Source organism: Pinus tabuliformis, chromosome 6 (assembly GCF_031772625.1).
Source record: "Pinus tabuliformis cultivar Carrire ecotype Pingquan chromosome 6, CPIR1, whole genome shotgun sequence".
NCBI lineage: Eukaryota > Viridiplantae > Streptophyta > Pinopsida > Pinales > Pinaceae > Pinus > Pinus tabuliformis.
In genome coordinates, this window is record NC_142292.1 from 1,138,458,000 (window position 1) to 1,138,530,088 (window position 72,089).

Consider the following 72,089-nt stretch of genomic DNA (forward strand, 5'->3'; position numbering starts at 1 on the left):
TACCTACCTTTTGTAACAGTTGTACACCATGTATATCAAAATATGGCTCCATCTGAAGTATCCAATTTACCGGATCCTTGCCATCAAACTTCCTCATCTTGCTTTTTCTTGATTTTAGGAGCTCTACCTTGAAACGACTATAACTCTGTACTTTCATATCTTTAAGTTCTGAAATTGTGATTTGTAGTAGCTCTCTGTGTCCTCTTTCCAATGCCACTAGTCTGATCCAAATTGGATTCTCTAAGAAAGAGTTATGCACAATCTCCCGCAGTGACCTGATTATAGACTAGTTTCGTAGAGCGAACTTGTATGAAGTGCCACGTGTCACTGTTTCAACCTTTGACTCTGAAAAATATATAAAAGAAAACTACAGTCCGTCCTCTTTCTGTACCTTCTTACGAAATTTCAATCCGATGCTCAGAAAGAAAGTTATGATGATTTCCCCAGGTCACCTGTTTTGAGTGTAATTCAGGAGTCTGCAAAAAGACCAATTTCCTCAGATCATATCTCCGAAAATATCGCACGAAAAGCTCTGAAATTTGGACCCAAGGTTCAGCGCGATTTCTTCTCAAATGGGTTTTTTTTTGCGACTTCTGAAACGTCACAGAAAAAAAGTTATAGCGAAAATGCCACGATGACCTGTTTGGAGCAGCGAAACCCTCGAATCCAAAGCTCTGATACCAAATGTTATGAAACCAGCTCAAGAAAAGATAGAAAAGAAAGATCAACGCCTTAGAATTCAGCCTCTTCGAGGGGGCAACCTCCTTTACATTACATAAATGAACAATTCTTGGATGATACAAATGAAAAGACCTCCTTTCTATATATAGGAGTCTAAGGGGTCATAACATAATCAGAGCCGACATAACAATAATAATGTAAGGGCACAATAATAACAATAGTGGGCTTCTATAGGGCACAATAGTAACAATATGGGCACTACATGGGTACATCAATATAATAAGTGGGTTATACTAATAACAATAAGGGGTTACACTAGTAGTATAGGGGCCTAACATCTTGACTTTCACTTGAGCTTCTCCTTCTTCTAGGGCTTGAGGATGACCTAACGAGCCTTCCTTTGACCTTCTTTCTGCACTTTCTTCATATTCGATCCAACAACAACAAAAACCCTAACATCCTTTCCTTCACATGTGTGAAAGAGAGAGAGAGAAATAACCCAAACACTTTGTCTTCGTCCTTCTTCTTTCTTCGCTAGCCTTTTTCTTCTTCTCCTTCGCTTGAATAATGAGAGGATGAATGTTGTCTAAGGAGGTCAATTTCCCTACTATATGTAGGTCTCCAAGGTGAACGAAATGCCCTAGAATAGGTCGACTTCTTAGCTGCCAAGCTGAATTGGTCTTGGAAGGTATCTTGACACTTTAAAATACAAAAATAATTCTTTTTACAAGTTACAATGTGTCTGACGGGGTCTTCCATATATGACAATGAATCTTTTGATTTTTCGACCCTAGGACAAATCCTAGAAACACTCAATGGGTGCTTGACCTCTAAAATAAAAGACCTTGACTATGAAACCCATGCTCCAAAAACAACAATAATCATTTTTATTTCATTTTACAATATACAAGAATCAAAAGTACATTTCATATTTATGAAGACCGAATTTAGTTACACATTTTTCAACACCCTGCACCACATCCTCATGAGACCTCAGAATTTTCCCCGAATCTGATAATTTGTGCATTCCATAATACTTAAGAATATTAGAGGAAATGGGGCTAGAAGATGCCAGGTTTCTAATCTTTGCATTGAATAAGAAACAAAAGAAATTCGTAAACATAAGAAAGACAACACTTGTCCAACAAATAATTGGGCTTTTGAAACTAAGAATAAATGATGTGTTTTAACCTTTATTCCAAGAGGAAAAACTTTACTGCAAAAGAGGAAACTAAATAGGGAATGCTAGGCGAATATTAAGCTCAAAAGAACTAATCAGAGCCAATACTTCAAAAGCAGAATGTTAGATCCAATGATGAATTCCTAAGATTTTAAAAACCAAAGGTCCATGATATAACATAAATAATCCAAAATTGTAACACACTCCTCCCACATCTACCTAAGTAATCGGCCAACCGGGGTAAACATGTGATGAAGAGTTACTATGATATGATTCAAATCCATATGTATCAGTTAAGGAAGTGGAACCGATGGAACACAACCAACCTGACCTTCTACACATGCAACAGAACCCCCAAGAGCCATCCAACCCATCCAGGTGACCAACCCCTGAGACAAATTGACATTTTGTTGCATTAAAGCCTCAGTCGCTCCCTTAACATGGGCATGCATGCGACTGGGACCCTCCAATCGCTCCCACAACAAGGCATGCATGCGACTGGGGACTTTTCTAGGTAGTTATGTGCCAATGACTCTAGATTTTGTGCCACTTTTTTAGGGCTAAGACTCAAGCCACTACCCAAAACTCCATGAAACTTTTAGAAATGAAAAGTAACATCAAAACAATGATACAAATGCAAATACTTGAACAAGGACTTGACTAGACCCCTACTAGCCATGACAAACATTTCGTCAAACATGTCAGAAATATGCATTCTGCAGGTTTAAACAAGATATCTGATCATAGGGGTCTCATACATATCTGAGAATATCTAATAAGCATTGATGACTCATCATAATAACTGCATTACCATACATTAAGTCATATATTCATTGTACATTCAGTGATTAGCCAAAACATGATGAAAGCCATACATTTTCACTGTCATAAAGCTCATTCATAACTAGCATATAACCAATAGAAATAGAAAGGATATAACAACCATATAAGCCACATATAAACAAGTATATTTACCCATAAAATATCAGGGAGAAAGAGAGTTCTTATTGATGAATGGAAAGGCCAACCAGGTTCGTGACTTCCAAGTTCCACCCGACCATAGATTGGATGAACCAAATATCTCTCCAGTCAATCACCCCCGTGCCATATTCCAAGCATGAATGCGGGATCTCATAGAAAAAATACATCAAAATCATACTAGGGATTCCAAAGGCCAAACCACGTCAACCCTCAACCAGTGATTCCACCTCACGGTTGGACATCACTAACCATGACTAGATTGGTCTCTACCCAAGTTGTCTAGGGCTCCAGAGCGTTTGTGCCAACCAAGGCTCCAAGACTAGTAACTCAAGCCACAAATACTACTGAGCTCCAGAGCATTTGTCCAACCAAGGCTCTAAGTCTAGTAACTCAACCCACTAAGGGTTACAAAGTGTTTGTCCAACCAAGGCTCCAGGACTAATAACTCAACCCAAGTTGTTACAAGGCTCAAGAACTAATAACTCAACCCACAGCCAAAGGAACATGACAACCAACCAGAAAACAAAAGGGAAAGACTCCCACAACCCCTTGGTTATCCAGGAAATGGCAACGCTAGGAAAAACCATTGTCAATCTAGGCAATCCTCCATGCCAATGGCATATCATGACCGAGAAACCACATGCATATGCCATGCATGCCAACACTAGTAAGGAAATCATACATGCAACTTGATACCTGTAAGTAATACTCGCTATAGATGTTGACCCCGATGTCCTCTTGTGCTTTCTTGCTCCAAATCCCAAGTATGTCGCACTCCTCCAAGAGTTCTCCAAGAAAAATCTAAGTATCCAAGAGTATGAGAGAGAGAGAGAAAGAATAGAATGAGAACTCCAAAACTGAACTAACAAAGTCTATGAACCGATCCTGAGAAGCCTTTTTATTAATGAGGTCTCTATTTTCTCCATTTTCCATTATTTTTCTCCTCACATGCAACTTGTGACCTTTCACCTTCCTTTTCTGCTAATTTCCATTATTTTCATAAATAAAATGTCAATTAATGCCTCGTGCCTTTCCAAAGCCTTTGCCATTGCCTTTGCCAATTTCCATTGCCATAATAAACCAAATAAACACCCACACTAGGATGTTTTTCCCAACATCTAGCTTGGAATACACGCCTCGTGACCATGGTTATTATTTTGGCTTTATTAACTTTTATTACATTGATTTTTGACCAGGGTTGTTACAAAAACTAGAGAAGATTGAGCTACTAATAGGCACATACCAATTCCGAAAGAAATTTAGTTGAAATGAAATAGTGAGAAGAGAATTAGACTAGGGGCCAACTTGAAAAAGAAGCAAGCATGAAAGCCCAACATCGTCCCACCTAATTGAAACTTTTCTGTCCTTTAGCCACCTTCCTTAGGATTAAATAACTCCTTGAACTCAAAACCACTCACCCTTGTAGCCTTAAACATGTGCAAGGTGATGTTAAATATCTTCATGTTAAATGTTTTTTCCTTAGGGAGTGAGCTTGCACGTGAGGAACAAATGTTGAGTTATGAACAAAGCACTTGCAATCGAATTAAAATTTAAGGAATGGCCTCGGTAGATTGAAGTCCATTTACCCATAACACTCCCATTTTAAGCCTTACTGCCATGTTAGCCACTACAATAACTTGTTTGTTACTGCTTTGAAGGACATGAAAATACGCTATTTCCTGAAAGTTTGAAGCTTCATATTGTGCTTTAACCATAACTTAGTCTAGCCTATGATTTGTTATGTCTTTTTGATCAAATTCCTAATAGTTATTGTGGGTTCTCCCATAATAGGTAGACAATGAATGCTCTTTGTTGCTACTAACCTTAGCCCCTAGAGTAACGAGTAAGCCTCTGCTTGGTTGTGTGATAACATTCCTAACCCCCATTCATAGGATAATTCCATCGGTGCTTTGGGATAAAAAAGGTACCTCCACCCCCAACCTCGACCAACCCTATATAATATGATACTAAAAAAGGCAAATAATGAATAATAAAAACAATAACAAAGTTCATTGATAGGGTATAATTAATTCTATACAAAGAAGGATAACTAGGGAATGATTTGCTTCTTTTCAATAATGTGGATTCAATTCAATGAAATGCATTTAGAAATTGATTGAAATGCATTTCACAACACAATATGATTGAAATGCGCAATGTAACATAAGAATGGCATTTGAGCTTATGTTTGTAAGTTAGTTAGTTTCACCAATCTCTTTTAAATGCTTAGCAACTCCTAAAATTTTTAAAATCAAATTATAAGAAATCATATTTGTGATTAAAAAAAATAACAATGATATCTCATATAATGAGTATAAAATATTAATTAAAAAAATAAAATCCCACATAATTCTTCATTATATACAAATCTTATTATTATTATTATTTGGAAACAAAGTACAAAAAACTTGAGTAACCATCAGCTTTGATTATGGGGCTTGGCCTTAAGGGAATCAAAAAGAGTAAAACCCGTGATCAACAATATAAAAAAAATCCATGTTTGACTCTAGACCAATTAATCTAACTCTTAAAACTATAATTTTTATCTTTATTATTTATTTTAATTAGAAAACTAAATATTTTTTTTTAAACTCGGCAATACTACATCTTCATCATGTCTAATATATCACCCCTCACTGGTGACTTCACATGAAAAGTGCCTTAACAAAGCACCTGATCACCATGTATCCAAAACCTCACAAACAATTACAAAACTAAATATTTTTTTTTTTTCTCTGCAAAGACTAAGATCTATTAACTTAAAGTAAAAATAATTTTACAAGAAATCGATGCCTCAGAAAAGAATTCATGAGGGCTCTCTACACAACAAGTTTTCCCCAGCATGGAAGGATTCTGGGCATATATGCTACAAAAAACTACATGACATAAATACATTTCAGAGAAGGACCAGTAGATCAGAAGACTGTGCATGAGTACAAGAGAGCTAATATCCATAGCGAGTCTGACTGTAAAAACGTTGCCACTGCCCTGGAAATGACCAAAAGTGTCAAGATGATGGAATTGAGTCATGACTATATTCAAAGAAACCTGGATGCGTTCATTTGCTTGATAGCGAAAAAACAAAAACGAGACAAAACAGACCCAGGTGGCCTTAGGCTTCCATATCCCCGCCAGGAGTCTTCTCTTCTGCTGGACAATCGCTACCCAAACACAAATCGTCATTGCCGACCTTATCATCCTCTGGGATTAACATGGGGTGATTAATATCATTCAAAATTCCATCCCCGACAGCAGGGAGAATATCTACATGGGGCGGAATGATTCTTGGACTGTCAATTTGACTTGGTTGATCAACCAAATCTTTCTCCTGGCTTCGCATTGTCAAATGCTGCTTGCTACTCTGAAAGGGTTCCGGAACTATGCAGGCCAGAGGATGGATATGGTTTTCTTCTTCCGAGAGGATGATGGTGATATGGGCAGAAATCAGAGGCTTATTGAGATTGCTTTGGAATTTAAAATGGGTGGTTTGAAAAGCACTATTCGGGATTGGCCTACGAGCAGGGCTAAGAGATTACACATTCGCCTGAGAGGGAGGGAGATTAACGGGAGATTGTTCAGGGTTCTCAGAATTGCTAGCTGTAGGGCGAGAGCCATTACCATGACGCCCTCTGGGTCGTTTCCTGCCACCTTGGCGGACCATATTGAGGAGTGTAGGGAGGGCCACAAAATCAACAAAACAAGAAAATAAGGCAGTTGAGAGTCGGAATGATTGAGCCAGAGAACATGAAATACACACTGAGAGGGTCTGAGAAGGAGGTGAAATCCGCTTACCCCTGAAACAAGCCTGAGTCCTGCAGAGCACGCCTATGTAAACGGAGAACTTCTCGCCACCCGAAACCTTCGTAAGCCAGAACTCAGAGCAAGTAGAATGAATACTAACCATGAGAGGGATGAGCCGGGATGCCTTGAATATAACATTCCTTGCCATGCTTCGAACAGAGCACACCATAAATGCCCAGATACTGCCATATACATCGTAATGCTGTTTATCAGTTTTACTTGAGGTGAGGTTCTGGGGAGCCTCGCTGCTCTGCAACATGCGGTACTCGCATTTAACAGTTGGCTTGTATACCATTTATGACACCCGTGTCACCCGCATCCGAGGTACAAAACTAAATATTGTTTAATATAAATAAATAAATAAAATATATTACAATAACAAATAAAAAAATGCCATATTAACCTATCCCATGAAAAAATCGCATAATAAAACCACTTAAGATATATAAGTTATTTCTCCAAACTATAAAAAGCCATCTTAACCCTAAAAACTCATAATAAAACCACTATATATACCCTATTTCTCAAACCATAACGCTAACCTTATTAACCTCATGGTTTTTCTTATTAAAGTAATACTTCATTTAATTCTTAAAATAAATCTTAAGGATAGTTTCTTGAAAGATATATATACCTTATTTCTCTAGATTATAACATTATTTTTACTATTCTCATGTTTTTTTTTATTTAAGAAATACTTCATTTATTTATGTATTTTAAAATAATTTTTTTTTCATGTTAATAAAATAAATATAGTTTGTATTAACAAATATAATTTGAGTGAGCATAATAGTTAAGAGTATATATTTAAATCCTATGTTCAAAACTAGAAAAAAATAAGAGTATATATATTTTTATTAGATTTAACTATCACATGAGTATGTAAAAATAAGTCTTTATCCTATAAATCAAAACATCTCTACACCCATTTAGTGGCTAACCATATCTTTTTAACCATAAACTTAAAATTAAATAATAATAATATATATAACATTAATAACCCTAAATCTCTTTTAACCTTACACTTAAAATTAAATAATAATAATAATATTCTCCTTTAACCTTACACTTAAAATTAAATAATAATAATAATATGTAACATTGATGGCCACTCTGTTCAGTGTAGGTTAAAAAACAAGAAAAGAGTAAGTTTAAGGCAGAGAAAGAAGCAACAAGCGAGTAAGTTTAAGGCGAAGAAAGAAGAAGTTGTTTTTCCATTTAACCCCGCTCCGCTCCGCTCCCTATGTGGAAATGGAAAAGACGGCAGTCATGGATTTGAAGTAGTGGCCTCAATCGACCCGGACCTGTCCGTCAGGTACCGCTGGCCTGGACCAGAAAACTTAAGGCAACAATGCCGACACTCCGACAACTTTTATTTTACGTCATTAACGCCGATTTAATATTCGCCGGTTCGCTCTAGGATCACGTTTATCATAATGTCAGTCAGTTGACACGAAAAGCTTCATTATGCCTCTCAGCTTCCGATTATTTATCTCCGTCTTTCCATTCCTCAGCTCACTCTGTGTCTCCGCGGGGGGCCTGCCATATCTGTGCAAACTCCAACAAAAGAAGCCCGGCCTCTAAACGCCAATTCTACTCTGATTGCGAATTCAATTGAGTCCAATGCTTCTTCTGCAACAGAAGCGCCTGAAATCCCATAAATCCTATATAAAACAGGTGTCTGTGAAATCTCGTGTGTGGAGAAGGATCTTTTGTTAGTGGTTGGTGTGCGAAATCCACTGGGCGACAATGCTGGTCCAGGAACGAGCCATTGCCAAGCCTTCGAAGAGCAGAAGTGCAGCTTATGTATCCTCTGATTCCCCATCGGATCCAGACTTAAAATCCCGTTCATGGAGTGGGAGTGGGAGTGGGGAGTGTTTTGGAAATGGCGTTTTACCCAAAGTGGTGATAATCGGCTTCATATTTCTCAGTGCCGTGGGCCTTCTATTCCTCCGCAACAGAGGCGACACAGCGGCGTTGCTATGTTTGGAGTCTAGGGCAACAGAGAAGGAAACGATCCCTTTTCCTGACGTGCATCAGTTCAAGGGCATCCAATTTATCAGTGACAAGAGCAAATACAGCATTGTTAAGACTGAGAAATGGATCGTGGTAGCCGTTAGGGGGCCACCTACAGAGGAAATCCGTCAATTGGTGAAGATCAGGGGATGGCAGGTGATAGCCGTGGGGGATTCCGATACGCCGCCCGACTGGAATGTGAAAGGTGCGATTTTTCTTTCTGTTGACCAGCAAGCTCTCTTGGGTTATCGGATCATCAACCATCTTCCTTATCATTCCTATATTAGGAAGACTGTAGGGTATTTGTTTGCTATTCAGCACGGGGCTAAGAAAATATATGATGCGGATGAACGAGGTATTGTAACTAATGGCAATCTGAGTACCCATTTCGACATTGAATTGATTGGAGAAGAGGCCCGCAGGGAACCGATTTTGCAGTATTCTAACAATTACAGAAAGAATAGGACTGTTGTCAACCCTTATATTCATTTTGGGCAGAGATCTGTTTGGCCTCGGGGATTGCCATTGGAGGATGTCGGTGATGTAAATCCCGAGGATTATTATGGAGAGGTTTACAGGGGGAAACAATTTATTCAGCAGGGCATTGCCAATGGGCTTCCAGATGTGGATTCCGTGTTTTATTACACTAGAAAGTCTGGAATTGAGGCATTTGATATTAAGTTTGATTCCCATGCTCCTCCTGTTGCACTTCCCCAGGGTATCATGACCCCTTTGAATTCATTCAATACGTTGATCCAAAGCCCTGCATTCTGGGGGCTCATGCTTCCAATATCGGTCAGCACGATGGCCTCTGACATACTCAGGGGCTACTGGGCACAGAGGATTTTGTGGGAAATTGGGGGTTATGTTGCCATTTATCCTCCCACCGTGCAGAGGTACGATCGGACACAGTCATATCCGTTTTCGGAGGAGAAGGATTTGCACGTCAATGTGGGTCGTTTGGTGAAGTTTCTCATCTCTTGGAGGTCGTCAAAACCGACATTATTTGAAAAAATTCTGCATTTGAGTCATTCGATGGCCGAGGAGGGGTTTTGGACAGCGCAGGACGTAATGTTTACGGCTGCGTGGCTACAGGATCTGCTGGCTGTGGGTTACCTTCAGCCAAGACTAATGACGTTGGAGCTGGACAGACAAAGTTCAGTTCACATTCACGGGGATCATAAAGAATTTGTGCCTCTGAAGCTTCCTTCGGTGCATCTAGGAGTAGAGGAAGCTCATGCGATGAATTTTGAGATTGGAAACCTTATCAGATGGAGGAAATTTTATGGGAACATAGTGCTTATTATGCATTGCAGTGGATCTGTCAATCATACTGTTGTAGGGTGGAGAATGTTGTACGGACGCATATTTAAGAGTGTGGTTGTGGTCTCTGAGCAGACTAATCCAGATCTAGGAGTTGAATATGGTGAATGGTGGCAAGTCTACAAGTAAGTTTTGTTATATAACTCGATGTTTTGCAAACTTGCGTTGGTTCCCGTATATTGCACATTTGTCTTTTGTCATACTGATTTCTGGTTGTCTTCTCCGCTATATAGTGCGGAAATTATACTTCTTTACAATAGTTTTTTCAGGGACATAGAATCCAGTAGACCACAAATGTGCGTGGTTAAATTGAGTCTTAATGTGCTCTTAAGCCGCTTAATTGTGTCCTCTGCAAGGCCCAGTTTTTGTTGAGGTGACCTGCACTTGGGTGATTTGGCGAGGTCATTAGAATGGATCTGTTAGTTCTGTAGTCCATAAAGGCTTTGCTATATAATCATTTATAATCCTTCCAAATTGACCCCTGAGTGTCCAAACTCAACTGGAGCAAACTAGAATTAGGAACGATCTTACAAAGCATTGTGAAGGCGTGTTTGTCAACTGGATGTAGTTTTTGAGAACAATGGACAGATCTCCAAAGTAACTGAAGGTACGCCTCTTTTTCCAACATCTTGCCAAGTGTGGAAACCTTCTTGGCAAATTCTTTTCCTGCATAAAAAGGAATTAAACTAAGCTGGCCTCTGTCTGAGGGCAAGGTCCAAATGGATCTTGTAGCTAGATCCCATCTGCTTTTGGGTTTGTTATTAGATCCTATGTAATCCTTTGGACACTAACTATGAAGCCTGTGGAATCTTTCAGAGGTTACCTAATTTGGAAATTTTGATAACAACTCTTCCAACTATATCACAAATTCAAAGCAGGCTTTTATGCCCCGTACATGCATGTAGCATTATGAATAGGATGTTGTATGGGGATCTGTGTTACTTTTAGGCAACAATGATATGTTCTATGTTCTATTTATATGCAACGTTGAGGATGAATAGTCGTGACTGTTGTGCTTCTGAGCCTACATAAGTTTGCTGGCCGACCTTGACAATTTGACCATAATCAAAATAAATTGATAACTTCATTTGTACATGTCAGAATCAGATGATTTTAAATCAATCCTACACCTCTCGGAGAGAGGAATCCAAGAAAACTATCGGCTGTCATAAATAAGATGACCCATGTGGAGTTTGGCCCTAGTTGCCAATTTTAACAATCTGCCAAGGAGGCGACAAACTCACTGCCTTGACAATCCATTTGGTTGCTATCATTGCTGTTTGAGTTCAACTATCCAATCAAACTAAGCTCTCCAGCCTCTCTTGACAAAGTGCAGTGTGCCATGAGACTAGTGACATACCTTTCTTCATCCTTTCTTTCCTCACAGGAATCAATTTATAATCTTTTTAAGCTTCCTGTGGCCAAAAGAAGGAAAGGGGCGGGATGAGTAGAAATTGGCTTGTTCCCATAATACTCTAGAGTCTGTGCCATAGTTAGTTTACTTGTTGGTGGCATAACCTGGAAAAACCATCTCAAAAACTCGCTCTCAAACATTTTCAAGATGCAATATCCCATAATTCTCTTTGCATCTTCTTAAGTCCCATAGATTTCTTTAGCATAGATGTCAAAATTCTCCTTGCATCTTTTAAAGTCACATATACTTCTTAAGTCACACATTCGTTGGCCAATGAGTTGATCCAGTCTTTGCGCTGACAACCCAATTGGTTGGTATTATTGCTGTTTGAATTCACATATTGATCAAACCAAGCTCTCCATCCTTCTTTGACAAAGTGTAGTGTCCCATGAGACTGATGGCATACGTCTTTTCCCAGATGCTTTCCCCACTTGAATTATTTTAGAGCCTTTTTGAGCTTTCTCTGGCCTAAAGAAGGAAAGAGGCAAGAGTAGTATAAATTGCCTTGTTACCAACTTACCGTAATTCTTTATCCCATAGTTATTTTACTTGTCAGTGGCATATCTTGAGAAAACCATCTTAGAAGCCTGCTCGAACTTGGTTAAGATATAATCCCATATTTCTCTTTTCATCTTCTTAAGTCCCATATATTGCTTTAGTATAGGTGTTGAAACTCTCCTTGTATCTTCTCAAGTCCCATATACTTTCTTTAGCATAGTTGTCCAGACTTGAAATGTTGCATTATTTTTTTAACACAGTTTTGGGTGAGCTCTGGCAAGCAAAGCAATCAACAAAATGAAAAAATAATGCCTCTAATCTTCCTCTGCATTAAGAAGCTTCAAGAAGATAGCCTAATTCATATGTTTCATTGACATAAAATTAAGGAGCCTAATGGCATTCTTACATTTGAGAGAAGAGTGCTAACGGCTTGAGAATAAAAGCTCCTTGTTATGATTCTCAAGGATAATTAGCTTCAGCACTAGTTATTGGTACTTCGTAGGTCCGTCGGGACAAGTTTTGTGTGGGTCATTGGCATATCTAACATTGTTTTATGAGTAAATGAAGTCTTATATCAGTTAGTTTACTTTTCTTTTAACCAACAGAGAAAGTGTACTTATCCGATATGCAAAGGCCAAAAGATGTAACATGGGAAATTAGTTGCAAATGTACTCTTTGGCATTAGAGTTAGGGGCCTTTTTAGTGAAGTGTGCTATTTCAGGTAGTTGAAGAGATTGTTTTCGGCTTATGAGCAACAGCCATACTGCCTTGGATTTGGCCTGAGTTGGCATCCATACCTTCTCAGCAAGTTTCAGATTCTATGTGCTACCCTTGGGGCTGCCATTTGGTAGGCATACCCATATTTCGATGTTATTGGAATCCGTCTTATAGAAGGTCCACCCCTTAAAACCAATCTAACAACAAAAGGAGAACAAAATGGTACTCCTCATCCCATACCTCTACTGCTGGACAGTCCAAAGGAATAATAGTAAGTTCTACTAAGAATGCTGCTTTGTGCATAAAGGGACTTTGATTGTGCATAAAGGAACACGAACTTTGAGAAGGAACAACAATTATCATAGGTGAAGGGCTTGTAAATAGGTGCAAATGAACTCATTTCAACTTACAAAATGGGTGAACATTTGACAAGAGGTGAATTTTGTTATGTTTTACAATGCAACATTATCAAGGTCCTACATATTAAGGTGAAAAGTGCATAAACCATCAAGAGAGAATGAAGTACATCAGTTGATTGATGAATGTGCAGATGTTTTCAACGACCTACCACATGGGATTCGCCCTGATAGAGAGCTAAAAAATCATCGAGTAGGGACTAGGGTCAAGATGAATCATCATTCCCCTTATAGGGGTTCTGAGGTATTCAAAGATGAAATTAAAAATAATCCAAGAGTTATGGAGTATGGGGAGTATAGTACCTAGCAAGCTGCAAAAGCTCTTTTGCATTTTAGTGGTCTTGTTAAGGAAGAAAGATGGATCCTTTTGGAATCACTATGTATATTGACGACAAGAACTTGAACAAGATGGCCAGTAAAAATAGATTCCTATCACATGTATAAATGAATTGTTTGTAGAGTTACACGGGATAACTGTATATATAAAAATTGATTTGGGATTTGGATATCACTAGATAAGGGTGAGGGATACAACCAATTTAAACAACCTTGAGAACTTTGATTGAACAATAAGCAAAGTGGGTAAGCAAGTTACAAGGCTTTGACTTAATTCAATATCAATTTATAAAAAGGGGATAGGTAATGTTGTTGCAGATTCCTTGCCTTGACTTCTTTAGTTGATGTCAATAATAAATATCTATCGCTAAACTTCGATGGAAATAGTAGATATTAATCGAATATGCTAAGGATGAGAAGGCTTCTACTATGCTACAAGATCCAAAAAGTGCACATGAAGATGACAACATATACATGTTTTCAAGGGATATGATTTTTCTATAAAAATCGTATGTTTCTTATACTGAATTCTAGGTTCAAAGAGAAAATCTTAGTTGAATGGCTTTCTTTAGCAATTGTTGGGTATACTAGTTTTTTAAGATTTATCAAAATATAAGGAGTAAATTCTTTTGAACTTGAAAAAGATGTGAAAGACTCTATTTCAATGTGCTAGGCTTTCCAAAGGAATAAAACCAACTTTGATATATGTCTAAGTTTTCTTAACCACTACCTATATCCAAGCATGAGTGGGAGTCAAGTACCATGGATTTCATTACTTCTTTGCCACGTATCTCTATCTATGTTATGATTGATAGGTGGACCAAGTATGCTCACTTTATTGCCATGGATTTCAGTGTTCATTGATAAGGTTTCACAACTTGTTGAGGTTTTCATGCAACATGTGTACAAGGTAATAAGCTTCCAAAAAGCATTATTAGTGATTAAGATTAAAATCCTTTTAGTAGTTTCTAGAAAATCCTATAAATTTGTTTGTACTAGCTCAAGTTACCATTGTCAAATAGAGGGACAAACAAAAGTAGTAAACAAATGCCTAGAGGTGGACTTGAGAAACTATGTTGCAAGTCAACAAACTTCATGGCCCAAAGCATTTGGCAGAGAAATAGTATAATACAACATGCTGTACATTTTTTGGACCCTTTATAGCTATGGTCCTTTGTCACTAATTGATTTGATCATTGAAGAGCCTTAAGTGCCTATGGTTAAGGATTTCCTAGTGGAAAGTCAAAGTAGAACCTCAAATTGGCACAAGCTAGGATGAAATCCCAACAAGAGCAACATCATAGGGAGTGGTAATTTGAGGTGGGATCTTGGGTTTTCTTGAGATTACAACCTTATAAGCAAGCATTGCTCAAAGGTAAAGGGTTTGAGGAACTCATCCCTAGATATTACGAGCCTTTAAAGTTTTTGGCAAGAGTTAGGTAGGTTTTGTATACTTTGGAGCTGCTAGTAGGGTCACGTGTGCATAACACCTTTCTTGTCTCATGCTTAAAGTAGGTGGTTAGACAAAAGGTGAAAACTTTAGACTCCTTGTCTCCCCTTTATGATGAAGGGCATGTTAATTTAATTCTAGGGAACATTCTAACAACTTGAGTCTTTGAATAGTGTTGTCTGGAGCATACACATGAAACATGTCATTGTCCAACAAGAAAATTATCTTTCAAATATACATGGCAAGTGAATTGTGTCCAATGTCAATATGAAATATGCCAAAGAAGGAGCCACCCTACACAATGCTCCTCTTTGCTCTTCCTTGGGTAATAAGCTTGAATTTGTCTTTCAAACAACCTTTAGTTAGATTGGAAATGAAATAATATTATTGTTTGTTGAAGATCAAAATAGTTCAATGAGACTAGAAAGTACAACATTCTAAAATGGATGATCAAGGAGTGCACAAGTCATCTCTTGAAAGTACTATAGAGAAACTAAAGCTAAAATGTCAAGCAGAAAACCCTATGCATCATAGGAAGCCGAATGTAGAGTATTATCTCGAAATAATAGAGAGATAAGCTATTGGTGAGACCTAGTGTATTAAACATATGTGAACATGGATCATGAATATACTTTATTCGTTTTGTACTTTTTCCTTATCCCTCTATGGGGGATTTAATGTTTTATCAGTCAACCACTTCAATGTATTTTATTGGAAACTTGGTCAACATTTATCAATCTACTAGCAATAATCTATATGTGTATGGTTTTGAGAATCCTCTTCTACTTGCATACTTGTTTTTTTTGTACATTTGTGTGTGAGTCTCTTCCATATGCATATACATTATATGTGTTTATGTAAGTATGTGCATGTATATACATGCATATCTAGATGTATGTAAAGTTTAAACATTTGTATATAGATGCATGTATACATGTGCTTATAGATGTATGTGTATATATATACTTTTAAAATACCTTTTTGAAAGAGGGTAATATTTGGTAAATTGGTTGATCCTAGGGGTCTTTAAGCAATGACAACGTTGGTAGTTATTACATATCAACAACCTGAAGGCTAAGCACCATCAACACAAGCTAGAACAATATTTATAGCTAGGATGCAATAAAGGTCCCACTTGGCTATCTACCATACAAAGGGGGAGTGGTTTTGCTAGGATTTGAACACGTGTCATCCTCATGGTAGATGTTTGAATTTGATGCTAGAAGATAGTGTGACGGATACAAGTAGATGTGCATACATCTCTATATGTATGTATGAATGTGTACATGAATATGTAACACGCATATGAGCATGATGTGAACAATAGAAGGTACTCACATATAAGTGAATAAAACAAAGACAAGTTTATAACTAGAAGATAAACTCCAAAGTGGACATCATCCTCAAATCAAGCAAGTGGATCCATGATACAGGGCCTCAACATGTGGAATGTCAATAACACTCGACCATTTCCATGAAAAGAAGGGGCAGCCTCCTTTAATCCAATAATATGACTCGAAATGTGGGGCCAAGAAGGGGATGCTCAAGGTGATACCATGCTCCATGCTACAATTAACTCAACCCATGTGTGAATGTCTTCAATAGGAGCTAGGGTGTTGGAGAAAAAGAATCCCAACCAATCCATATCCGTCCATCCAAGTGAAAAAAACCACATAAAACAAGGTGAGAGAATGTCAAGCGCTTTATGCCATGATGAAGCTGGCCAGATGGAGATGTCAATACCATGTCTACTTTGCCCAAAAATGCTAGGGCATTCCACCAAGGGATCCATATATCCTCATATACAATCATCTAGCAAGGAGTGGAGATTATAACATCATATTATAAGTGTATGCTATGATAAGCAAACAATACATCATCAAAACCTCTTGCACATCACCATCCATGTCATCAACAATCCATGGAATCAAGTGAATGCCCCAACCATTGGAAGCTCTTTGTGATAAAAATCACAAGGGCAGTGAAGACATTCACTAGTATGGGCCTCACTTAAAATGAGGGGTAACAGATAGCAGGTAAATAGCCAACAGAAATTGATGATCATATTAGTCCAGCAATTGATAGTGCACAGAATGTAATATATAGAAGGGGAACAGACAGAACTATACTCCCTTTTCTAGAGAAGTTTCTCTTTGTTGAAGGGAAAATGGTTACAAGCAATCCAGGTGTGCAAAAATAGGTAACAGTGATAACTTTGTTAAGAGCAGGATTGAACTCCTAACTTCAAAGTTATACGTATGCTGTCATCGGTAGAAACTAATGCATGATACTAGTGTAAGTAGCAGGATTACAGCATTAAAAAACAATGATAGAGTTAATGAATAAAGACAACAGTCTAGTGCTTTTCAATTTTTTAAAAATTTCAGTCAGTGGAAGGTGAGATGCAACTACTTGCAGACTGCAGTTGTAGCTTATGCAAAATAAGACAGGGTTAGGAACAGGAAACTGCAGGAGCTAGAGTTGTTACCAGATACAGTATAATTGGTAGAGGGTTTAGAAATGAGTATGTAATGAAAGGGTATGGCAATTAAGACATTGATTGAGTGTTTCATGATAAACAAAGAATTGAGTGTTTCATGATAAGTGAGCAATTTTGATGTGGAGACCTGTAGGATGGGGAATCCACTAAATAGCTATCTTGGCAAACCTTCATTTGTTTCAAAGGCTCCAGCTTATGGATAGATCAACTTTCCCTGCATTTTGTCAAGTGATTCTGGTGGCTGTTGAAATTTGGTACCGAAGGACAGGTGGTTCCCTAAGGCTTTGATCTTTGGCCTAGGGAAAAGAGTCCAAAAGAATTTAATTTTTCTCCTAAAGTAACTTTATAATTTTTATAAAGTTAAATCTAATTTGAAAGTGACTTTAAGTGATAAAGTTACTAAGTCTAATTTTAAAGTGACTTTATAAAGTCAATGAAAAAAAAAAATTAGAAAGGAAAAGTAACTTTGGAAATAAATGACTAAGTGGGTCCTTATTAAAGTGGGGTGAATTAAAAAATAGAAAGTGAGATTTAAATGAGCATTTAATCTCAGCCATTGATCTAAATCTATTTCAGCCATTGGATTTAGGGATCACCCAAAAGTCATTTAGGGTTGGGTTAAGGGAGGAAAAGGAGGGAAAAGATCATTCATTCTTTCATGAGCAGATTGAGAGAAGGAGAGCAAGAGAGCAAGGGAGATTTCTGGGCGGTGTAACAGCAAAGCTGAACGCAGAGTAACAGCAAAGCTGCACACAGAGTTACAGCAAAGCTGCACGCAGAGTTACAGCAAAGCTGCACGCAGAGTTACAGCAAAGCTGCACGCAGAGTTACAGCAAAGCTGCACGCAGAGTTACAGCAAAGCTGCACACAGAGTTACAGCAAAGCTGAACGCAGAGTTACAGCAAAGCTGCACGCAGAGTTACAGCAAAGCTGCACGCAGAGTTACAGCAAAGCTGCACGCAGAGTAACAGCAAAGCTGCATGCAGAGTTACAGCAAAGCTGAACGCAGAGTAACAGCAACGCTGCACGCAGAGTAACAGCAAAGCAGCAAGCGGTGTCACAGCAAAGTTGAAAGCGGAGTAACAACAACAACAACGGTGTAACAGCAACGGTGTTTCAGCAAGGCTGAGATAAGTTGTAAAAGTCTGTTTGTTGATTTTTGCTGAACATTTCTCCTACTGTAAAAAGGCATTTTCCAGAAATAAAGAAGAGCTCTCAAACTGGTTTTCCCCAAGAGTTGTAGGGGGTTTTTCCAGGGTCAAGTTGACCAAAATCTCTGTGTTTAAATGTGTTTTAATCGCTGTTTATTACTGCTGATTTTTATTTCTGCAATTTCCAGCATTCTGTAAAATTTCCAGAATTTGTGTTTTCAGCAATATTTATTTTTTCCAGCTTGTTGAATGTATGGTTATGGGAAAGGGCATTTAACTATATGGGAGAAATAAGGAGAAACTGAAAACCGGGGTGGGAAATCAGAAATTTTTACATGGTATCGGAGCTTGAGTGCTGAAGGGCAGTTTGGGACAGCAAAAGAGAAAAATACAGCTGCTGATTTTTTCACTCAGAAAATTCCAGCAAGCTGATTTTTCATAAACAGCAGGTTTATCTTTACCACAGCAGTGCTATTTTTCAGTTTTAGGACAGCAAGATGTCATTGGGATTGAGGGTGGAGGATAGGTTGGATGGGCATACAAATTACAGCGTTTGGAAGGAGAGAATGCAGAGTATCTTTGAGGAGGCAGAAGTCTGGGATATCATGGTGCATACAGCACAGCACCCTGTTGTTGTGCCTACTGATGCTACTCAGTTGGCAGCTTATAATAAAAAGAACAACAAGGGTAAGAGGCTGATTCTAGACGGAATCAAAGACCATTGCATTCCTCATGTGAGAGGAAAGAGCAATGCCCATGAGATGTGGACAGCATTGTCCAATCTCTACCAGAGTACCAATGAGAACCGGAAGATGGTCCTGAAGGAGAAGCTGAAGAACATTAAGATGGGGAATGATAGTGCAGCTGGATATCTCACAAAGATTACCAATGTGAGAGATGAGTTGGCAGCGATTGGAGAGGCCATTCCATCCACTGAGTTGGTGCGTATTGCAGTGAATGGCCTCCCCCGTTCATGGTTGAACTTTGCTGATGGGGTTTGTGCACGTGAGACCCTTCCCACATGGGAGAGGTTTTGGGATGATTGTATTCAGACAGAGATCAGGAAAGGACAGATTGGGGCAACCAAGCCAGTTGAGCAGGATGAGGACGTAGCACTGATGGCAGGAGGCAAGAAAGGCAAAGGGAAGAAGCAGGCTTCCACAAGCGGTGGTGGAGGCAAAGGCAAAGGTAAAGGTAAACAGGGTAACTCACAAAAGGACTATTCCAAAGTGAAGTGTTGGAATTGTCAGAAGATGGGACACTATGCAGTTGTGTGTCCGGAGAAGAAGAAGAAGAAGGGGAAGACCCAGGATGTGGCAGCGTCAGCTGAGATTGAGGACTTTGCAGGTCGTTTTGACCGGGAGTTTGCGTTCACTACATGTGAGTCCTCTAGTGCAGGATCACTTGCCACACAGGTTCAGAGGGAGCATGCTTTTCCCTCGATTAGCGGAGCATCTACAGGTATCTGGTATGTGGACAGTGGGGCTTCACGTCACATGACAGGAGTCCGGGAGTACTTCTCAGAGCTTTCAGAGAGTGGCACTGATATTGAGGTAGTACTCGGTGATGACAGAGTTGTTAGAGCAGTCGGGGTGGGGACAGTGACATTTCAGAGGGAGTCCAAACCTCCCTTGAAGGTGTCAGAGGTTCTTTATGTGCCAGGGATGAGGAAGAACCTCATATCCGTCTCAGCTTTGGAGGACAGAGGATATGAGGTACTGTTCAGGGAAGGACAGGTGTTGATGTATCCCAGGGGCTCTCCAGCTGATTCAGCTAGAGTGATAGGTGTACGCCATGCAGAGGTGTACAAGTTTGCATTCCAGCCCCCTTTGGCATTGAGTTGTAGTACCGACAGCAGAGCTAGCAGTTCTGAGCTGTGTGAGATTTGGCACCGCAGGATGGGGCACATGTCTCATGGAGCCTTGAGGACATTGCGGGAGATCACTACAGGTGTGCCAGATTTCAGTACTGATCACCATGATACTTGCAGAGGTGGTGCGATGGGCAAGTTTGCCAAATCCCCTTTTCCCAGCAGTGACAGCAGAGCGACTGGGATACTTGATTTGATTCATTGTGATGTGAGCGGTCGGATGTCTCATGTTTCCTTGAGTGGATATGAGTACTATGTTCTATTCATTGATGATCACTCCAGGAGGACCTGGATTTATTTCTTGAAGACCAAGAGTGAGGTCTTCAAGCGGTTTCAGGAGTTCAGAGCTCTTGTGGAGACTCAGACAGGTCGAAAGATCAAGTCCCTGAGGTCGGACAATGGAGGAGAGTACACCCTTGGAGAGTTTGTTGACTATTGTGCGGAGGCAGGCATTAGGAGGGAGTTCACTGTTCCTTACAACCCCCAGCAGAACGGGGTTGCGGAGAGGAAGAACAGATCCATCATAGGGGCTGCCAAAGCCATGTTATATGATCAGGGGTTGCCATTGTTCTTGTGGGCAGAGGCCTGCAACACAGCTGTTTACTTGCAGAACAGGAGTCCGCATCGTGCCTTGGGGCACATGACTCCGGAGGAGGCTTTCTCTGGGAAGAAGCCTGATCTTGGTCATCTTCATATCTTTGGATGCATTACATACTCCTATATACCCAAGGAGAAGAGGACCAAACTAGAGCCCACCGCAGAGAAGGGTATCCTTGTGGGCTACAGTGAGACCTCAAAGGCCTTTCGGATTTACATTCCTGCACAGAGGAAAGTTGTTGTCAGACGGGATGTGAAGTTCGAGGAGGACAGGGCCTTTAGGAGGTCACGGGAGTTAGAGTATCTGGATCAGCCAGACCCTCAGCAGCAGTTGAGTCAGTCGCAGGGATCCAGTGGGCAGGGATCAGGAGGATCCGGAGGTACATCTATGAGGATGTCAGGTCCATCAGTGAGCAGTGGCTCGCCGAGCCAGAGGGGTGGTGCTCCGGGTAGCATGCAGAGCAGTTCACAGAGCAGCTCACTAGGGAGTCCACTGATGGACAGTTCACACGGTACCTCAGCTTCTACAGGTTCAGGTGCAGGCAGGAGGACAGCAGACAGACAGTCAGGAGTTCAGGCTACTGATGGGGATGAGGAGGAGGAGTTTCATTCTCCTATGGGAGAAGCATGCTCAGGGAAGAGGAAGCCCAAGTGGCTTAAGGACACCTTGAGAGATGCCACATCTGTTGCTGAGCCGAAGAGGCCGGTCAGAGAGAGTAGACCACCTGAGAGGTTTTGTAGCTATATGGCGATGGTTACCAACATCCTTGACTCTGAGCCTTCTAGCTATGAGGAGGCAGCTAGCCAGCAGGTCTGGAGAGAGGCCATGCAGGAGGAGTATTCTTCTATCATGAAGAATGATGTTTGGGAGGTGGTGCCGAGGCCTGAGGGCAAATCCGTGGTTACTTCCAGATGGCTTTACAAGGTAAAGCATGCTGCAGATGGCAGCATTGAGAAATTCAAAGCAAGGTTTGTGGCTAGAGGGTTCTCCCAGGTAGAGGGAGTTGATTATGAGGAGACCTTCGCTCCCGTGGCTCGATATACTTCGATCCGCTCCATTATATCGATAGCAGCAGAGATGGGTTGGAAGATCCACCAGATGGATGTGAAGACCGCATTTCTCAATGGCTTCATACAGGAGGAGGTGTACATTGAGCAGCCACAGGGCTTTGAGGTGCATGGGAAGGAGTCCCATGTGTGCAGATTGAAGAAGGCCCTTTATGGCCTGAAGCAAGCTCCCAGAGCTTGGTACTCCAGGATAGATGCATACTTGCAGGGGATGGGTTTCACAAAGAGTGAGGCAGATCCGAACCTTTACTTTATTGTGATTGGTGAGGAACCTCTCATTCTGGTGCTGTATGTGGATGACTTGATCATTACAGGTGCAGAGAGACTCATAGAGCACTGCAAGAGAGATCTTGCGGCGGAGTTTGAGATGAAGGACATCGGCTTGATGCATTACTTTTTGGGTTTGGAGGTGTGGCAGGAGGAGGGGCATTTCTTCCTGGGGCAGGGGAAGTATATTGTGGACATCCTTAGCAGATTCCACATGGAGGATTGTAGACCCATGTCGACACCGATGATCACCAACTGGAAGAAGCTTCATGCTTCGGATTCCGAGTTGGTGGATCCCACATTGTACAGGCAGCTGATTGGTTCCTTGATGTATTTGGTCAACACCAGACCAGATATCTGTTTTGCAGTCAACACGATGAGTCAGTTTATGTGTGAGCCTAGGAAGGTTCACTGGGTGGCTGCAAAACACATTTTGCGGTACTTGCAGGGGACAGTGGATTATGGTCTGGACTACAGGCAGGGAGATGGAGTGAGATTGGCAGGATACACTGATTCTGATTGGGCAGGTTGTGCTTCTGATAGGAAGAGCACTTCAGGGTGCTGTTTTGGGTTGGGTTCAGCAGTAGTGTCATGGTTCAGCCGGAAGCAGCAGTCAGTAGCACTGAGTTCAGCGGAAGCAGAGTATATGGCAGCCAGTCTAGCTAGTTGTGAGGCCATCTGGCTTCGCAAGATGTTGTTTGGCTTATTTGGTCAGCCGTTGAGACCTTCAGTGATTTACTGTGATAATCAGAGTTGCATTAAACTCACGGAGAATCCAGTATTTCATGACAGGTCAAAGCATATCGGGATCAGATATCATTTCATCAGAGACCATGTTCAGAAGGGAGCTGTGAAGCTTGAGTATATTTCCACTGATGAGCAGGTTGCAGATATTCTTACCAAATCCTTACCACGGGGCAAGCATGTCTACTTCAGAGACAAGATGGGTGTGGTGAGGAACACCTTCCTCGGTAAGAGGGAGTGTTGAAATTTGGTACCGAAGGACAGGTGGTTCCCTAAGGCTTTGATCTTTGGCCTAGGGAAAAGAGTCCAAAAGAATTTAATTTTTCTCCTAAAGTAACTTTATAATTTTTATAAAGTTAAATCTAATTTGAAAGTGACTTTAAGTGATAAAGTTACTAAGTCTAATTTTAAAGTGACTTTATAAAGTCAATGAAAAAAAAAAAATTAGAAAGGAAAAGTAACTTTGGAAATAAATGACTAAGTGGGTCCTTATTAAAGTGGGGTGAATTAAAAAATAGAAAGTGAGATTTAAATGAGCATTTAATCTCAGCCATTGATCTAAATCTATTTCAGCCATTGGATTTAGGGATCACCCAAAAGTCATTTAGGGTTGGGTTAAGGGAGGAAAAGGAGGGAAAAGATCATTTATTCTTTCATGAGCAGATTGAGAGAAGGAGAGCAAGAGAGCAAGGGAGATTTCTGGGCGGTGTAACAGCAAAGCTGCACGCAGAGTTACAGCAAAGCTGAACGCAGAGTAACAGCAAAGCTGCACGCAGAGTTACAGCAAAGCTGAACGCAGAGTTACAGCAAAGCTGCACGCAGAGTTACAGCAAAGCTGAACGCAGAGTTACAGCAAAGCTGCACGCAGAGTTACAGCAAAGCTGCACGCAGAGTTACAGCAAAGCTGCACGCAGAGTTACAGCAAAGCTGAACGCAGAGTTACAGCAAAGCTGAACGCAGAGTTACAGCAAAGCTGCACGCAGAGTTACAGCAAAGCTGAACGCAGAGTAACAGCAAAGCTGCACGCAGAGTTACAGCAAAGCTGAACGCAGAGTAACAGCAACGCTGCACGCAGAGTAACAGCAAAGCAGCAAGCGGTGTCACAGCAAAGTTGAAAGCGGAGTAACAGCAACAGCAACGGTGTTTCAGCAAGGCTGAGATAAGTTGTAAAAGTCTGTTTGTTGATTTTTGCTGAACATTTCTCCTACTGTAAAAAGGCATTTTCCAGAAATAAAGAAGAGCTCTCAAACTGGTTTTCCCCAAGAGTTGTAGGGGGTTTTTCCAGGGTCAAGTTGACCAAAATCTCTGTGTTTAAATGTGTTTTAATGGCTGTTTATTACTGCTGATTTTTATTTCTGCAATTTCCAGCATTCTGTAAAATTTCCAGAATTTGTGTTTTCAGCAATATTTATTTTTTCCATCTTGTTGAATGTATGGTTATGGGAAAGGGCATTTAACTATATGGGAGAAATAAGGAGAAACTGAAAACCGGGGTGGGAAATCAGAAATTTTTACAGTGGCAACTTGTTTACCTGGTTTGATTGGAAGTGGTTTTACTGGCTGTTGTTGTTGGGTTATAGAACCAAAAGTTTTATTCTAGAATTTTGTTTCATTATCCCATTCTCAGCTGTCTCAATCAGGGAGTATATTCTTCAAGATCCTGAAACAAGATGGATTAAGAGGTGTTTGGGTGTCTGGAAGTCATGCTCCTATTTTAACAGTCTATAGTATTTGGGGGGTTAGTGCTTGATAAAGATATAGTGTTTATGGATTGGCTACATTCTATTGGCTTTACTAATGAATGTTGCTGATTTACCTAGTTTATCAAACTCTGTTGAGTTTGAATCAGTGTTGCAAACATCATGAAAACATTGCGATGTTGTGATTTTTAAGCCCAGCTGAAAAAACCGGCCATAAAAATCTGTGATTTTTTCAATGCCAAAAATGTCACGATTTTATTATGAATATCACAAAATTCATGCAACAACTGAAAAATTCACTGAGCCGTTGACGGGGCAACTTAAGTTGGTTTTTTTGACTTTTTTAATTTTTACTGATGTTTGCTGATTTTTATCAATATTTTCCCTCTTTTAACAATTTTTTGCTTTTATGGACCCTTGTCGATTTTATCACAATGCTGATGCCAGCAACATTAGTTTGAACCTAAGTCACATGACACGAGGACACAGGACACAAAGGACACGTAAATATGAGTATTTGACACGAGACACAACGACTTAGGAATAGGACATGGGGACACATTTTATATATATACATATTAAAAATACTGAAATATAGTGCCTGATCCATATTTTTTAGAAATTAGAACATCTACAAATATGAATCATGATGATATCTATTTAGTAATTTAGGATTTACAGTTTTAGAAATAGTTTATTAGTTTACTACATCAATGATGTTCACAGTTCAATGTTGATTGTTCATGTGAACAAATGTTCAAGCACAAAAGAAACTAGAAATTTAGAAATATCATGATTGATAAAATAAAACTAGAAATTTAGAAGAACTTAGATATTAAAACCAGGAATTGCAGGTTTTCCATTAAGACATCAAAATCAAAATGTATTACATATACCGAGGGAATGCCAATGGAAAATACAAAATAGAGAAGATACAAAATAGGTAGGAATATCATAGCTCGTCAGTGTTGGTACTGGTCATGATTCACTAGTCATGACTCTATCAATAGTCTAGGTCCTCCTCCATGTCATAATCACCATCACTATCACTGCCATTTGGCTCTACTCCATCCTCCTCCTCTGCCCAATCCAAGATCTCTTGTTGCATTTGTTGGTGTGGAGGATGACCACTCAAGAGACTCATCATCAAAAGTGACTGGCTCTAGCACTGGGCCATTAAGATCCATGTTGGCTAACACCTCAAACATAGGTGAAATTGATAGAAAAATGAAAAAAAATCAAGACACGACGTTTTTTACTTTGGGATTTTAGTGGGACATGTGTCCTAAAATTAGGACACGTTACTGCACATGTCCGACACAACCCAAACATGTGTCTTGATTTTAGGACACGTTGGAAAACATGTCAGACACGTTTTATGGGTCGTGTCGTCTCTGAAATGCAAAACACGGGACATGAGGCCCCTAAAGACCTGTCCTGTTTAGGTTTGAACAATTTTTGAGCAAAATTGGTCAGACCAGTGGTTGATTGGACTGCAGTCTGAGTCAACCATGGCTTTCTCTGACTTGGACAAGGAACACATAACTTAACTGAGCCTGATATTATTGATTGGGCCAACAACCTGTGTGCTAAACTAGCCATGTATTATTTTTTAGGTGACCTCAATTGGGGCAGTAATTTAAAATCAAAAGTAAAAATGGGATCCCCATTTCAAGATTCTCGGTGATGGAATCAAACCCATCGGACCTCACTCAGAGACGATAAAAATTGGGGTGTTTTTTTTGCTTTCTGCACACATAACAATGCTTTAGCATTTTAGCATACATGCAAAATAGCACCATGTTGTTGGGAATCACGATTGCCGTTAGGCCAAAACCCGCAGGTGTTAGTCAACAATTGCATCGCTAGAGATAAGGATCCACGAGAGACGGTTAGTCCATGTCACAAAACACACGGGGAGTGTTGGTTTATCCAATGTCCAACAATCTACCCCCCAACGCTAGTTGGGTGTGTTTTGAACTTGTGACCTACGCTTTGATACCACTTGTTGGGAATCATGATTGTCGTTAGACCAAAACCCGCAGGTGTTAGTCAACGATCGCATCGCCAAAGATAAGGATCCACAAGAGGCAGTTAGTCCAGGTCACGAAATACATGAGGAGCATTGGTTTATCCAATGTGTCCAACACATGTGCCCCTTTCTCTTGCCACCCTTTTGAGGTGGGATGTGTGGGATTCCAAGATTGAAACCAAGAAACTAAACTTTTTATAGAAGAACCAAAGAAGGCTAAGGGAAAATCCATGGTTATGTCCATAGGGAAAATTGCTTGCAACTATTCTAGGAGGATAGTGACACGAGTGAATCTCTTCTAGCACATTTGCACTTGTTTCCTTCTAGCACATTTGCACTTGTTTCCTTCTATTTCTGCTGTCTCATTTTCAGCGCTGTCATGTCGAGTTGGAACTTGGAAGGCACCCATTTGTTCTGTCAGTTGAGTAACTCGTTCCTTGCATTTGCAACTATGTTGCCTTTGCTCTTGCCCCAAGTTTTCTCTTTACCTCGCCGCAGGCACCCCTGTCCTATCTAGAGAAACCCGCCACCTTCTTCAGTGTGCCACATGATCACTCCTAGGTCTCCGTCCTCAGTGTACCAGACAGTCTCCCCCAGGTGCACCAAACTCAAACTGCAATGCTCTCTGTCGTCCCAACCAAAGCTGCCAAGTTTCGTCTTCTCCTACAGTAGTCAATTGGTCCAGACAGAGTTAATTTTGCGGCCTCAGCCAATTAATGTTACGTCTCTGACTGTGGTCAGTAACCCACAATTGAAATTTCTGTTTATCAAGTTGGGCCGCAGAGAGAGCTCAAAGGACAGTTTGAGATCCTGAGAAGGGCAGGCAGGGGCAGTCACGAGCAACCCAAGACCTTCAATCCCCCAGTTACTGGGCCCAATTCTAGACTCTGTGAAGAGTCCAGACTATCATTTCGACAATGAAATTCAGACCAATACAACATTGCGCACCCTTATTCCATGCAATGAAAGCAGAAATATACCACAATGTCCAAAGACGATTTCTGCTGATAACTAAAAGATTTCTCCAGACATGCATACAGGATATGCCAAGCAACAAACAGGAGCGAAAACCAACGGGGAATGCAGGCTTAGCAAGCAGGCTGTGACTCCACCAGACTCGCCAGATTCTTCGTCCTTTCCCCCAATTTCCCGTCACCAGAGCACCACTCAAATTGGCAACCCACTGTATTATATTAATCTGCATCTTCTGCAATTCACATTGCTTTCCCGGAATCCCACATGAGCCCAGAGTTATTGCTGCATGCCTATTCATAATTGTGTTGCCTCCTGGAGTGTTCATCATTGGGTGTGGGGTTACAATGGCAGAACCATTCGTTGTCCTTTGGCTTGCGTCCTGCTTATGAGAAGGATCTGGGCGGCTGCCTTCTGCATGAGTTAGATTTACTTGGGGCACCACGCTGTCCTTCGGGCCCCCAACCCAATTTTGATATTGAAGTCTTCCCATATCACGAAACTGATCCATATAAATCAATTTTTTTTAAACTAAACACTGTCGTTCGGGTTATGGCAAAGGCCACCACCCCAGGGTGCCATTTATTCCTAACTGCCTTACCTGTAGCTGGCAGGCTTGATTAGCACGTTTATCTGTTTCTTCGTTTTGAGTTCTAAAGATAATGATAGAACTCTTTTTGTGGAATGTCTTCAAGGAGCCTTCTTATTTGGTTTAATAGGTTCCCAAAGTACTTATCTAGGTTCCCAAAGTACTTATCTCAGGGCAGTGTTCCTTTGATTAAGTGTTGTATGGTTATAAGCGAGTCTCCCAAAATTCTGATATTGGACACTTGTAAAGCCCTGGCCAAGATCAGACGTAAGAAGCCATGCATTTCTGCTTGATTGTTTGTCATTGATCCAAGCCTCCATACTTATGTCTTAACCTGGTTTCATTCAGGGCTATACAAGATCCCTCCCACTCCTTCACCCATGCTTGCTTGCAATATTAATCAGTTTTCTGGGCAAGGATTGCTGCTGATAAAATAGTCTCTTTGTTGCCCCTTATCATTGGAAATGAGTATTTTGATTTTGAAAAATGACTGATATTGCTAAAAATATGCACCAGTTTTTTAACCGATGGTCTTAAGAGTGACATGAATATCCTCCTCTTATACAAAGATAAAAAGGTTGTGTGGGATGTGATCAGACTGAAGGGCATTTCCTTCTTGTGGAAATATCCGAGAGAACTAGATTAGAGTTAGCTATGAGATCTCGGCCAGGTTGGCTATGCAGTTCTCATCTAGGATGGACATATTTAGAGAAGATATATCCTCTTGAGGTTAGAACCCGTTGCAGAGGAACCTCCTCAGTTATGTAGACAGGAGGAACCTGTTGATTGCACTTTGGCCCATTGATGTATCATTCTTGGTGTACCTTTATATTATTTAGTTATGATATCAGATGTATTTCACGAAAAAGGGGTAATGCTTGACCGGTTTTACTGTTTACATGTGTTTTGAATGCTTGAATTATTAATTTGTAGTTTTACCATTAAGTTGTTTATAAGGTAAAGACAGAGATCCTCTTCAGGTTCGAACCATAGTGGATAAGCTTTCCCTCATTTATGTAGACAGGAGGAACCTCTGTGACTGAAAGTTCAAGATACATTATTGTTAATGTGCATTTATATTGTTTAGCTATGAAACATCTGCTGAATTTTCACTAAAAAGAGTAATGTTTGACCAGTTTTACCATGTTTTGAATGCTTAAGTAAATAACTTGTAGTTTTACCATTATGTTTTGAAACTATCATATGCTACCGAGTTGTTTATAGGTAAACTCGCAATTGCCCCAAAAGGTGCAAAGAGACGCGGATAGGGATTTGTAAAGCGGATATGTTTTGTGATGCCCACCAGCAACAAATTTTTTAGGAAATATCTATACATATAGAGACCATGCAAAAATCTTCAAGAAACCAAATTAACACCTTTTGCTTAAACCTCTAGACTGGTGATTGAATGCCAGCTCCACGCTTGTGTCACTGCCCCTCTTCAAAACATTCCTTATGTGATATATGTTGCATTGGTCCAAAACATAAAAAGTAATATGAACACTAGAAATGCCTGCAAAGTCACAAAGTCTACAGGCTAAAGCGCAAATTGTGAATGAATGATTGTTTTTTTGCCCAAGAAGGAGAGGATGACGCAGAAACATCCAATTTCAGGAAAAAATTACAGTAATTAGAGTGCATGTAGAATTGAAAATTAACAAGGAAGAATTGAGGGACTTTGTACTTTTGTTTTGAAAATAGATAAAAGTTTCATATTTCAGCAATATTGGGGACAAAATAAACTGATCATTCCTTCTATTTTATGGATAATATTGTTGTGCAGTTGGTTGTTTCTTTGGACAACCCTTGACTCAACATCACATATAACAATAGTGTGGATTGTTTCCTTGCATCAAATTAAAATTAAATGAGAAGCAACCCTACATGTGCATGTCACCTAGCCTGCATAATTCTTTCTACAACCAAATCAATCTCTCCATATCTTTCAAGGAACCATGGAATGCATACATAGCAAAGAAGATCCAAAACAGATATTGAAATGGTTCCACAATGTCAACCCTTCAAAAGGGAAAACAACGCTGCACCGAAACTACATATGAGTCTATTGCTCATGCCCACCACTCTACCCAATGGCCTATAGGTAGTTAGTTTATTCTAACAAGTTAGCCTTCAAGACTTGTAGAGCTTTAACCATTTTCTTATTATAGAATAAGTGGGTAAACGTTAACATTAAAAAGCAGTAACTGCATTTTGCATTAAAGAAACTGGATAACAATTCTATTTTCTATCTGCTTTAACTTAAGGTTGTTGTAAATTTCAGTTTTTTTTGTTATGGTTGTTTATTGACATAGCTCGGAAGCTTGCATATGTCTTCTTTAGGCCGCAGTGTAAGTAGCCATCAGACCAGTTTTTTCAAAATGCAACCCAGGAAATATTGGCTTTGTTATATTGCCTCTTTTGTTAACCATGTGGTCACACATATCATGATGATGCTGCCTTCTTTTCTCCAAAGTGTGCCATATTAACTATTTGTTTTGGAACTACTATAAAATCCAGAACATAAAGAATTCATGGTCCAGTGATAATCTTACAAAAATTGAAGACTAATCAGATTGCCCAATCAATCTGGGATGGTCCCGGTAAAATTACAGTCGATCAACCACCTGTGTATGTCAGAAAATCAATGTTACTAGACTCGGAATCGGCAATAAATCGGCAAGGCAAAAGAGCGAAGAGTTTTAACTGGATCGCGAAAAAATCGGGAAAAAGTCGGGAAAAAACTAGTAAAGTCAACAAATCAAGATATGCACATATATTGAATTTGAAAAAAAAAACATTTTTCATTGATATTCAATAAAGCCATGTCCAAACAATGCATAATATCAATAGATGTCCAAAATATCATGAATGAATAAGTATCTCATATATGTTATGAGTCCAAACATGATCCAAAGTACTGAGCAATGACTCCTAACGGGTGACTACATAGAACCAGAAGCATCTGCTTCTAAAAGTTTATAAAATACTGCATACTAATCAGTAAAAAAGTGGCAACTGAAATCCCTTGATTGCTGCTGAAATGATACGATAATGGTTTGCTGTTGAAATCTATGACAGAGCACATGCTAAAGCCAACGCTGGAGCACACCACACACTACGTCTTTATTAGACTACACCTCTATTACGCGAAGTAAACTGAAATTGAAACCATGCCTCTATTACCCTCTCGGCGTATGAGTTGCTGGGTCCAAGCAGTGAGAAGTGAGTTATGGACCTGTTAGCACTTCAGGAAACTCTCCTAGGTTGTAGCTCGAAGATGCCTGGTAACATATAAATCTTCAATATCGTTCTCTGAACTATTGGAATGGATTGAGGTTTGGATCAAGTCAGATGACTGTTTCAACTCTGTTTTCACTCAAGACATGCATGAACACCTCAGCTTGACAAGGCTTTCAACCACTAATGCTCAATAGTTTATAGATTCAATGGATAGATGGAGAATCCTGACTGTACTAGCAGATACATACATAAACACATATGAATGGCTAGCTACAGAAAGTAAATGAAGCTTGCAAATCTAATTTATCAACGCAAAGATAAGATGACAATTATCTGGCATTAGACACAGAGGAAAACATGAATAAACTATTCAAGTGCAAGCTTAGAACAAAGGAGAAGATGGCAATTGAACATGTAACAGCAAAAGAAGCTTGTATTACTGGAATGAAGATGAGACGCTGGGAGGAACAAAGTATCCACAGTCTCCAAAAGTTGAACCCCTATTACTTTGAACTTTCAGCCATTTATAGGCTTTTTACAATACTCTCGAACTCTCTGAGGCTCGAGATGTCTTAATCTATCCCCTCTGTCTTCTAACTACTTGATGCCATAACTAGACAAACATGAGCTCAGAGAGCTCTGTTTCTAACAAACATGGTAATCAAATTCTGGTAATTTCGCCGTGTTGTCAGGTGGTTCACTCATGCCAGCGATGTTCCATGATCATTTTTGTTGGTTCGGCTGCATTGTATTGTTGTTTTTCCCCTTTCGGCCATGCATTCTGTTATTTCAGTTCAACTGTCTGACTGTCAAAAATACTGACAAAGCCAACAAATTTCCTCCTCGGGTGACTGGTGGGAAGTGGGGTACGGGGGCCGTTGGATCGGGAGGAATGGGTGGAGGAGATCAATCGCTGAAGGCTTGAAGTCGTGGTGGGAGTGGAATAAGTCCGAGCCGTCAGATCTTAGATGGGTAGATCAAACGGCTATCGGGCGGAGGAGGTGCTCGAAGGATAATGCCCAGGAGCGGTTTACTCAAGCGGAAATGGTTTATATCGGGCGGTCATCGGGTGGTAAGTGGTAAAGGTCGGAGCCCGCCTGATTCCATTCATCGAGCGCCACGTAGCAGCGGAGGAGAGAGAGGAAACCGCTTTATTGGGCGAGTATCCCTCTCTCTTGTTTGCCTGAGCGATATGCGCGATAGTCGTTAGATCTGGCGGAAATGATCTAACGGTGGTGATTGGTCGAAGCGGGTGAGCGTATAACGTTGGTCGGATGAAGTGTGGATCGTCAGATCAGTGGGAAGATCGACGGCGGGGGACACGAAGGTATGGGACGACCTCGAGAAATGTGCAAAGGGGCGCATATGGACGAAAAGGTAACGTTTTCGGGGGCTTTTACGCATTAGTGCATGTTTTCATGTGCTCTGAAAATAGACCATTTCCCTCCTTTAGTCTTCAAAATAGCAGCACTGCATCTCAGGGCTAACACTGGCTCCTTCTAGGGATGAAAGCCTTCCTGTGAGGTTTCAAGAACTGTAGACCACTGCTTGTCTAGTAACAACCAAAACAAACTTATCTACTAGTGTTCTATTGGGCATGGAGTTTATTTGCATAGAAAACAAAAACTGAAAAAACCTATTACAATATTAAGGCCTTAAAGCCTCATATGAAGTAAAATTTCAAAAACCGCCCATTGACTGGGCAATCAAAAACACCTTCCCCCTCCAAATTGTGCAGAATGAAAGTATTGTTCATCTGAACTTGAGCAATGACAAAGGATCCCGTCCATAAGGCATCAAATTTACCATGGTTGCCCTTCTTTTCCTTCAATGCATCCCATTTGAGAATCCAGTCACCAACCTGAAAACTGTCCATTTTATCCTTTCTACCAAAGGTTTCTTTGATCTTCTTTTGATGAATTCTTGACTTTTCAACCAGTGGTTCTCTGATCTGTTGTAATTCAGCCAAGTTACTCATTCTCCTCGCCATGTCATTCTCTTCATCCTGTTCTTCTTGCAAGAATTTGGCCACAAGGAGAATCAGCCGGATAGGAAAAACAACATCAGCGCCATAAACCAGCTTAAATGGAGAATTTCCTATGGACTTCTTGTTGGTAACTTTGTCATCCCACAGTGCAATGTTGCACGAAGCGGGAGCGTTTTTTGGAAGCGGGGACGCCGAAACGTCATTTTCCAAAAATCTAGGAAGTGAAGCGTCCGCGGAAGCGTCTGCTATATATATGTATATTTTTATTTTTTGGCATTTATACTCAAAACAAACATCCCAAATACCAAATTAATTGTAGAAGACATGAAAACATTCATATTTTTGCATAAATCAAGATAGATATGGTATCCATGATTCCATTGTAGTTACTAGTATGTACAACAATCATCTATATTCTAGCTATTACAAACATACATCAAACTTTTAAGCATATTATAAAACATAAAACATTTAAGAATATTATAAAACATAAAACATAGAGCATATTATGATTTATCTAGCAAGTGAGCAACTGTCAACATTTGTCATGTCCAAAATTCAAATAATAATGTTTACAAAATATGTCACTTGGTCACTGCCAAGCCAAAAAGGTTCAAAATTCAAATTCACAAGTCTACAAGTCTAATGAGTAATCTATGACAAAAAGTAGTAGATTGTGAATATATCTACTAATCTCTCCTCCTTCCACCACGAATAGAACGTGGCGGCGGGCCTCCATGTGGTGGCAATGAAGAAGATGGTGCCTGTGGAAGTCGTGGCACTGAAACAGATGAAGAAGACCCCTTGCTGTTGGTGTTGAACCATGGAACCTAGGAGTAGGAACCAAGGGACCAGATGGGGGTGGGGGTGGCATATCAACACGATCATCATCATCCTTGAATCGCTCAAAAAATTCATGCAAAAAAAAAACACTAGTTAACAAAAAAATTAAAAACATGAATTAGAGAAATGCTTTATCAGGGAAAATTGGAAAATTCATACCACAATGGACATACCTGGATAAGAGCATCCTCTAATTGCTCTAATCGCAACACTCCATCCTCCAAATTGGGCTCCTCTAGATTCTTGTCCCAAATCAACAAGTCTTTATTAGACTTTGCATCTTCACAGTAATGGGACAACAATCGCAAGTTGTAATGAACATAAACCAAGCTCTCTGCCCGGTCTAAACTCAACCTGTTCCTTTTAACACTGTGGATGAAAGAATAAGAGCTCCAACACCTCTCTGTAGAAGAAGTGTTTACCACCTGTGATAGCACCCGCAATGCCAAACTCTGTAGAAGTGGAGTACCCCCTCCATGCATGTTCCACCACTCAAGAGCAAAAAAGTCTCTCGATCTTTAATTGCATGCATGCTCCCAAATGGACCAGTGTTGAGTGTATAGTTGCTCACCTGTCTCCATATCAATGCAACCTCCTCCTCATCAGGGATTAATTTACTCAATGCAGCCATATATTTTTTGTGAACCTCTTGGTCTTGGTGTGGTTTTCTCCTGCTTCCCCCCCAGGTGTTGGTGTTGAAAGCCATGATGGATGATAGTATTTAGGTGTCAAAATATATGCTAATGCATGCAATGGAACATTTAGTATTTCCCTTCGGTTTTACACCTCTACACGAATATAATTGTACAAGGTGGTATCTCTAGGCTCAACAATGTCTTTAATCTGCCCCAACATGCTATCCATTTGCTCATACACCTCCACAATTACTGGTCGATCTGAATATGCAAACTTGATCATGTAATAAATTGGTTTGGTGAATTGCAAAACATATTTAACCTGTCCCCAAAAGTAACTGTCAAGAACAGTGTCCTTGACTGCATTAGCACCATCTATGTCAGTGTTAATTTCATCCCATGAATCAGCACACACCAGATTAGTTAAAGCTTGTCTCACCTTCACTAGCCGCCTAAAGGTGAGGTAATAACTAGCAAATCTTGTCTTTGCAATTTTAAGCAACTGCAACTTGGAGTAAGTGCCATAGAAGTAGTTTACCCTTGTATGCCCTGTGATGAATTTAATGAGCTGCTTCCCTTTCCTGTAAACCTCAGCAATCCACCCACATTCTTTGTGTTTCACAATATCATACATCAAAAGGTTCAATGTGTGAACAGGCACCCAGACCAAAAGATGCGTGGATGAGTACGCTCATTAATTTTTCTTGCTGCCTTACAATTTGCTGCATTATCTGTGATCACTTGAACCACATTATTTGGACCAACATCTTTGATTGATTTCAATAGGAGATCTGCAATGTTTTGTGCCGATGCAGTGATGGAGGAGTCATGACATGTAATAAATACTGCACCACTAGAAGAAACACCAAGAACATTTATCAAATGTTGGTTTCTAATATTTGTCCACCCATCTGATACAATGGATACCCCAGAATCTACCCACTCATTTGTAAAATGTGTCAAAGCTCTTTGAACCTTAGCTTTTTTTCTTTCTAATAACACTGTTCTAGCTTTCTCATAGTTGGGGGCCTTGTATCCTTTTGGGGCTTCATTGATGGCCTTTACCATTTCATGCCAATAAGGAGAGCGAAGCACATTGAATGGTACACCGCAAGCACAAAGAAAACGGACTATCTTTCCATTCACATCATCCCTCCCAACAACATTAAGGAAATCCCCTATTGTTCTTCTACCTAGCGCTTGGAGAAGTACCATGAGGAGATGAGCAACTACCAAATTTAGAGGTTGCACTTGATTCAGAATGAGTTTTTGGTTTCTTGTTTTTTTTGTTGTGCAACCATCTCTATTTGGATGTATTTTCTTCTTTCTTCAGTTGAAATGTTTGGGAAAATTTGTACCCCCATAGGACCCTTTTTTCCATCACTATCCAACACTCCACAAAGATGCCTCCTCAGACGGGTATATGAACCACAATATGGTTTTCCTGCATGACAACCATGAGGGCACACAAATTTGTAAGATCCACCACCCTTTCCCCCATCAAGTTTGGTCACGTAGTTGCACAAGGGTGTTGATGTAGCTTTCCCATCTTGTGTTTCAGTGTCCCCTTCAGGTTCATCCCCTTCCTCCTCATCATACATTGGGTCACTCATATTGGGACCACTGTCTTCTTCTGTTTCTTCCCTTCTATTCCTATTCCCCCTTGCCATTATTAAAACCAAGAGTGGAATGATACAAAGAAGCCAAAAGAACATCATCTTGGAATATGGATATAGGTGGTGGACAACCTGTAAATAAAGGAGCAAGTAGAAACAATGGGAAAGAGTAGGAGAGGGAGGAGAAAAATACAAAAAAATTGTCAAAAAAATAAGGGAGTTTGGGGTTTGAACTTACCTCTTTAGCTCTTGTAGATGAAGTCCTCCAAGCTCTCGTTCCAAGCTTCTCCTCCTTCTCCTAGCTCCTCCTTCTTCACTCCTCCAAGCTCTCCTCTCTTCTCCTCTCCTCTCCTTTCCTCCCTTCTCTTCTCCTCTCCTCTCTTCTCTTCTCCTCTCCTCTCTTCTCTTCTCCAACTCTCATAAAGTCAAAGTGAGAAAATGAGGAATGAATGGGGGCTTTATTCTTGTCATTCTCACCTTAACCTCACTCTAACCTCACCCTAACCTCGCCCTAACCCACCCCCTTTATGCTAAGTTAACATAACTTAAAAAAAAAAAAAAATGTCTTTTTCCCTTGCGCGCGGCCTTCTTGCCCGAAGTGTACGGGAAGCATGCGCTTCCTCCTCCGAAGCGCCACGCTTCTAAGGCCCGAAGCGCCGTACGAAGCGCGTTTCGGAGGCATGGAAGCGGTGCTTTCGTACAACGCTTCCAAATTTCCAGAAGCGGCTAAAAAAGCCGAAGCGGCGCTTCCGAATTCGGAAGTGCCGCTTCCGGCCAAGCTTCCTTTGCGCTTCCGTACGGGACGCCCTTCGGGGCTTGGAACCCGAGGGGGGGGGGGGGGCGCTTCGTGCAACACTGCCACAGTGAAAACTTCAACTTGGAATGCTAGCTCTTTTTGTTGTCCTCCAACAGTTTTTTGATTATCCTCACAAGACTTTTGTTAGATGATTCTGCGAGGCCATTGCCTTGAGGATAATATGAGGTAGAATGCACCAATTGAATGCCCATGGATTCACACATTTCCACCAATTCTTCTGCCCTGAAAGTTGCTACATTATCAGTGAGTAGTTTGGTTGGGCAACCAAATCTAGTGAAAATATTCTCATTCAAGAACTTTATGATAACCTGATGATTAGCAATTTTAGTGGGTATAGCCTCAATCCATTTGGTGAAATAATATGAGGTAGAATGCACCAATTGAATGCCCATGGATTCACACATTTCCACCAATTCTTCTGCCCTGAAAGTTGCTACATTATCAGTGAGTAGTTTGGTTGGGCAACCAAATCTAGTGAAAATATTCTCATTCAAGAACTTTATGATAACCTGATGATTAGCAATTTTAGTGGGTATAGCCTCAATCCATTTGGTGAAATAATCAGTGGCTACCAAGATCCATTTGTGCTGGCCACTGGAATGTGGATTGATCTCACCTATGAAGTCCAAGCCCCACTACTGGAAGGGACCATTGGTGTGCACTGGCTTCAAGGGCAGAGATTTTAGCTGCTGTCTTCCTGCAAACCTCTGACATTTGTCACAAGACTTCACAAAAGAAAACACATCAGAGAACAGAGTAAGCCAATAATACCTAACTCTCAAGATCTTGTGGGCTGTGGTTTTCCCATAATGATGCCCTTCACAAATGCTAGAATTGAACTGTTGCATGACTTCCACAGATTGTCCTTTGTCTAGACATCTCAAGAGGATCCCTGATGGGTCTCTCCAATAAAGTAGGTTTTTATTAATGCAGAATTTGGCTGATCTAAGCTTAATGGCCCGGGTTTGACTTGAGCTAAAGCCCTCGAGGGACTTCTAATTTTTGCAAAAAATGAACTACAGTGGAATACCATTCACAGGTGGCTAGATTTTTAGCCAAAGACTGATTCTGCTCTTGCTCTTTTGTTGCTTCCTCTGTCCGCTCACCATCTAAATTTGAACCCATGCAATTGATGTTTAACAAATTGCAATTTTCCTAGGCCATAAGCTCAGCCAAGCCCTGACCTTTGACAAGCTTGGTGGGCTTTGCCTCTATGTTGAACTCTATGAATTTTGTAATCCATTTAGCTCTCTTTCCATCAATATCTGGCTGAGTTAGGACATCTTTTACTGAGGCTGAAGGTACATACACAACCACTTTGGAATGCAGAATATAAATTCTGAATGCCTTTAAAGATTTTACGAGAGAATAAGCTTGTTTTTCAATAAGGTCATACCTTAGTTCAACATTCCTTAGAGTTTTGTTGAATCTACACCTTCATCATTTTTCTGCAATAGAATTGCTGCAAATGTATCATAAGAGGCAAAAGAGAAGATATAAAATTCCTTGGTATAATTTGGATTGATTAGAGTGGGAGCTTCCATGATAGCTTGTTTGATGGCTTCAAAAGAGCTTCTTGCACCATCAGCCCATTTTATTTCTAATCCTTTCTTCAGTATGGAATTGATATGTTTCACTAGCTCTGCAAAGTTTGGAATAAACCTCTTGACAAAGTTAATCTTACCCAAGAAAGATTGAATGTCTCTTTTTGACCTTGGGATGGACAATGTCTGAATTGCTTGAACTCTTGCTAGATCGATCTCCACACCTTCAGCAAAAACAATATGTCCTAGAAGTTTGCCTTCTTCTAGAGAAAACTGTGACTTTTTTGGGTTCATAGAAATTCCAAACTGTCTGCACTTTAGAAACACCTTCTTCAAATGTTGCAAATGGTCCTTGTGATTGCTGGAAAAGACTGTTATGTCATCAAAGTAAATAAGGACAAACTTGTCCTTCTCTCCCATAATGGCTATGTCCATGGCCCTCTGAAAAGTAGCCCCAACATTCATCAGTCCAAAAGACATCTTGGAGTACATGAAAGTGCCCCAATCTGTAGTGAAGGCGGTCTTTTCCTGATCTTCTGGATGTACAACAACCTGATTGTAACCTGAAAATCCATCTAAGAAAGACATGACTCTAGCCCCTGAAACTTTTTGCAGCAAGTGTTCCATCTTAGGCAGGGGGTAGTTGTCTTTTTAGAGCATTTGTTCATATTCCTGAAGTCAACACAAAGCCTGATTTCTCCATTCTTCTTTCTTACTACCACAAGGTTAGCTATCCACTTTGAATACCTTAGGGGAACTATGATCTTGGCATCCAACAGCTTCTTGATTTCCTTTTCAATTGAAGGCAATAAGAGAGGGCTGATAGGTCTTAATTTCTGCTTAAAAGGAATGGTGTTCTTCTCCAGTGGAATCTTATGTTGAATGATGTTGGTGTCATCGGTCCTAAGATCACTGTACTCCCAAGCAAAAATATCAGCAAATTGTTTCATCAGGGTGCAATACTCAGAACTTTGGGCAAAAGATAAGTGAGTGGACAAATTATGTACTTTGGATGGGCTGGACTCGCTACATTATGTCTATATGAACTACAGACTCATTTTCTTTTTTGGCAGGCTTATGAGGTACATCATTATGATCAAACAACTTCTCTAGGGGCACCAATCCTTTGGGTATATGGTTACTAGGCAGTTGAACAATGGTATCCTGACCAATCTCGTCTTTTAGCTTAGACTAGTTGCATTTTTTAGTGGTTTCGTTTTCTTGGTCAATGTGCATCAGAAAATTCATCAATGACTTGTAAAAATCTATTAATTTCATCATCATCTTCAAAAACTTTTTAGTATTTGACATTGTCAGGCAGGGATGGTCTATATTTCACCTGAACTTCATAAGTGAATTTAGGAGGCAAATGAGGAATAAACGTGCTAGCAGACACCGCAAGGGAATCAACAAGCTGGTTCTTCATTCTAGGGATGCAAGAAATGCTGAAACTATTAAAAGAACCCTTGAGCTTCCATACTTCATCTCTGTATGCTTTCAGCCTTAGATGCTTTGCTTGGAAAGTTTTGTTCACCTGCTGAATGATAAGGTCTGCATCTCCAAACACCTTCAGACCTTTGATGCCCATTTCTTTAGCAGCGTTTAAGCCCAATAGCAAGGCTTCGTACTCTGCTATGTTATTTGTGACTTGAAAAGTTAACTTGAAAGGTAAATGAATGCATTCCTGTGTGGGGGACACAAGGACTACACCTGCCCCTGCAACTTCCTTAGAGCAAGCTCCATCAAAGAACATGTCTCAAATTTGTGGGCCTTCTTTCTCTGTGATCTGCCAAACCGGTTTTCTAAGCTGCATGGAGGCCAATTGGGATTCTTCAATCTAAAGAATACAGGCTCCAAAATCAGTGTCGACAGCATAGATGGGATGATTAGTGGGATTCCTTTCATCATTGATGATATAAGCCAACTGAGCTTCTCTGTATAATCTCCTACTCTCACCTCCAAAAACTAGGATAGTAGCATAGGACAGATCATTTTGTAATGTTCCACCTAATCTCTTGATCCAACCTCTGGAAAACAACATGCCAAACTTGGGGGGTACATCTGCTACCACAATATCCATCATCATGCTCTTCATGGGCAGTTGAGACAAGGTGATGGCTAGGTTTTTGATTAATCCCAAACATTTCACTTTTCTAGAGTCAAAAGAAAACAAGTCATGATACTTGGTAATGTTAAGACCCAACTCATCCATGACAACCTTGGGCATTAGATTATGGCTGGCTCCTGTGTCCAGAAGGTAGTTGTGAAGGATTTTGTCATGAATAGTCAAAGAGACATAAAATGATGGGGAGCTGTCATCACAATTTTCAATCATTGGGCTGAGAACAACAACTAGTTTGTTGTCTTGCAAATTTACATAGTCAATGGAGGCTTGGATGGCTTTAGGCTCAAGGGCCTCGAGGATAGATCTCTTGAAGGACTCATTCTTCACTAGTTCAATCAGAGGTATAGGTATGCTTAGCTTCTGAATTTCTGATTCAAAATTGAAAGGAGAAGGAGACTTGTCAAGGCCTCTTACCTCGTGAGCTGGAGCTTTGAGGATGATGGGATCAACTGTCGGTCGTTTCTGCTTATTAGCTTGTTGTATTGCAGGGACAACAGCTCTCTGAACATGAGTTTCCTTGGCATTATTCATCTTCGACCTCAGATCATATCTGTGTTGATCATCAGTTTGCAGAACAGCTCCACCATCCCACTCTTGGTTGATCTGGTCATTGAATAATGACTTTTCATAGGCAGCTAAGGTAAAAAAGGAGGCACTACCTTTGTCTTCCAGACAATGGATCTCATCATCTTCTTCAAACTGCTCTTCTTCCATGACTACATTTTGGAAAGGGGTCTTCACCCTTTGGTCTTCATTGGCATCTTTGCTTCTTTGCAAAATCTGCAACTGCTCATTAGCTCTTCTATATGGATTTGGATTTCTAAGAGCAAAGGTATTAGGAACTCTTCCTTTCCCAGGGTGCTGCTCAACCTTTAATTTGGAGATTTTAGAGGCTAATGACTATCATCTTGGTCATTTTATCTATCTTGGGATCTGAAGATGATGAAGATTCACCCCCTGTCTCCTTCTATCAGCATTCCCCTTGAGCTTTTCTGCAGCCATGATGTTTGATTCTACTTCCAAGGCTGCATCCTGCATATCAGCCAAGGTAGCACATCGTCTCTCCCTCAACAGTAGACAGAAGTCAGAATCAAAGGCACTGGGATAGGTGAGTTTAGCAGAGGTAGTGGTGGGTTTTACTTCAGCTGGTATCTTGCTGTACATGCGGTTAAATCTCTTATTAAAATCAGACAACAACTCACATTTTTCCTCTTTAAGTTCCCAAACTCGGTGTGGTAGTAGAGTAGATCCTTTTTATCCCCCCAATGCTTTAGGAATGCATCATTTAAAGCCTCAATATCTGCTATAGACCTTGGGGTCAGTTCTCTGAACCATTTTCTAACCTCTCCATCTAGACTTTGGACAAAGATTCTCATCCATACATCAACTTCACTAATGTCTAGGTTATCAGCATAGCTATAGAATGATTCAAGATGTTCTTCAGCTGTAACACCTTCAATCCTAGTGAACTTAGGCATATACTTCTGATATTCTCCAGTAGGCATGGCATTCAAAGGAGTGGGCAGTACTAGAGGTCCATACCTAGCAGCTATGATTCTTTCTATTTTGGTAGGTGCTTGTGGTGCTGCCATAGCTGTGGTGGCTATAAGGGTACTGGAAGTCTGAATGACAGAGGGTTGAGGAGTGCTTGATAGGACTAAAGGAGTATGATGGATAGGAGGAGAGGCTTCCTTTGGGCTTACAACGAAAGAAGAACCTAAAGAATAAGGAGCTCTATGAATCTCTGAGATTTTTTATTCACTGCTAGTATTAGACGCTATACTCTCAACATGTATTTGTTCTATTACAGGATTTTCTTGAAGAGATATAGCATATTGTTCAAAGCTACCTGAACCTGATGCTCCTTTCTGCAATGCCTTTCTTTCTTTGATGAATTTTTCAGGGTCAGGTACTAGGTCAGCGTGTGGCTTTTGGGGATTTCTCCGAGTATGCCTCACAAACTGAGCCAGAACTATGGAGTGGAGTCACCAAGAGGTTCGGCCTCCAGTAGAGTCGCCAGATAGATGACTACAACCCAAATAGTGTCCAGACTTTGTCTATCATCAAAGCTGGATTTGTGGTGTCTCCCAGGGAAGCCGAGCTTCAGTCTCCTCTCCTCGGCAACGACGCCAATTATGTTAGCACTCCAGGAAACTCTCCTAGGTTGTAGCTCGGAGATGCTTGGTAACATATAAATCTTCAATATCGTTCTTTGAACTATTGGAATGGATTGGGGTTTGGATCAAGTCAGATGACTGTTTCAACTCTGTTTTCACTCAAGACATGCATGAACACCCTCAACTTGACAAGGTTTTCGACCCCTAATGCTCAATAGTTTATAGATTCAATGGATAGATGGAGAATCCTAACTGTACCAGTAGATATATACATACACACATATGAATGGCTAGCTACAGAAAGTAAATGAAGCTTGCAAATCTAATTTATCAACGCACAGATAAGATGACAGTTATTTGGCATTATACACAGAAGAAAACATGAATAACCTATTCAAGTGCAAGCTTAGAACAGAGGAGAAGATGGCAATTGAACATGTAACATCAAAAGAAGCTTGTATTACTGGAATGAAGATGAGACGCTGGGAGGAACATACTATCCATAGCCTCCAAAAGTTGAACCCTTATTATCTCGAACTTTCAGCCATTTATAGGCTTTTTACAATACTTCCGAACTCTCTAAAGCTCGAGATGTTTTAATCTATCCCCTCTGTTTTCTAACTACTTGATGCCATCACTAGACAAACATGAGCTTAGAGAACTCTGTTTCTAACAAACACAGTAATCAAATTCTGGTAATTTCGTCGCGTTGTTAGGTGGTTCGCTCGTGCCAACGATGTTCCATGATCATTTCTGTTGGTTCGGCTGCATCATGTTGTTCTTTTTTCCCCTTTTGGCCATGCATTTTGTTATTTCAGTTCAACTATCCGATTGTCAAAAACACTGACAAAGCCAACAAATTTCCTCCCCGGGTGACTGGTGGGAAGTGGGGTACGGGGGCTATTGGATCGGGAGGAATGGGCGGAGGAGATCAATCGCCGGAGGCTTGAAGTTGTGGCGGGAGCGGAATAAGTCCGAGCCGTCAAATCTTAGATGGGTAGATTGAACAGCTATCAGGCGGAGGAGGTGCTCGAAGGATAACGCCCGGGAGCGGTTTACTCAAGCGGAAATGGTTTATATCGAGCGGTAAGTGGTAAAGGTCGGAGCCCGCCCGATTCCATTCATTGAGCGCCACGTAGCAGTGGAGGAGAGAGAGGAAACCGCTTTATCGGGCGGGTATCCCTCTCTCTTGTTTGCCCGAGCGATATGCGCAATAGCCGTTAGATCTGGTGGAAATGATCTAACGGTGGTGATTGGTCGAAGCGGGTGAGCGTATAATGTTGGTCGGATGAAGTGTGGACCATCAGATCAATGGGAAGATCGACGACGAGGGACATGAACGTATGGGACGACCTCGAAAAATGTGTAAAGGGGCGCATATGGACGGAAAGCTAGGTTTTTGGGGGCTTTTGCGCATTTGTGCATGTTTTCATGCGCTCTGAAAATAGACCATTTTCCTCCTTTAGTCTTCAAAATAGCAGCACTGCACCTCAGGGCTAATAGGATTGACGTCTAATTTTTAAACTAACTAAACCACGCGAAAAACAATGTGGCAACACTAAAAGTTAAAACCTGTGTTTGCCGATTCGAGGGCTGAAAATCATCTTAGTCGCCTAAATCGCAATTAATTGGTGATTCGTGAGTCAAACTCGCGTTGACCATGAGTCAAACTCAGTCAACGCGAGTTTGACTTGCCTAGAGTTGAATTGGATTGTTTGAGGGAAGAGCAGAGTTTGACTCGCGATTAATCACGAGTGATCGAAGATTCATGTTTCACTGCAGAAAATCACTGTTTAATTGCAATCCGATTGAAGAACTTATCATCATCAATATTACAGGGTATTCTAGTCTAAGTTTGTGCCAGTGCTTTAATACTTGATGATGAGTAAGGTTAGTACACTCATAGGCTTTGCAAGTTAGTCTAGCTTCCTATGGTATGTGGAAGCGTTCCACTCCAGGGTTGCGTTGGAGTGGCTCCCCCCCTCGAACCCACTCTCGGAGCGCGCTTCTGAAATCGCTCTCCCAGGGAGCGAATTTCAGGAGTGACCCCGAGAGCGAAATTTTTGCTCCCTAGTCTTTTTTGCAATTTTTTTCGCAGTAACATTCCAAATGCAATTTTTTTCAAAGAAACAAATAATTTTTGAGTGGGCAACCTAATGATCAAGCCTATGGCCCTAGTATTGATATGCGATTCATGGTAATGTCTTAAATTTTTAACATTACCATGAAATGACTCAGGATGTTTGAGAGTGGTTCCGATCTCATTGCATTTCATATGGAGAAAGTAGGATTTTAGATCTCATTCAAAATGCAGCAGACTTACCAGTTTTTCAGGATTTCAGGATTGGGGGTATTGCAATGTTTCCATTGAATTTTGTCATGTACTAGGTTATGGAACTCATATTTAATCAAGAGAACCAATTCCTCTATGTGTGTTCGTGACATTGGTTGTCGAACTCCCCTATCACGACCCTACTTAAATTGTACCCATCACTCAAATAAAATATTGACTTGACATGCTGTGTTTTTTCTATCTTGTGTTAATGCTTAGAGGGTGATGTTAATGACAAAGATCCTGATTTTCCAATAAGACTAAAAATTAGACATTTCTCGTGGCGGCAAGAGGCTCAAGCATTAGCAATAGATAATAGATTTACTTGTCTTTTCTAGTTTCTAGTAGTTTTTATAACTGTTGACTCTTTCATATTTATTATGATATTTTTTGTAAACAATATATGACAATTTAAGTTTGAAGTTTGAAGTTGGCAATTATAACTCATTGGTAATGAATTATGAATATGATGCTTCGTGAAAGTTGAAAGTTGTTTCATTTCATTTCATTTTATAACATTTCATTTCATGTTAGATATTCTTTGTTGTAATGGTTACACTTAGCTTACAAGTACAACTTTGGTGATCAATGATGATAAATGTTATATATTGAATTTTGAAAGCTTGAAACTTTAAGATTGATGAATCATGAGACTGGATATGTTGTATGTTACTAACTTTTGGACGTGGTTGATGAAGATTATAACTTCTAGATGATTGATGTTATATGGTTCAATCTATGTTTTTATGCTTTTTATATCTAATTCATCATTCTACATGCTTTTGTTGACATATATGCATCAAAATATAAAAAATATATATTATATAAAAATTCGCTCCCGAACCGGGAACTTATGAAAATGTCGCTCCCGCTCCCGCTCCCACTCCCACTCCCCGTTTTCGTTCCCACTCCCAAGTAACCTTGGGACTACAATCAGCTGCCCGTTGTATGATAAATCCCTGCAGTGCCCAGAGAAGATGTTCATGGATGAACTCAGCAATACATTAGACTCATTCATATATCTTTTCTATAAGACGTAAGCGACTTGCAGTGTTTGGAGTTCAGTAAGATGACTGATATCAGGTGTAAGATTTCCCTGAAGTTTCATGGCTGACAGTGTCCTGTACAGGATTATTAATTCTGAGACAAATCCTTTATAGCATAACTCCAGACCAAAGCCCAACTAAATGTGCATATGGATCCTTAATCAAAATGCGAGAATTTGAACATTTAATAAGGTACCCACATTACTGATAGCCATTCAACCTATGTGGTCGTATGGGAAATTGCAGCCATGCACAGGCAGTGGAAATTGAAGTCCAGACAAATTATCTTTATAAATTTTAGGCATTGAACGAGGTATCCCCATTATTGATAGAAATTCCGCCCATGAAAAGGAAAATTAACGAAACACAATCTCAGACATGCGAAAATAGATGTCATCACAAGACAAAAAGGGTAGACAAAAGTTGGCATGAACATTTTCAAGAAGAGATGCCTATCGGCGTAAATATAAGTATATTTGCATGTACATTCTGTTGTCGGCTGCACATATGCTGTTAATTTCAGATTCTACAAGTCAGTAGGGACTTGGTCATGGCGGAAGTTTCACTTTGTTTGTGGTCTTAGGAAAAGAACATTTGTGCAGATCACTCAAGATTAGGGACTATATGATGGTAAACTTGTTGCTTTTGTAGAAATGGTAGGGATTTGGAAGCGGAATTCATGTTTTAAGTTGCTAATTTGAAAGTAGTCGGGGAGAGAGGATTTGGCCTTTCCATAATATAAGATTATAACAGCCATGCTTAGAAAATGTGGATTGGATCCTTGGCCTCGTGTCACTTCTCTCCAGGCATATATTGCCTATGTATTGTGATTTCTTTTCTTTTTATGATTGAAGGCTGTGTTTCCTCTATTGTAATGGTTTGTAGGGTTTGCTGTTACTTTTGTGATTTCTTTTCTTTTTATGATTGAAGGCTGTGTTTCCTCTATTGTAATGGTTTGTAGGGTTTGCTGTTACTTTTTGTGAAGTCTAGATTCTTGCTAAATATTCAGTAACCCAATGTCCACTCTGGTGGTTTGTCTTTTCTCTGTTGTTGTAAACTTTATTTTGATCGTTGGTTTATGACTGAGGCCCAAATTCCTTGAAATCAAGAATACCCAATGAAATATGTTGCTCCTTATATTCTTATTTAATAGAGTCCTCTAAATTGTGTTGGTTACTCGTGAATTGTTTCGCACATAAAGTAGCCTTTGTTTGTTTAACATCAGGGAGATTTCTGTATTCAAGCTTCTGTGATCCATAATGAATTAAGCAAAGTCTTTCGGTAGAAATCACATAAGAGAAATTTTTGGCCGATGTGTTTCAAACCAACAAGTGTGGTTCATCATCAGGACCAGATGGAGAGGCAGACCATGGCAAAAGCTTAAATAGAGAGCAAGGTAGAGACATAATTTTTCTTATGTGATTTCTACTGAAAGACTTTGCTTAGGGAGATTGTTTGCGCTTAATACATTTCATGCAGGCTAGACTAATAATATGTGATGTCAGTGGCAAAGATTTTTCGTCATGGATGCTATGATATAGTATATACACTGAGTGGGATTCTCTGTATTTGCAGAGTCCTACCTAAAATATTTGAAAGGTACGCAAATGCAGATGGATTTATGTTTCTCAGGGATGACACAATACTCAACTACTGGAATCTCCTCCAAGCTGATAAAACCAGGCTCTGGATTACACACAAGGTTATTTTTATTGTTTTCTCTCTTCCAGTCTCTTTGGAACTGATATTTGCTTTTGATTTTCCTTTGGTTGCTGTGTTGTAAAAGTCAGGTTGTTTCTTATTGATTGTGCGATATGTACTGCATCAGGTTTCTTCATCTTGGGCAACAGCGAATATAGATTCCAATAGCACGGAATGGTATTTCAAAAATGGTGGTCGAGAAATTATTAAGAAGGTTTTGAATGAGTTGCCTGTCCACTTTCAGATTAAATACAGAGAAAGCATGGATGAGAAAAGTTTTGTGGTCTGCAGTTCTGAAATATTTTATGTTCCTCGACAGTTTGTTGGAGACTTTGTAGATCTTGTTTCTCTCGTTGGTGATTTAAGCCTTCACCATGAGGTTGCAGTACCTCTGTTTTTCCTTTCAATGGAGACACCTGATAAGTTTGATACTGATGCCCTAAGCAAGACTATATATAAGAGAGGTGAAGCTTCTAATTCTTTGAGCTATTATTCAGCGGAAGTGCATGCTGTGAACCCTTGGAAGGTGTCAAATGAGTCTGATTTTGTGCGATTGCTTAAAGCAATGTCTTTGGGCGATCCTCTCCTTTTAGAGGTGCTCTGAAACTGATGCTGCAGCTGACAAAATAATAACTGGCCGGTAACCTACCTCTGGAGTTTTCAGTTGAAGAGGACCTTGTTTAATTCTTACTTGGTTTCTCAACAGTGGGTGAGTGTTGTCCTCTTAAAGCACCATTATGATGCTAAGGATTTTTTTCTCATATATATGTTCACCATGCCAAAGAGATCAGCTACTGTATATTTGGGCCTTGAAGATTTTCTGAAGGGTGGAGGTGGGGGGAAGGGGGTGCATGCTTTGAATCTCAATTGTTTCATGGAGCTTATGCTGTCAAAGGCTGAGCGCTTTCCCATATGTATTTATCTTCCCTACCAATGAGCTATGCTCAATGTAACTGGCCCAAAGGCTTGATTTTTTAAATTGTTGGTGAAAATTTGTCTCAAGATTTTCCAATGCACCTCCCTTTGCAAGGATGAAGGTAATTAGCTACTACATGGTTCTGGTATTAAATTATTGAGATTCCAATTCCGTCAGTCGTTGACTTCATTTAAACTATTATTAGTACCTGATCAACATGCTTGACTGTTCTCGCATTCAGAGGAACTAAGAGATCTATGTTGTACTGCTTGGAACCGTGAGATATAGCTATTGAGAGGGACAAGGAAAGAGAGAACTTGTAAGTTATTTTGATTTCTGTCCAGAAAAACGAGTTGCTTGAACTCTATAGCCTTAAATTTAGTGTGTTACAATGAAAGCCTCCATATCAATGGCAAGGATCATTTAAATGCTACAGTAACAATGGTTGTTTGATGAGATTGGGAGCCAGATGGCACTACTCGTTTATCATTCTTTCCCGAGTCAAGCTATATGGATTATTTACCGAGTAGTCACCAATATAAATGACGCATACCAACTTCTCTGCAAGTCTAACGTATGCAACATTGGGTCACAAGACACTGCAACATGAATTGCGGGGTTTAAGTTAAAAACAAAAAGCACTTGCACATGCTTTCTCAATTAAAAGGTGATAAAAACAAGATCCCCAAATTGAAAGGGATCCTATAAGTGAATTTGACATTAAAAATTAAAGCATAAAACAAAGAAAAAGCTGCAATGCAAAGTACCATGCACTTTAAACATGAATACCACCAAAAAGATGAGAACAGAGACATCATACCTGGAAAATGAATGAATGGATGTAAGCACAAGTATTCTTTAATATGGCGCTCCAGCAAAATTTATTTGCACTTACAAGCATTGTACCTCCGAATAGTCATGGACACTGGTAACTCATTGTTACTGTCGTGAGTGAGATACATAAGGGTGAGGTTTACTTTGATTTTGAATAAGTTGCACTGACTAAAGTTTAAACTTTTGATTCAGAAAATTTACCTTTCATGATCGCTATTCCATTTTCAGTCATTTTACATCGACAAATGTTTGAGTTAACTAGCTAATCTATTGTAAGACCCTTTTTCTAGTGAATGAATTGGAATAGGTACTTGACAAACAAACAGGAAGAGCTCACATCATCTTCTGCTTCTTCATGCATAAAACCTACCTTCATGCATAAAGCGTACCAGCAGAGGCTGATTCCTTTCCTCTGATGATCAAATTTCAAAGTAGGCCAATGATAAGGTTGATTTTACTCTTTAAGTGTGTAGGCCAAGCATAAGGTGATAAAAACAAGATCCCCAACTTGAAAGGGATCCTATAAGTGAATTGACATTAAAAATTAAAGCATAAAACAATGAAAAAGCTGCAATGCAAAGTACCATGCACTTTAAACATGAATACCACCAAAAAGATGAGAACAGAGACATCATACCTGGAAAATGAATGAATGGATGTAAGCACAAGTATTCTTTAATATGGCGCTCCAGCAAAGTTTATTTGCACTTACAAGCGTTGTACCTCCGAATAGTCATGGACACTGGTAACTCATTGTTACTGTCGTGAGTGAGATACATAACGGTGAGGTTTACTTTGATTTTGAATATGTTGCACGGACTAAAGTTTAACTTTTGATTCAGAAAATTTACCTTTCATGATCGCTATTCCATTTTCAGTCATTTTACATAGACAAATGTTTGAGTTAACTAGCTAATCTATCGTAAGACCCTTTTTCTAGTGAATGAATTGGAATAGGTACTTGACAAACAAACAGGAAGAGCTCACATCATCTTCTGCTTCTTCATGCATAAAACCTATCTTCATGCATAAAGCGTACCAGCAGAGGCTGATTCCTTTCCTCTGATGATCAAATTTCAAAGTAGGCAAGGATAAGGTTGATTTTACTCTCTAGTGTGTAGGCCAAGGATAAGGTGATAAAAACAAGATCCCCAACTTGAAAGGGATCCTATAAGTGAATTGACGTTAAAAATTAAAGCATAAAACAATGAAAAAGCTGCAATGCAAAGTACCATGCACTTTAAACATAAATACCACCAAAAAGATGAGAACAGAGACATCATACCTGGAAAATGAATGAATGGATGTAAGCACAAGTATTCTTTAATATGGCGCTCCAGCAAAGTTTATTTGCACTTACAAGCATTGTACCACCGAATAGTCATGGACACTGGTAACTCATTGTTACTGTCGTGAGTGAGATACATAAGGGTGAGGTTTACTTTGATTTTGAGTAAGTTGCACCGACTAAAGTTTAACTTTTGATTCAGAAAATTTACCTTTCATGATCGCTATTCCATTTTCAGTCATTCTACATAGACAAATGTTTGAGTTAACTAGCTAATCTATCGTAAGACCCTTTTTCTAGTGAATGAATTGGAATAGGTACTTGACAAACAAATACATAGAGTTGTTCATGGAGTGAGTTTTATAATACTACTACTCACCAAGGAAGTAACAAAGCGACAGGGGAAAAGACTAGAGGAGGGTATTTCGGCTAATCCTATTTTCTTGGAGTAGGATCAACCAACCCAGGGTCCAGATGAAGCAGCTGGCATGTGAAAACTCTACTGGAAAGTGAGAGATAGCAACACAACTACATACTCCACCTGAGTAATAATTTGGTTTGGGTTTCAATTTTTTTCATCCCTTGTTTCATTTTTCAAAGATAAAATCTATATATGGAAGCTATATATAGGCTGTTAACACTATTTTGTAAGTCCGTCTTTTTGAGTCACTATGTTCCACCTGGAATATTTTTGGGAAAATTCCATGCTAATGGGTGACTGGCTTTGGAGGTGGCAGTTACTCAATAACCCATCCATGTATTTCCTATTTTGTCCATATGTAAGGATATGGACACTTTTAAATAAATGAATAAACAAGTAAATCTATAGCTTAAAGAAATGAATAAGACAATTAAATTTAAAGTAGACGGGTAAGGGTAATGTTAATATTGGGTAAACAAATATTTGAGTCCAAATTAAATAAGGTAAATTTGACTAAATAGGTTTTAATAGTAAAAATAAATTCCAATCAATATTGTAAATATTATTTAGGGAATATATATGTGTGTGTGAGACTGGCGGAATCGGCAACACGTCGGCCCTCATACTCGTGTGACACAGGGTTGATCCTCGACGGCTTCCACTATAACTTTCAGGTGCAACTGCACCGCCCCCGAGCAAAGTGCACGGGTAAGACGGGGTTTGAACTTGTGACCTTCACAGCGGCATGAACGCATTATCAGTGCGTTTGCTGGCGAACATGCCACACCCCTAGGGGCTTAGGGAATATATTAGTGATGAACAAAAATAATATTAGACATGAAAGATTCATAAAATATTTGACAAATAAGCTAACATAATTTTTTTGGAAAGATAAAAAATATTTCGAGGAATCAAAGATATTTGCAATACTGTTTTGAATTCAGTAAATTATTTTTTATGATCATTCTTTCACTTCAGCCTTCATATATTTTTGTAAATAAAACTAAATACATTTAAATTAAATGAATGATATAATTAGAACAATATTTGAATTAAAATTAAATTGAATGAGATAATTAAACAAATTTTTGAATTAAAATTAGATGGGTGAGATAATTAAATTTAAAAGTAGACAAGGGAAAGACTAATATTACATTGCAGCAACAAATATTTGAATTGAAATTACACAAGTGAATATAAGTTTCATCTTTTTTTTTTCCCTTTGTAGGTTATCTATATCATCATTTGATTATTTAGTTGAAACTAATTAAATTTCAAACTAAATAAGGTTTAAGTTGAAGTTGATTTTGAGTTTGGGTAAGTTGCATTAACAAATATTTGATTTGAAATTAAATGAATGGAAGTTTGACTAGAAAATGAGATTTCTAGGTTATTATACTATTTTTAATAGCATAGATTAAAAAGGTAGGAAATAAAAAACTCAAGGTTATTTAGAGATTTGTTTAAGATTGAAGTTTCGGTTCACAATATAGTCTCCTAACTTATTTTTATCATTTTGATTTAGGATTTCGTGAACCTATTTGTGATTGCCAATATCACTTGAGCATATCTAATGTTATTGTATAAAGGCATTTGGTATATAGTGCTGATTAAACATATCATTAATTAAGGGATTGGGGACTAGTTCTTAGTCATGATTTTGTTTGAGGCTTGATAGGCAATACAAAGTAGTCATTTCCTATCCTTATTATGAACCAATGCTCGAGAACTCTTGTTTGGCGAGGAGCTTCGTCTAATGTGGCTTTCTCAAACAAGGATCCAATATATTTCAGATGTATAAAAATAATTACTATTTTTCATTCATAATGCAGATAGTATAATCAGTTTGTGGCTTGGTTAATTCCAATTAACCTTTTAAAGTCATTTGAAATCCTCATCTATATAATAAAAAAAGTGGAGGTACGATATTCTTTATATAGATGAAAAGGAAAATGCATATTCAAATTCTTGTGAAGTGGATGAGTATGGTATCCAAAGTTTATGTATAAGCCTAAATGGGAAAACACATTCCAAGGTATATGTTGGTCTAATAAGATAAAATAAGGCTTGAACCTTAAGAATGGTTGACGACCAATAGGATCAACATATCACATACAATTAGAATAATAGGTCATGTCAATTGATAACCAAACATGAACAAGTCAATGCATGCCATTGAGAATCAAAGAGATCAAGACAAATACATATCCAATGATGTATGGGAGTGAAATAACACTTACTAGGATGCATTGCAAGGCTGAAAAGGAGACACGGTTTCAATGCGAACCAAGGTGGTATAGAATAATGTATCACCCTCTATGCTTACAAGCAATCAACCACAGGTCCACCAAGAATATAGACCACGAGTTCAAAAAAGAACAAATATTAAAGGGTACATATAAGGCATTAAACAAATAAGCCAAAGGAATGTTAGGAAGTCAAATAAATACTTGAATGATAAAGTGCATGATGTAGTTGTAACAATTATCCTAGAGGATAAAGCCAATGAGTTGACAAGAGGTCATAAAATGTGTAGTGGATTGTAAGTCTAATGGAAAATAATGATACCCAGGTTGTGTCATTGGAGATAGAGACCCATACCAAGATAAACACAAGGGAACCCATCCAAATTCAATGCGTGGGGCTAAAATAACTAGAGTGTAATAATCCCAAAGGAATTGCATTCAGATCCATGGGTTGGCTAAGAATAATTGTAAAAATTTGCAAGAATGAGCCATGTATAACATGGGCCACAAACACTTAAGATGTGCTATGACTTCAATGACTATTCCAACTTGTTGAAACCAAAACACAACCTAGGCATTGTTTCCATGGGAGGTAGAGGCCAAATTCAGAGGATAAGGCAAATCCATTCCTAGTTCCTTCCAAATAAATACAAAGTTCTATGCAAGCTAAATAGCCAGTATTGCTCAAAAAATCAACATAGAATGTAGTGATACCTCTATATTATGGAGAAGGAAACATGTTCATGCTCCTTTGAAAGTTTACGACAACACATGACAAAGATAATGATGCTCATAAGTGAATTAGGGGATGGATTTATATGAGATAAAACAATTAACAATTAGCAAGAAAGATGGTGGTTGATTCACAACTAGCTTATAACCAAGGCTTCTAGGGAAGTGGAAAATCAAACAATAGAATGAGAGTGAGCTAGAGTGAAACATCAAAATTCATTCAAACTATAGCCCAACTATAAAATATAGTGAACAATGAGATTGTGCATGGATTCAGGTGCGCAAAAGTTCATTTAGCACTAGAGTAAAAGCGAAAATGTCTATCAGACATGACACATGGAAAATAGGTTAATGTGGAGGTAAAACAACCCAAAGTTGGGGTGCATTGTTTCACAACCTTCAAAGCCCAACACCAAATGTGCTTTATAACCAATCTTGGGCTAGTATTTTTACATGGTTAAAACCCTCTAAGAGAGAAACAATCCATGGCCCTAGCCGACAAGGCCACTTCAAGCAATTTTATTAGCACAAAGGACTTTTTTTTTACATAAGAGAGTTCACACAATCAATCATCAGAAATGACCCGCCATACTCTTTAAATAAAGATCATAGGCCAATCAGGTGCTAAGCCATGAATTGATAGATATTATTATCGAGGAGAATATGATTCATTGGATCGCTCTATGTCTAGAAAATATCATGACCATTAGATTACAATGCAACTAATGCATGCTAAAGAAACACACTAATAAACACATTTTTACATAATAAACACATTAGATGAAGTTGAGCTTAACTAACTCCTAGGTGTCTAAATATCCTAACATCCCCCCTTAAGTATAACTTGGGATAGGATTGATGGACTTATAAAGGTGACACAATAAGATAAGGAAGGAGGCATTAGTGTTTATCCCTCCTTATGACAACTTTCTTGAACTCCTAACATAGATCAAAGTTTATAAAACTTCCCCTCTATAAGAGATTGTGAAAATATTTGCAACTTATAAATTGATGTGAATAACCCTTCTGATGAAGTGCATTTGTAGCTCAACGTGTTTGTTGTGTCGATGTTGAACTAGATATTTGGTGATCTCGATGCCACTCTGGTTGTCACACCAGAGGGTGGTTGAATGCTAATCCAAACTATGAAAGGATTTGTGTAAGCTACAAGACTTCTTAAATTCATTAACCACTACTTGACACTCTACCGAAGAAAGAGAAATATATTGTTTCCTTAGCCCAAGTGACAAGTTCAAAACCAAGACTGAAAAAATAACTTGTACTAGAATTCCGATCATCAAGGTTGATAACCAAAATTGAATTAGTGAACCCAACCAACAAAGGGGTCCTCCCTGAACTATAATGTATCCCAAACTGAACTGTACCCTAGATATACCAAAGTATAATTTTCACTACTTTCCAATGACTTTTACGAGGTGTTTGCATATACTCGGAAACAAGATAAACAAAAAAGGAAGCATTAGGAACAATATGAGTCGAATATAATAGGATACCAACTAACTGATGGTAAGAAGTGACATCAAATTTGGGTGTAGTGTAGGTGACAACAAATCTGACTATAGATTGAAAGGGAGAAGGGGATGGTTTATAATTTTCCATGTGAAAATGACAAAGAGCGTCACATGCATACCTAGATTAGGAAAGAGAAGTTCCTTCCTTGGTTTTCAATACTTCAAGGCTAAGAAAATAATGTAAATAGCCTAAGTCTATCACTTCAAACTTCTTCTTAAGTCTTAATTTCATGGGTTAAAAGTTGAGGGTCACTAGTGAGGATTAGGTCACCAACATAAAGAACAAGGATCATGAGATGATTTCCTACTTTCTTGGTGTAGACATTAGGGTTATAATGACACTAGAGAAGTCGATGTCAAGAAGAAAGCTATCCATTTTTGCATACCAAGCTTGAGGAGCTTGTCTAAGACCACACCAATATTTCTTGGGGTGGAAAACAAGGTTGGAGTCACTCTGAACATAGCCAAGAGGTTGTTCCATGTAGATTTATTCTTGTAGATCTCCACACAAGAAAGTAGAATTAACATCCATATAATGGACCTCCCATCCATGTGAGGCTACAAGGGATTGAACAAGATGAAATTATTTTGGAAACCGAGGAAAATGTTTCATTGTAGTCAATTCTTTCAACTTGAGAGAATCCTTTAACAAATAACTAGGTCTTATGTGTTTCAGCACTTCCATATAATGAATACTTAGTTCTATACACCCATTTACATCTGACAAATTTCCTTCCTTTTAGAAGAGGTACAAGTTCCCAAGTATCATTCGCCATCAGGGAATGATACTCTTCATGCATTCTTGTTTCTCAATCAGGATGACTTGAAACTTCTACGAATGATTCTGGATCACAAATTTAAAAAACTTGAGCCAAAATAGAGGAGGCTCATTGAAATTGTGAATGAGTATGACATTGATCTATAGGATCAACAGTAAGATCACTAACTACTTGTCATGTTGAACAAGCTCATCTGGGACCTTGTGGTGCTAGTGTAGGTTCACGTTCAATGGAATCATCTTGAGGATGCTGGGCAAGCAAAGACGATTTTCATTTTTATTGTCATAATTTGAAGAAGAAACTAAAATAGGAATAGAAGGCGACACACATTCCAAATATGGATTATATTCCAAAGAAGGCATAACTACCAAATTAGGTTCATAGGCGAAGAGATTTTCATCAAATTTAACATATCTTCCAATAATTATTTCATTGGATTTAGGTTGAATAAGTCTATAACCTTTCACATCTTCATAATATCCAACAAAAATACACTTCTTACTTTTAGGCTGTAAAGATTTCCTTTTTTCATCATGAATGCAAGGCTATGCTACATCTCAAATATACACAAGTGGCTTACATCTAGAGTAATGCCAGTGCTGTTGGAGAATGTATCTAGTTTCAGTTTCCTAATTTGTACCATTATGTATTTTGTGTAAAAAGAAAAGGAAAAGAAAAACAAAAATTATTATTATTTTTTTATCCCAATTGGATCATTATATTGTTTTTCATCCATCTCGATGCATTTGGAATGAAAAAATGGAGGAATCAACTCACAGGACCGTTTTTACTGGCAGGACCTAGTTTGACAAAACAATTTCTGAAACCTTCCAGGAGTGTTTTGATGCATCAAACGACATTTTTTGGGGGAAAACTTTGCTGCTTCAGTGCAACACCTTTTCATGCTATTCTACACACAGAGAGCTTTCCAATAGCGTAAGAATGTCAATCAGAGTCCGTATGCAAAAGTTATGCCAATCAGAAGTTGAACTTCCTGTTTTCACACCTATAGTTCGGGAGGATGCCGCGCCAGCCCCCATTATTCATGGAAAAGGGGATAGCCACGTGTTTGTGATGTAAAAGACTCTAGAAGAATCTATTTTGTAACTCAAGTTAAGAGTTGATGTATTCAAACTTAACCACTAGTAGGCTATCAAGCTGTGTTATAACCGGGCCACTAGGAGGAAGAGACATTCCATTATTTCGAGAGAATTTTGTTCCATAGTTGAGCAAAGATAGCCAGGAGAGATAGGAGGTAGAGCACATAGACAAGATTTGTGCATTGTAGCAGCCCACGGGCCACAAACTTTATTTCTTTGTATCTGCAGTCATATTTCTAGACAGATAAAGAGAGCAAAGCCATCTCACCTTCCAGCTGGGTTTTCTCCCGAAAGGGTTTCTCAGAGAGCATATCTTGTGTATTATGTGTGTGTGAGCTTATTTTTTCGTTCTCTACTTTTCTGATTGATTTACTTTTACATGCATGGACTAATTACAATTAATTTTACAGATCTAGAAATTAAATAAAACTATAATAGTGCAGAATCTTAGATTTTTAATATAATATTATCCGATCTATTGTCATGAATTGTCCAGTGGAATATCCACATCAGTTTACGGATCGTTTGGTATCAGAGAAGGTTTATTTGGGTATTTTTTGAAGATTGCAAGGATCTAGATCGGCGAGGTCGAAAATCGTAAAACCCTAATCATGGGTGACAAATCTGTAAATGAACTTCATGATCCTGCAAAGGTGAGGTTTTTGCGGCTCGAAGAACAAGTCACATATATAAAACACAATGCAAACCTCCTCATGGAGGCCCTAAGCAATAAGCTGGGGATATTTAGAGAAGAAGGGGTTCTAATGCAGAGGAAAAATTAGAAGGGGGATCAAGAGATCGAGAAGACGCAGATAATCAACCCAAGAAAGAACTAGGAAAAGATCAACCTAGTTCGAGTGTCGTGAACCAATCCATGTTTAAAGTGGAAGAAAAAGTGGTATCAAGCCATACCACGACGAGATCGACGCTCTAAAGCTGAGCCACTGGTCGCAGCAACTGGAAGTTTATTTCAGTGTCCATCAGATTAAGGAAGGGCAAAAGATCTCATTCACACCGCTGAAATTGGAGGGCCTTGCATTGAATTGGTGGGAGAGCTACATGGAAACCTTGAGGTTAGAGGGAGAACCTCCAGTGACTAAGTGGGAGGATTTGAAAACTCTCATTAAGTCACATTTTTATCCCATTAGGTATGTGGAAGACCAATGGATCCGATGGCATTACTTCAGGTAAAAGCTGGGCCAAAGCATGTAGGAGTACACCAAAAAATTCATAAAGATGGCTATAATTTTGGGTATCTCTCCAAAGAACCTAGATGTACTCCTCAATTATTTTGGGGATCTGTCATCTACGTGATAAAGTGATGCTATTCAAGTCCAAAACGGTGGACGAGGCTTGTGTACATGCACAGTTCCTAGAAAACATAGGCTTGGAAAGATCACAATCAACTGGATCGAAGCAAAAGGAGCAACATGATGCTTCTAAGGATGGGAAGAAGAAGAAAAAGGGGGGAAAATATAAAAAGACGACAGCCACAACACACCAGTGCAAATATCCTAGCAACCACTGCAACATTAATGACCATACAGAGGAGAAGTGCTAGAAGTTGCATCTAGAGCTAAACTCAAAGAACAAGAAGAAAGATAATAAGAATAATAATATCATGGCCACTAATTCAAGCAACTAAGTTAAAAGCAACTCGGACATGGATGAGCAGATCGTTTGTACGTCAGTGCAGAAGGAGGTGAATATGAGTATCCTTCAACAACAAGAAGAGAAACAAATTACCAAAAGCTTCCACGTAAAGATACAAGTCAAGAAGATGAAGATTGATGCTTTGTTTGATTCAGGATTGTAGGCAAATCTCATTGCAACAAATCTGGTCAAGAAGTTGGGGCTGGAAGTTCGTGATCATCCAAACCCATATCCACTAGGATGGGCACATAAGGATGCAGAGACGAATGTAGCAAAATAGTGTAAAATTAGATTTGCTACCAGTGTTGATTTTATTGATGAAGTAGATCGAGATGTGGTTCCCCTTGATGTATGTGGAGTCATGTTTGAGATTCCATAAATGTACATGCATGATGCAATATTCATGAGGAGAGGTAACCAATACCGGCTCATCAAGTATGGAAAATTATTCATCTTCAATGCACACAAAGGCAAGTCAAAAATTTCAATGTTAAGTGCCAACCAAGCCAAGAAATTGATCAGTTCCAGCAAGAAGTATGTTTTATTGTTTTTAAGAGAAAATCAATTTGTAGAGGAGTCAATAAGAGGCAAGACATCCCTAGAGGGGTGTACTAAGAAACAAAAACAACAATTGGAGGAGTTGTTACAGGCATACAAGGATGTGTTCCGAGATCATAAAGGGCTACCCCTTAAGAGCGAAGTGGAGATCGAGATCCAGCTATTGCCAGACTCCCCATTGCCAAATATTGGGTTGTACAAGTAGTCTGTTATAGAAGAAAGTGAGGCAAAGAAACCGTTGTAGCAGTTGCTGGAATAGGGTTTCATTCAACTGAGTACATCACAATGTGGGTCACCCATCATCATTGTGCCAAATAAGGATGGGACTTGGCACATGTGTATAGATTACAGGGTGTTGAATAAAATCACGCTCAATAACAGATACCCCTTTCCCAGGATAGACGATATTTTAGATCAATTGTAGCAAGCAAATTATTTCACCCAGTTGGACTTGAAGTCTGGATATCACCAGGTTCGAGTCAAAGAAGAAGATACATGGAAGACCACCTTCAAAACCAGACAAGGTTTGTATGAGTGGTTAGTTATTCCATTTGGCCTATGTAATGCACCAACTACATTTATGAGATTAATGAATGATGTACTGTGCCCTTTTATTTTGTTATTGTCTATTTGAATGATACATTGGTATATAGTGCTACCTAAGAGGATCATATTTCACATTTGATGCAGGTGCTGGAAACATTGAAGAAGCACCAGCTACTAGCAAATCTCAAGAAGTGCGAGTTTGCGTAGTAGTCCTTGCTGTATTTGGGATATGTGATTGGTGGAGGAGAATTGAAGATAGATCCTTCCAAGATCGAGGCCATCATGAAATGGCTGGTGCCTACTAATGTCAATGAGGTTAGGAGTTCAATTGGAGCAACACAGTACTTGAGGAAATTCATAACCTCGTTTTCAGTGGTAGCAACATCGCTCCATGCCATAACAACAAGTGGAAAGAGTTTCCAGTGGGGAAAAGGGCTACAAAAGGCTTTCGATGAGTTAAAGAAGAAGAGCAGTGAAGCACCAATTTTGGCATTACCAAACTTGCAATGACCCTTTGAAGTGAAGACAGATGTGAGTGGGTATGCTATGGGAGTTGTCTTGATGCAAGGAGGAAGGCCTGTTTGCTACCATTTTGAAGTATTTCATGGGGAAGTTATTCACTACCCTACCTACGATAAGGAGCTCTATGCCTTGGTGCAAGCTGTGAAGAAGTGGAAGCACCATATAATGGAAAGGAGACAATAATCTGCACGGATCAATAGTCGTTACAGTACCCGCAGGCCCAAAATAAGCTACAACAGACCAGGCATTACAAATGGATGGGGTTTCTACAATAGTTTCATTTGGTGATCAAGTATAAGAAGGGAAACACAAACAAGTTGGACGATATGCTTTCAAGGCCACCCACATAAAAGATTATAGCTTTGGGGACTCTTATGCACATGGAGCCATTCACCCATGATGCATACAGAGAGGCATATTCAGAAGATGAGGACTTCAAGGAGGTGTATCAGCAGTTGTAGAGTTAGAGTCATGTGCATGATGGCGACAACACCGTTGACTACCATCTCCAGGATGAGTTACTCTACAGGTTGGATAAGCTATGTGTTCCTAAAGGTGAGCATTTGCAGCTTATTAGAGAGGCACACACCTTCAAGGTTGCAGGGAACTTTGGTGTAGGGAAGACCGTGGCTAACTTGCAGAGGTATGTGTATTGGCCCAAGATGTAAGAACAAGTATCTAGGTTCATAAGAGGATGCATGCTTTGTTGTACCAACAAGCCTAGAAACAGGAAACAAGGTATGTATCATCCCTTAATTGTACCTACTCATCCTTGGGAAAGCATTTCCATGGAATTTGTGGGAGGCTTACTGACAACCAAGAAGGGACATGACCTATTCGTGGTAGTTGTCAGGTTCAGCAAGATGTGTGTTCTGATGCCATATAAAAAGACCATCAACGGACAAGAAGCAAAAAACTTGTTCTTTGGTTAGGTACGGGTACACTTTGAGATACCAAGGAGCATCATTTCATTCTGGACTACATTGTGGGAGAAGATGGACACGAAGTTGAATAGATCTACAACAGTCCATCCATAGATAGATGGGCAGACAAAAGTAGTCAACAAGACTTTGGTCGAACTTCTGAGGGGTTACAAACAGAAACATCCGAAGGCATGGGATGGAAATCTGGTATATATACAACATTCTTATAAGAGAGTAGTCCACACTTCTACACGAAAGTCCCCATTTGAAACTTGTTTTGGATTTTTTCCACCTTCACCTTTGGATATTGCACATGGGCACCAAGGAGGAGTGAAGGAAGTCATTACAAGAGATGCTTTGAGGGCTGAAAAATTTATAGAGAATATCAGGTAGATCCATCAACAGGTACTTGAAGCACTGCAGAAGTCGCAGGTGAAGTATAAGGCCAGGCATGATCAACACAGAACAGAGAAATCATTCAAGGTGGGAGACAGAGTATAGCTACAGTTGAACACTGAGAGGTTGCAGGGGCCTGGTAATAAAATCAAGGCTCTAAGGTATGGTCCCTTTGAGATACTGGAAAAGGTGGGTGATAATGCCTATCGACTCAGTTTACCATCATATATGCGCATTTACTCAATTGTAAATGTAGATAATTTGAAACTCTATGAGCCTTCCATGCTAGATGAGGAAGAGGAACATGTCCTACCTTCTGTGGATGATTTGGCACTAGACGCTTAGGCAAACTTGACAAAAGATACAATTTTGCAGAAGAGGTCCAGAACTACAAGACAAGGGCAACAAGACCTTTAGCAGATTGGGTTGAAGGGACAACTTCCAGGCAAAGCAAAATGTTACACCAGAGAGAAGGTGGAGGAAAATTTCCCTCACCTCATTTAGTAAAAGCTTTTGGGGGCCAAAAGCCTCCAAAAATGGGGAGGTGTGATTTAAGTTGGATCATTATATTGTTTTTCATCCATATCGATGCATTTGGAGTGGAAAGAGTGGAGGAATCAACTCACAAGACCGTTTTTACTAGCGGGATCCAATTTGGCAAAACGGGGTCCGAAACCTTCGAGGAGCATTTTGAGGCATCATATGACATTTTTTGGGGGTAAAAATTTGCTTCTAGAGTGCAAAACATTTTCATGCTATTCTACACATAAATATATTTCCAACGACGCAATAATCACATCAATCGAAGTCCGTATGCAAAAGTTATGCCACTCAGAAGTTGGCTTTCCTGTTTTCACACCTATAGTTCGGGAGGATGCCGCGTCAACCCCCATTATTCATGGAAAAGGGTCTAGCCATGTTTTTTTGATGTAAAATACTCTAGAAGAGTCTATTTTGTAACTCTAGTTAAGATTTGATGTAGTCAAACTTAACCACTAGTAGGCTATTGAGTTGTGTTATATCCGGGCCACTAGGAGGAAGTTGCATTCCATTCTTTCGAGAGAATTTTATTCCATAGTTGAACAAAGATATCTAGGAGAGATAGGAGGTAGAGCACACAGAGATGATCTATGCACTGTAGCAGTCCACAGGTCACAAACATTACTTCTTTGTATCTGCAACCATATTTCCAAACAGAGAAAGAAAGCGAAGCGACTTCACCTTCCAACTGGGTTTTCTCCCGAAAGGGTTTCCTAGAGAGAATATCTTGTGTATTATGTGTGTGTGAGCTTATTTTTTCATTCTCTATTTTTTTTCTTGATTTAATTTTACATGCATACAATAATTAAAGTTAATTTTACAGATCTAGAAATTAAATAAAACTGTAATAATGTAGAATCTCAGATTTTTAATATAATATTATCAGATCTGTTGTGACGAACTGTCTAGTGGAATATCCACGACAGTTTACAGATCATTTTTCTAGACAAGCATGACATTATCCATGCTTCTAGGTTTTTGAGTCAAATTCCTATTTGGACCTATTGTAAAAGAAAAATAAAAAGAATAGGACTAAACATAATTAAATATTTACACCACAATTACATATTTGGACCACAATTTACACCAAAATTACATATTTGGACCAATTTAGCCTACATGTCATGTTGGCCCTTCCCCAATGGAAGTGTCTATTCACAGCCCCTATGAATTGTATAAATAGAGGAAATATGGAGCTCATTTTGGACATTGTGGTATGAAATATTGTAGAGAAAGCAAAGAAGAAGTGGAGGACAAAGTCTGAAAGAGAAGATTTCTTTTTGAGCTAGAGTTTGTGGAAGATCTTTATTGATACATCTCTTGTTGCTGGTCTCTTGCTGATGAATATGTTGGAAAGAAGGAAGATTTGACTTGGAATCTAGAGGTGGAAAATTATGTGGTTATGGGTCTTGGATATCTCATTTGATCTAATTCTATAAGAAGATAATTTTATGGGTTTTCCCCTTAGAGGGGTTTTTCCCTGGCATGGAGGCTATATCTCATGTTCATTTTGTTTTTGTGATATTCATGTTCATGTTATGGTAATTGTTTGATGAAAGAATCAATCTTTATGGGTCCTACTCAATATTATTGATAAAGCAGATGATTATTTAGATCAAATAATCGACAAACAATTGACCCAAATCGATTCCAAAAATTGCTTGGAGATAGGAACTCCCTTTAACAATTATAGAACTGAAGCTTTGGGTTGGTATGAATCAATTAAGTATAACATTGACAACAGGTATTCGAAAAATTTATTAAATAGATTCTATTTTATAAATAGGCTCAGTCGCAATTTAAAGGATCAAATTAGAACAAATTTTATAGAAAATGAAAATTTAAATAATGTAACGAAAGATACAATTGACCGGCATTCATCAAGTTGGAAAAAAATTAAGAGAGAATGGTTCAACCATTCTATTATTCGAATTGATAAACATATCAATCGGAATATCAAGATAAATATTAATTAAAAAACCTAACATATTTCACAAGCAATTACTATTTAAAGAAAAATCTAAATTAAACTACAAGCCTCTCGATTTTCCAACATGGTATTAGAGCTAAGGTCTAGAATAGGAGGCCTGAAGATCACATTTGGATCAAATTTTGGTGCATCTATGTGAATATTATTGACAAATTTCTATAAATTATGTGTATTAAACAAGATTCTAGGTATAGATTCTGATCTTGCATTGTCTAAATTAGTTAATTTTTTTGACTAAAACTAGTTATTATTGTTCAAATAATATTACCCTAATGATTAATTCTAGAACTTGATGCATCTCACTGTTATTTAATCATATTGATAGATCAATTTTCACCTTGTAAAGATGAACCTCATCAGTAGGTCTTACAAGGCCCTGAAGATGAACCTCATTAGTAGGTTCGAAACGACGACCATCAAACATTGTCGATGTGATTCATCCAAAAGCTAACTACAAAAAATAAATAAAAAAATGATGGAGTCGTCTACTATGGTTTGCATCCTACATAAGTGACTCAATTCATATTTCTTTGTGCTGTAAATTGTATGGAAAAAAATAAAGTTTCATTTAAAACCTTAGTAGCCTCGCTTATGTTAGAAAATCAGAAAGGCAGAAATATTTTCTTACACTTATTAATTACTTGTGATTTTCTTGACTTCTTATTAAGTTTTCTTTATATTTTCTTTCTTTAGTTCATCAAGCAATTACCAAAGCGAAAACACAGAAAACAATGGACACCAGATATAGGCACTATGCCAGGGAAAAACCCCCTCGAGGGGAAAACCCAGTCAAAATTCTCTTCCTTTCAATAGTATTCTCTGAGACTCTTTACCCTAGACAAAAACCAAACCTTCCCTCCACACCAAGTCAACCTCCCATATCTTCTACCTCTTTTCAAACAACTTATACTATGTAGCAACTTCTGACATCAGGCAACTTCTGGCATCAACAAAACTTAAAAGACTTCGATCTCCCAAACTAGGGCACAAAACAAACAGAGAGAGACACCAAAATTTTGTTTTTCTTCTTCTCCTTAGACTCCACCCAACTCGCACTTTGTTTGGATTCCATAGACCCACTTCGCACTTCTCCGACTTCCTTAGAGATATCAAACTTGCTTGAGATGAGATGCACCAAATGAATTCGACTTGCTTCTATTTATAGGCTTCAAGGGAGGTCGAATTGATGTCCTTAGGCCGATTTGATCTCTTCTAGGTTGACTTGATGTGGAGGATACTTACATTATATTTGACTCAATACTAAACCTTTTTACATGATTCCAAAGCCCAAAAAGGATCTCTTTAAAAGTACAATGATTCTATTAACTCACAATAAATCCTATAATTTCTCAATCGAGACTTTGACCTAAAACATGGTGACCCAAGCATGAAACCCATTATTTAATAAGTCACAATAATAATAATAAAAATTATTTTGTCTATTCTTTAACAAGTACATTACAAGATGACTCAAATACATTTAATGAAGACCGAACCTAGTTACATTTTCCAACAACTTATGCATCACAATTGTTATATAATGGCTCATATTTGTATGAGGAAATTGCAGTGGTTCGGTCCTTTCAATAAATAACAAAGTATGGATTCAAAAAATCTGAGGCTCATGTCCTCTGTAGCACACACTCTGTGGTATCAAGCATCAAAGGATCAAATATGTTTACAGTGGCATCACTTCATCTCTGTGGTGGATTTATAGTGCTAACCCTATGATTCAATGATCCTCACATGGCTCAGACACTTGGCACTATAGTCTAAGACGATGGCTCACATATAGTCCTATGAAGCTCGTTATTCTTTGTTACGATGGAAGTAACTCGTATATGTATTTTTAATGTGTTTTACTTTGGATTATCATGAATGGCTTGCGAATTATCTTCAAACTTTGTGACATGCTATGGATTCACATTGGTGACTCACTTCGACTCTCACATTTACAATGGATCACTGACATCTATGGTGACATTGAGATTACTCTGTACAATAGTGTCATCACATTAATGAGACTTACTTTTATGTAACAATGACCTTTGTGGCTCATCAAATTTTCTGTGGTACACTAAGACTGTATTGTGGCTCGATATATAATAGATCACATAAATCACATATGCCTATGAGGCATCCATTTTATAGTGGCCCCTATATTGCTCGTTATTGAAAGAAGCATTTATCACCGCTGTGGCTTGTGCTCATATTAACGATACATATGATTGTGGTTCACTCTCTCCTGTAGCTCGTATGCAGTAATGTGACTCACATAAATATAATTTGTGGCTCACACAAAGATTATATTGATTTGCTGTTGAAGTTAGTGTTCTCACACAGTGGTGATATTATGATTGACACACAAATTTAAAGTGGCTCAATGATTTCTCGATAACTGAAAAAATCAAATGTATGGATTGTACCAGTTACAAATGTTGCTCAAATGCCATGATGACAATGATTTGACTCTATTACCTGAACCCTTGACGAATATATGAAAGTGTGACAAAGTATTGATGAATTATGAAGTAATATCATCATGATAATTATGAGACTTTGATAAATTTCAACATGAAAAGTTGACCTGAAGTTTGAAATATCTTGTCATGGCTTTTAACTTGTGAAAAAGAAAGAATAATTGTGTAGAAAAACGAGACCGTCTCCAGCGTTCCAAATAAAAAAGGCAATCTTGGATGAGAGGGATTATGTGGAAAAAGTATGATGACACTAGTTCAAAGAATAACACCGGTAAAGTAGACTTGAATTTCAAAAGAGAATGATGTGGTTGAAGAAAGTTTTTTAGGACCATATCTCTACTAAGAAGAGGTAAAATAAAACATGCATTTCATGTTATGGGTCAATATTTTTCTAGGGTTTTGTAACTGATCTTTTGCATGAGAATATAAGGTTTGTAGGATTTGAAGTGAATAAGGTTGTTGGTATTTAGGGTTTCTATACCCTAGTTTAAATTGAATTAACCCTAGGAGCGAAAACCCTAATTGGTTGTTCCCTATAAGGAAACCATAACTCTTGGAAAATAACATCTAGGGTTTGCAGACATAATCTTTTGAAAAGATAATCTAGGGTATGCAGTAAAACCCTAGCAAGGGTTGAATTGAATAAACCCTAGGGTTGATGTTTCCGCTAAAACCGTAATAAGGGTTAGAGCAAGAAATATAGGGTTTTGTAACTAGAACCCTAGAAGTACACCTTTTGAGAAACCATGAAAACCTTAGATAGATAAAATTGACATCATGTTCTTGTCTTTGTATATTTTTCTTGATTGTACTTGTTGATGAAAATTGAAGGTACATAATATTAAAGAAAGAAAGATGAAAAGGATGGAAAAACAAAGGAGTGCTCATGATTGTTGATGAATCTTTGAAAATGATGAGCATGATGGAAAGAGGGAACTGTAAAGACCTTGATGGAAATAGTGTTGAAGCTTCCAACCGATGATTTCATTACAAGAACACATTGATGATTAAAAGATGAAGCAAAACTTTAATGCAATGTGAAGATAAATCATGTAAAGATGATAGAAGGAGAGTTCGTTTGATCAACATCAGATATGGTCTCTTGAAGAAAGAGAGAGAGTTGACAAAGACAATTCGAGAAAAGAAGAATTGGAAGCTATTCATGCAACAACACTTTAACATCATGTCATGGCAATAAAGGATCACAAAGGTTCTCTTTAAGAATAGAGTGATGAGGATATTCTTCAATATGTAGAATAAGAATCATGATGACATGGCAGGAGTATACCATACTCACAAATCATGGAAGCAAGCTTCCTAGAAGTTTGCAGGTATAGTTGCATCATGGAGGAAGTCTCATCTTCAAGATGAGAAGCAATTCGATCCAAAGGAAGTGGATTAGATGACTGGTTGAAGAAAAATGTATTCATGCTTTTGAATTATTCATTGGTAAAGTTGAATCATTATTTCAAAATATTATAGGAAAAGCTGGTTGCAGAAATGTGCTTGGTAGCATGAGCATCTTCTTGTTGAATACATGATAATTTGAGCATGAAAGTGATCAACATCCGATATGGTATCTTGAAGTATGAAATATTACTTACTTCAGAGGGAGTTAAAGAAACTCTAATATACATGACATTGAAGCTTGTTTGGATCATAATGAAGAATTCTTGTTGATGATTGAAAAGGATAGAAGCATGAAAATGATTCTAGCACGAAGAAAGAAGAATTCTCTTTGACTGGAGATTGAATGGCTAAGAGTATGGAAAAGTACTCTAGCATGAAGATGGACCATATAGAAAGATGTTGATATAAAATCAAGAAGAAAGACATGAAATCTTGTAAAGAAACTATCTTGACTTGGTAACTATGATATTGATTCGGTATTGATGATTTGGTTGGAATTTGACTTTGCTACCTGGAAAAATATGTTGCAGACTATACATATGATAGTTGGGAATTGTCTAGTTGCAACTCAATTCAATGAATGTAAGGATTGAGTGGATGGATTTTCTTATGGCTCAAAGGAATGTATGACAAAAATGTGGTATAAATGTGTATGCCACATTTCGCAGAAAAGGTAGCAGGACATGAGATAACTCGATGGTCATGTTTTTGATGAAGAAGGCCACTTTCTCGATGTTTAGAGAAAATCTATGACTAAACTCTACATTGAGAAGATACTATTAATGATGATATATGATTAAGTGATGAAATGTACCCTATCTTGATGATAAGTTGACAAAGAGGTTGGCTCCATGATATATAGGAAGGTCAAAGTTCACATATGATATGATGATGCGATAGGAGGAACCCTAGTTGCTACTACTTTGATCTCCATGGAAGAACAAGTAGCCGATGATGGACATGTCTCCCTAGTTGAAAGTGAGATTTGATATATTCCCTATATATGAGAGAGAATGAGGATCTCCTCTCTGGTTGAGAGGGAGTGATTATGGACATTATATTCTCTTCTTCATGTATCATGCACTAGGCCATGACTAACAACCGTGCATCTAGTGAAAGCCATGGAGGGAGAATGGAGTACAGAGGATTGGATAAGCATCCAAGAACTGATACACCTTGAGGATTGGAAATCCAAGATAGGAAGTAGTCTCTTGGATTGAGACTCTTTGAGGATTCAAATATGGTATCCAATATAAGAGTGGTTGAAGAGGATCAATATTATTTGAGGATTTGGAATCCAAGATGAGAATAGTCCTAAAAGTACATGCCTAATGAACATCTGGATGGGGTATATGCCTTGAGAGGTGGTGTGTTGACTCGCGTAAAGCCTCCCAACATTGTGCTTTGATCTAGTGGAGAGATAAATCTTGTTAGTCAAGGCCTTGCTATGTTGACAATATTGGTTATGATGTTGATGCTTAAAGATGGATTATCATTCCGACTCTTCTTATGAGAGTATTTCAAGTTTGAGAGTATCCATGTAGCAAGTGTACAATTATGAATACCTCCCTAGTTAAAAGGTTGTGAGGTTGTGTTGGAGAATGTAACTAGTTTTGATCTTCATAATTTGTACCATTATGTATTTTATGTAAAAAGCAAAAGAAAAGAAACATAAAAAAGTATTATTATTTTTCTAGACAAGCATGTTCTTCATGCTTCTAGGGTTTTGAGTCAAAGTCCTATTTGGACCTACTGTAAAAAAAAAAGAAAATTATTTTCTAAATATGTAATTATGGGTTAGAAACCCCTTTAGGTGCCAAGTCGACCTACATGTCAAGTCGGCCTTGCCCCAAGGGACATTCTATTCACACCCCCTCTGAATTGTATAAATAGAGGAAAGATGGAGCACATTTTGGACACACACATTTGATGGATTGTGGTATGAATTATTGTAGAGAAGGTAGAGAAGAAGGGGAGGACAAAGTATGAAAGAGAAGATATATTTTTTAGCTAGAGTTTGTGGACGATATTCCTTGATACATCTCTTGTTGCTAGTCTCTTACTGATGAATCTACTGGAAAGAAGGAAGGTTTGAATTGGCATATAGAGGTTAAAGTTTCTATGGTTATGGGTCTTGGATATCTGATTTGATATGATTATGTATTAGAATTTTTTGTGTTTTCCCCTTGGAGGGGTTTTTCTTGGCTTGGAGCCTATATCTTGTGTTCATTTTTTTTCTATGATCTTCATGTTCATGTTATGGTAATAGTTTGATGAAAGATTCAAGATAAACATTAATTAAAGAAACTATCAAATTTCACAAGAAATTGCTATTGAAAGGAAAATCTAAATTAAACTACAAGCCTCTCGATTTTCCAACAACTCCATGCTTCTTCCGATGTTATATTTTTTAGAGCATTTGTGGGAGTGCGATTTACTATGTAATTTGTAAAGTTGAATGCTTCTATCCAATAGTGAAGACTTATTCCCTTAGATTGAATCATATAATTATCCATTTCCTTTAATGTGTGATTCTTTATTTCAACAATGTAACACCCATAACTCTACTAACAAGATTCACACAAGTTTTATTTTATTTTATTTGTTTATCATTACACTAGCCCAACTATGTAAATTAAATGGCCAATATATAAAGCATCAAAACAATTACTTCATCATACTTTTCTCAGATTGCTAGGATTAGCAAAAATCATAAAAATTAATTAAATTATAATTTCTCTTTGAATTATTATTATTATTAATTATAAAATGAATAAATATTTGAGTTAAACATATATACATCCCCTACTTTACCATAAAGAAGATTATTTCTCTTTGAATTATTATTATTAATAATTATAAAATGAATAAGTATATGAGTTAAACATATATACATCCCCTACTTTACCATAAAGAA

The 72,089-nt window shown here is 38.8% G+C and overlaps 1 protein-coding gene across 1 annotated transcript; it reads left to right on the forward strand.

Annotated features, from left to right (window-relative positions):
• The first annotated feature begins 7,932 nt into the window (after nt 1-7,932).
• LOC149262880 (putative glycosyltransferase STELLO2) lies at nt 7,933-49,398 on the forward strand. The gene is made up of 3 exons (XM_089425361.1): nt 7,933-10,107; nt 48,181-48,307; nt 48,434-49,398. Exons 1-3 carry the CDS (start codon nt 8,393-8,395, stop codon nt 48,908-48,910), a joined length of 2,319 nt encoding a protein of 772 aa, XP_089281487.1. The 5' UTR covers nt 7,933-8,392; the 3' UTR covers nt 48,911-49,398.
• The last annotated feature ends 22,691 nt before the right edge of the window (nt 49,399-72,089 follow it).

What these genes read in the sequence shown, in the direction of transcription:
- LOC149262880 (XM_089425361.1), top strand. Translation starts at nt 8,393, where the DNA reads ATGCTGGTCCAGGAACGAGCCATTGCCAAGCCTTCGAAGAGCAGAAGT. An exon ending in GAATGGTGGCAAGTCTACAA is followed by an intron (nt 10,108 to 48,180) that starts GTAAGTTTTGTT and finishes CTGTATTTGCAG; the next exon opens with AGTCCTACCTAAAATATTTG. An exon ending in GGCTCTGGATTACACACAAG is followed by an intron (nt 48,308 to 48,433) that starts GTTATTTTTATT and finishes GTACTGCATCAG; the next exon opens with GTTTCTTCATCTTGGGCAAC.